Here is a 60,948-nt window from a genome sequence, read left to right on the forward strand (position 1 = left end):
TGGACATGGGTGCTCTGGGCTCAAGGGCCAGTGCTCTGTCCACCACCCAGCCACCCTTCCTATTATTACTATTTTATTTTATTTTAGGTGTTTTTTTTTTTCCTTTTTTTGGTTTTTGCAGTGCAGTGAGGTTGGGGTGGCTTGCATGTCACACAGTTGGGTGATTATTGGGTGTATGGGGCTGGATATGGGCTCGGGTGCTCCTGGCTCCAGGGCTGGTACTCCGTCCACTGCGCCACCTGGCCATACCTACAATTGTTACTATTATTTTTTTAATTTTAATTTTAATTTTTTCTCTCTCTCCTTTATCGCTCAAGTGAGGTCTATATTTGGGGGGAGGAGATATTTTGTTTACTCTTTTTTTTTCTTTTTTTTTTTTAGGTTTTTTCAAGGCAAAGGGGGATAAGTGGCTTGCCCAAGGCCACACAGCTAGGTAATTATTAAGTGTCTGAGACCGGATTTGAACCCAGGTACTCCTGACTCCAAGGCCAGTGCTTTATCCACTACACCACCTAGCTGCCCCTTTTTTTGTTTTTTTTTGTTTTTTTAGGTTTTTGTTAATTCTTAAACAAGAATATTTTTATTAATGTATAAAAAACATTATTTGTACAAAATGAAAATAAATAAATATTACAAAAAAAGAATTATTCAAAATTGAGAAGCTCCTACCAATATTGTGTTATTATCTATGTCTTGTTCAGTTACTTTTTCCTTTATGAATATAATTGCTAAGATATTTGGAGCATATAATTTTGACAGTGATATTGTTGTCTTTAGTTTCTTTCAGCAAAATGAAGTTTCCTTTCTTATCCTTTGCTATATTTTAGATGTTTGTTTTTCTTTGTCTGATAACATGACTGTTACTCCTGCTTTTTTATTCTGTCACTTTTTTATTTTATTGGATTATTTTATATATTCATATTTAGAGCTATGAAAGTTATATTTTTATTTTCCTTCATTTTTTTCTAAGAATGAGTTTGTTTTAGTTTTTTCCAAATTAGAATTTTTCCTCCTCTTCCTCTGTAAACTTAGTACTATATTTCCAGTTGTTTTATCTTAATCTATTTTAGGGCACCCCTATTTCTACAATTATTTTTTTCTCACATTCAAATTCCTCCCTTTTCCATTTGGTACAAGTTTCTCTAGTTTTAGAGTTTTGTTGAACTTAGTTCTTTTTACCTTTTTTGTTCTGATTTAGCTGCTTAAATCTCTTTTTTTCCCCTTTTCAGGTGTCAGAAAAAAAGTCCCCTTTCCTCTTCTACCTTTCATCTTTTTTTTTTTTTTTTTGGTAATTTTCAAATTTTCACTTTTTGCATCTTTTTCCTAAAAAAGGATTTCTTTCCCTCATTCTTTTTATTATTCCCTTCACTTGTATTCTTTGATTCATGGTCCTTATATTTACTTAGTCCTATAATTTCTGTATTCTCATAAAATTATAGCTTCTAAGGCACCTATTTTGAGTTTCCTCTTCTAAACATTTTCTATGTTATTGCCTTGTGGATCTTGTGGCCTCTGGCTCTTTTTTTCTGTTGTACTTTGCTTCTAGAAATACCAATTCCTGTAGGTGACAGAAAGGATATTGCTAATTTATCCCATAGGAATTTTTCATTGTTCCTAATTGTACAGGTCACTATTGACTTTTGCCATACCCATAGCCATTTCCCCCCATTTCCCTTGAATCTCCTCCCTGGGTTTGTACCCTCCCACTATTTTGGGGTTCAGTTGCCCAAAGAAGTTCTGATTATTTTCCTAATGCAGACCAAGCCAGCACTCTAAAGCACAAAAATCCTTGCCAATTAAACCTATTGTAAAGTCCTGATCTCCCTTTATAGAATTTTTTTTCTCCCATGGGAACATTTATAATGGAATCCTTTCCCATAACTGAAATAAGATTTCTCTCTTTCTTTTTCCCTTTTTCAATTCTTCCCTTAGCCTCCTTGCCTATTCTATCTTTTCCCCTCATCCTGAGAGACTACAGGAGTTGTTATTTTCCCTTCATTGTTAGCCTTTCACTTGATAGATATGTGTGGGATAAAAATCCACTTAAAAAAATATAGAGACGCCTCTGAGCAAAAAAAAGGAAGTTTATTTTGGCTTTTCTTGAGAAAAGGGCACACTCCAAGTCTCACAGAGGTAGTGAAGATCAAGGAGTTGCCCCAAGGTGACAGTTAAACAAGATTATATGGCCTAGTGCAATTTCCCCCCTCCCTAGCCCCCTCTCTTCCAACCTGATTGGTTAAGGTTTTCAGAGTTACAATCTTTACAAAAAGTCTACCTGGTAGCAAAGAGAAGAATAAAACATTTTCATAGAATATTATGTCACCATCCAGATGTTGAAAATATCAGAAGAATTCTAATGACCTTTTGTTGACTATTTAAATGAATTAATGTCTGAGTATGCAAGATTTTCTAAGAAAATGTACTATCTTGGGGCAGCTAGGTGGCGCAGTGGATAAAGCACCTGCCCTGGAGTCAGGAGTACCTGAGTTCAAATCCAACCTCAGACACTTAATAATTACCTAGCTGTGTGGCCCTGGGGCAAGCCACTTAACCCTATTTGCCTTGCAAAAACCTAAAAAAAAAAAATGTACTATCTTCTTAGTTTAGTACTTATCATCAAAGAAGGGAGGCAGTCTACTGTTCTCCCTCTGGAAATAGTCCACTGTTTCCCCCCCTCACAGAATCTGGAGGGTGCCTGGCTTGGAATGCAAGGTCTCTTTCCCTCTTTCTTTTAAGAATAGTCTAAGTGTTAAAGTCTGTCTTTGTTTTAATGATTTTTTAACCCTGAGAGGACTTCACTAGGAATATTAACCTCTTTTTTTTTAAGTTTTTTTTTTGGCAAGCAATGGGGTTAAGTGGCTTGCCCAAGGCCACACAGCTAAGTAATTATTATGTGTCTGAGGCCAAATTTGAACTCCAGGGCCAGTGTTATATCCACTACGCCACCTATCCACCCCTGGAATATTTGCTCTTAAGAGGGAATTTTCCACTCACATACATTACCTGTTTCTTCTTCCTTCACTCCCTTTTTATGTACTTTCTCATTCTGTAATGTAGTCATGACTCAGAAACATTGATTTATCTGTAGACAAATTGTTGTGAAGTTTAGTCCATGATATTCATGATATTATTTCTCCACCATCCCAACTATTTTACTTTTGCTTTCACCTTTTTCTCCTTGTGTACATTTAGAAAGGAATCTTTTTTTTTTTTAAAGCTTATTGTTGTTGGGGGGTTTTTCAATACATGTAGAGATAGTTTTCAATATTCATTTTTTTGAAATTTTCTCCAGCAAGCAATCTGATGTAGGTTATAATAGTGTTAAACTTATTTCCATATTAATCATTTTGCAAAAAAAATCAGAGTAAAAGGGAAAAATCATGAGAAAGAAAAAGCAAAAAATAAAAAAGGGAAAATAATATACTGTGATTTGCATTCAGATTCCATAGTTCTTTCTCTGAATATGAATGACATTTTCCATCACAAATCTTTTAGAATTTGATTACTGTATTGCTGAGAAAAGTTAAATCTATCATAATTGATCAGCAGACAATGTTGCTGTTACTGTGTACAATGTTCCCTTAGTTCTAGTTCTGCTCACTTCATTCAGTATCAGTTCATGTAAATCCAGGTTTTAGAAAGGAGTCTCTTAATGGTCTCTCCTTTGTTATTTTTGTTGTTGTTGTCTTCATTGGTTGATATATTTATAGATGCCTCTGTTATATCTATGATCTGAGGTGTGAAAATTAAATAATATCTTCAGGTCTGATTTTCTTCTAGGAATCTTTCAAATACTTCTTTTTATCGAAAATTATATTTTTCGGGGCGGCTAGGTGGCGTAGTGGATAAAGCACCGGCCTTGAAGTCAGGAGTACCTGGGTTCAAATCCGTTCTCAGACACTTAATAATTACCTAGCTGTGTGGCCTTGGGCAAGCCACTTAACCCCGTTTGCCTTGCAAAAACCTAAAAAAAAAAAAAAAAAAAAAAGAAAATTATATTTTTCCATTAATGATTAGCTTCAAATGTTTAAAGTAGGTCACTTTGCGTTGCATCTTGAGCTCCTTTGCTCTTCAGAACACATTATTTCATTCCTTCCTGTAGCTTCTGGTAGGTACAAAATAATCTTGTGTTACTAATATTTAAAGATCTTTCTCTTGGCCACTTGCAAAATTTGTTAGTGGAATTGTTAAATTTAATCACTTTATGTCTTAGAATTTGCAGTATAATGTATTTTTTCTAGAAGCAACCTGTGAATTCTTTTGATTAACACTTTGCTGTCTGTGATAAGATAGCTCTGGACAGTTTTATTGTATCATTTCTTGGTATTAAGGTTTTTTGACTTTTCATTTTCTTCTAGAAGACATATAATCTGTAATATCCTATGTATCTTTTCTTTAAGATCAATATGTTTTTCTTGTATGAAGATCATATTTAAATGTTACTGCTTTTGCTTTTCTTTTTCCACATTGTTTTTCACTGCTGTTTTTATTTCCAATCAGTTATTTTCTTTTTGGTTTATTTAGTGAGCATGCTAGTTTGAATTTTTCTATTCTGCCAATTATTTTTACTGTGCAGATAATTCTCAAGTCTATTTATCTAGTCTCACCTCTTTCATAATTTGTAATCTCTCAACTTTGTGAATTGCCTGCTGATCATCTTGAACCAGGTGTCCTGTAGCCATTTAAAACTCAACACGTTCAAAATTGAATTTATTAACTTTTCCTTAAAACCCTTCCCTCATCTTAACTTTTCTATGACTGTCTTTCCTCCTGGTCACCCAAGTCACTCCTAGGTCACAGACTAGGTATCATTCTTTTTCTTTTTTGCAAGGCAATAGGTTTAAGTGGCTTGCTCAAGGCCCCACAGCTAGGTAATTATTATATCTAAGGTCATATGGGCCAGTGCTCTATCCACTGCGTCACTTAGCTGCCCCCTAGGTATCATTCTTGATGTCTCTCACCCCAATATATAAGTAGTTGCCAAGTCCTCTCAATTATAGTTCCACTCTGCATTTGAAGGAGTTGTTTTCTTCAGAGAGCTTTTTCTTTATTGCCTTTTCCAGCTGTCCATTTCTGCTTTTTAAGGCATTCTTCTCTTCATTTGCCTTTTGTTTTGCTTTTTTCCATTAGGCCTAAACTGGTTTTTAACATATTATTTTTCTTTTTAGTTTTTTTTGCAAGGCAAACGAGGTTAAGTGGCTTGCCCAAGGCCACACAGCTAGGTAATTATTAAGTGTCTGAGACCTGATTTGAACTCAGGTACTCCTGACTCCAGGGCCGGTGCTTTATCCACTATGCCACCTAGCTGCTGCAACATATTATTTTCTTCAGTATTTTTTTGTATATCTTTCACCAAGCTATTGATTTGGTTTTCGTTGTTTTTCTGCATCGCTCTCATTTCTCCTCCCAGTTTTTCCTCCATCTTCCTTAATTGCTTTTCCAAGTCTTTTTTGAACTCATCCATAGTCTGAGCCCATTTTCTATTTCTCTTGGAGGTTTTGGATATGGAAGCTTCATTTTTGTCATCATCTGAATATGGGACTGAAGTAATTCTCTATGGTCAGATTCTTTTTCTGTTGTTTACTTATTTCCTCAGCCCAGGACAACACTTCCAAGGCTTTGGTTTTTTGTTTTTTGATTTTTGTTTTTTGCAGGGGAACACCTCACTGGGACCTTTATTCCTCCAAGGTCTTATGCTCCCTTGCCTGTGCTTTGATATGTAGATGGCCCCTGTACTTCCCTCTGCCCTGGAGCTGTAAGGAGGGATCCAGCTTGGCTGCTTAGTATGGAAGCCCAAACTGCAACCTGGATCTGAGTATAGGCTAGCAGCAGAGTCCTACCCCAAGGGAGAGCAGAGAAATCTCTGCAGACTTTCCTTACTGTCTCTGGGGGTGCAGGCTGCTTTCTCCAGATTCTCACTGCAGGTTCTGCGGCTGTTGCTCCCTCATTCCACACTCATTCTGATGTAGCAGAGTTCTCTCACTGTCCCTTCAAGCTGTTGTAAGTGATCTTTGGGCTGGGCTGGGCTGGGCTGGGCTGTGCTTGGACCAGGGCTTCTTCCCAACCTCTGGTCCTGGTGAAAAACACCTTTCCGGCAGAACTTCTAAGTTATCCTGGACTGGGAAAATGTATCACTCAGTCTTTTTGTAGGTTCTGCCCCTCTAAATTTTGGCTAGAGTCATATTTTGGCTTTTGTAGTTTGGGGGGGAAGGAGTTCACACTACTATCTTGGCTCTGCCCCCCCCCCCAAGTCCTCTCAATTTTACCTTCAAAGCATCTCATACATTTGTCTCCTCTGACTCTGCCACCTCCCTGAAGGAAGTACATATAGGATAGACAGAGAAGTACAGTCTTAGAGAAACAAAATCTTAGATTTGTTGAATTTTAAAACTTCAGACTCCTAGAAATTTTTTTGAGGCAATCAGAATCAAATGATTTGCTAGGGCCACATAGCTTGTATCTGAGGCTAGATCTAAACATGTCTTCCTGACTCTGGGACTGGCATTCAATCCACTATTCACTATCTATCACAATCCTAAACTTTTAAAGCTGGAAGGAACTTTTGTTTTGTTAATGCAACTCAAGGACAGATGGACTTTTAGAGCAGACAATGAGCAGAGAAAAGTAGGAGGGAAGGGAAGCCTTAAGAGTAAGAGGTGCACCTTGTTCTCTTTTGCTTAGGAGATTAATGGTAGGAGCTTAATCAATGTTTGTTGAATTCAGTTGTAGATCAAAGAATCACAATCTATACCCATATAGGAATCCCCCATACGATGTCCCTGAGACAAGTGGTCATCTTGTTTACTAGAAGGACCTCAAGAACCCACTACCTCCTGAATCAGACCATTTGGCTTTGGGAAAGCTCTAATTTTCAGAATGTTTTTTCTGACATTGAGCCTAAATTTGTCTTTTTGTCACTTCCCCCCATTGATTTTGCTTTTGTCTTCTAGGGCTAAACAGATCAAACTTAATTCCTCTTCTATGTGTCAGTTCTTCTGGTCCTCTTCTCAAAGTTAAACATCCCCAGTGTTTTTAATCAATAGTTTCCAAATAATTATGGGGTGCTGGTGATCCAAGTAAAAGAACACATTTTCATTCTGTTGGGGGAGGTGTCATATAAAAATATGAACACGTATAATTGTGCCAGCATAAATTAAAAAAAAATAAGTACAAATATTTACAAAGTAGATAAATGCAAGGAAGAGTTTGGGAGAGATGACACTAGCAGGTGTTGTAGGGAAGAGGTGGGACAGAAAAGGCTTTCTTGAACAAGATGATGTTTGAACTGCAACTCAGGGAAGAGAGGGATGCTATGAATCAGAGGTAAAGAAGGAGGCAGAGTTAAGGGGGTGGGGGTGGGACAGAGGTAAGGGGGAAGATATTCCAGGCTTATAAGATGGGTGGTATAGAGGCCAAAGATGTACATTGAGATGAAGAGAGAAGATCAGTTTGGCTGGATCATAGAATGCAGGAAGGGGAGTAATGTCCAGTGAAGTAGAATGAGAGATTAAAGACCAGCTGGGCTTTAAAGTTAAACAATGGCATTCTTATTTTATCCTTTAGACAATGGGAAGACACTGGAATTGATCAAGAAGGGGAGTTATATGTTCAGATCAGTGTCTAAGAAAAATCACTTCGACAGTAGTATGTGGGCAGGCAGACTCATCAGGAAGCTGTTAGAATAATTTAGCTGAGTGGTGATGAGGGCCTATGCTTGGGTGGTAGCTGTGTGAGGGGAGAGAAAGGGATGATGTGAGAGATTTTGCAAAGGTAGAAAAAGCAATGTTGGACAGCTTTGGAGATGGGATAGAGGAGGGTGAGGAAAATGTCAAAGTGAGGAACCTGGTAGAATAGAAGAATGGTGATGCCTTTCACAGAAATAGGGAAGTCTGGATGGAAACTGATGAGAAAGAAAATGAATTCAATTTTGTATATGCTGAATTAAAATGTCTCTGGGACAGGCCAGCTTGAAATAGCCAATAGACAGTTTTATATAAATGACTTCCAGATCTTTAAATTCAGCCCTGGTCTCTCTCCTGAGCTTCATTCAGTCCCATATTCTCAATGGCAAGGAATAAGGTACAAGATTCAAAAAAAGTAGAAAGTGGTCAAGTTATAAAGAGCTTAAAAATCCAAGAGGATTTTATTTGATCTTGGAGGTAATAGCCATTGGAGTTTGCAAAGGGGGAAGGGAGAGGGTGGATTGACATGGTCGATCCTTTATTTAAGGAAGATCAATTTGATAGCTTGGTAGAGTATGGATCAGAATGGAGAGAGATGAAGCAGGGAGACCAACCAAAAGATTATAGCAAAGCATTGCTCCATTTATGCAGCCCTCTGTTAATAATAAAGCTTCTTAGATGTAAAAAATCTGAAAAATTACTAACCTTAGAAAGCTAGTTATCAAGAATATATATTTATTTTAGGTTTTTTCAAGGCAAATGGGGTTAAGTGGCTTGCCCAAGGTCACACAGCTAGGTAATTATTAAGTGTCTGAGACCAGGTTTGAACCCAGGTACTCCTGACTCCAGGGCCAGTACTTTATCTACTATGCCACCTAGCCGCCCCTGAGAATATTTCTTTTTAAATGTTTTGTTTGTGTTTTTATTTTGTTGACACTTCTTTTAAAATTATCACTATTACTTAGCAAGGCCTCCAAACTTCATCTTTATAAATTCCTCCTTGGAGAAAGAAAGAAAGCAAGGAAGGAAGGAAGGAAGGAGGGAAGGAAGGAAGAAAGAAAGAAAGAAAGAAAGAAAGAAAGAAAGAAAGAAAGAAAGAAAGAAAGAAAGAAAGAAAGAAAGATTTAAGCAAAACAAATCAATACCTGGTCATGTCTGAAAAGGTACCTCTAGTCTTCCACTTCTATGCTAAGAGGTGGAAGGTGGAAGGCATGCTTCACCATCAATCTTCTGATACCACTGTACTGATCAGAGTTGGAAGTTTTTCATTATTGCTTACCTTTGTTTTACTGTGGTCATTCTAAATATTATTCTTGTGGTTCTAAACAACCTTTAAAAACAGAGGACAGCCACTTTAATAGTGACTTTGGGGTATTCTAGGATCTCTCGCACTCTCCCATGCATTGGGGTCGACACCTCCTCTCCCTCACACCACACACACACACACACACACACACACACACACACACACACGCCTGGATTACCCCCAGTTTGGAGTGCTTCTTTTCACAGTAAACTTTTCTAGTTAAATAACAGCTCTGATTTGGAATCTGTTGTTGATTTTGGGATGCCTCCATTCTCAAAAGCTCTTCTTTCTTGATCTTGTATATGATACTGCATACTGACTCTTGACCACTCTCTTCTCCCAGATACTCTCTTCTTTCTCCATTTTCATGACACTGACCTCTCCTGATTTTGCCTTCTGTCTACACCTTTTCAGTATCCTTTTTCTGGTTCATCATCCATATTACATTCCCTACTGTTGCTCCCCCAGATTGTCCTAAGTCTTCTCTTCCCCTTCCATTTCTTTTTTGGTACCTTTACAACTTCTATAGGTTCAACATCGTTTAAAACTTTAATTAATTTATTTATTTCCAATTACAAGCTGTAATAGTTTATTAACATTTCTTGATCTCTTTTGCTCAGATTCAAAAGAAAAATCATTCTCCTATTAGCTCTAAGGAATATAGGTTCAGAATGTTTATCTCTGTCCCTTTCACAAGGTCTGTCCTTTTTAATAGATCAAAGGGAAAGGTTTTGTCTGTGTAGACCTTTTGAAATGTGCATCTCAAAGAATGGCTTTCAAGTTGTGTATCAGATGGAGAAGCATCTTTCCAAGGTAGGAGAGATAAATTCTTTCGTTTTGGTAATTCTCTCCTTGGTAAGAAGAGACTGCAGTCCTGGAAGGAAATCAGGCCTTATGAGTTTTGCCACATGAACAGACCTTTGGATCAAAGTAATCAATGACAAACAAATGTATAACCTGTTTGGTTAACCACCAAAATGTGTGTTCATTCTGTATAAATAGTCTTCCAAATTTTCTGGTTTTGTTGGCATTTGTAAGAATGTCATCCACCCATGGGTTTCTGGTAAGGTCCTAGAAAATTAAACTTAATTTATAAAATTAACTTTGTGGTTTCATTTTAGCCAAAGGGAAATAATGGTTAAGAGTCAATGGTGCCTATGACATTGGATCTAGGCTTGAATTTGAAAAAGGAAAAATTTTTCCTCTGGACAACTCATCAAAGGGATCCCTAAGAAAAAAACCAGGACATGTTTAAGCCTTGAACAGTGACTTGTCTAAAGGTGAGATTATTTTTCAAACTCAAATTGCCCTAGTTATGAACCGTGCTATTTTTATGAAGTTCTCTGGGAATGCTACTGAGAATTTTGTTTGGGCAAGAATAGTTGCCTGGTTTGTTGTTTACCGGCCAAAGGAGATGTTAAGGTTTTATTTCTAGAATCTAGGTGAGGTCTCTTGGTTGGTAAGATAGCTCAGTGATTAGATCTCTGGCATTTTTGGTTTGATAAAAACGTAAAGGAATATTGCCTGGCATCTTGTGTCTAGTGTATGTTGTATGTTATTTGTGTAGTGTTTTTATTTTTAGTGTGTGGTTTTTGAGTACAATTATTGATAACTGACTGTTGAAAATATGGGACAAACTGAATCTAAGATCAGAGATCCAGTAGAGAGAACTCCTGTTTTTTATATGACCAAAAATTACAATTCCAGTTATCACGTATTTTGCCAGAAGTAGCAAAAATTAACTAGTGATGACCCCCAGCTTAACAGGCCTAGATGGGTTTCATTTGACCAAGACTAAAGTAATTATCTTACGATAAAATTGAGCTTAAAAACTAGTAAAACTTCTGAAAAAGAATGGCGATGCTTCTATACTTGGTATGGAGAAATGTTAGAAAGAGAAAGAAAAGCTGAGAAGGCCTCATTTAGAGATAGAAGAAAAATTTCTTCAAAATCCTTTCCCCCTGATCAGAGAGAAGAGGTACAAAGCCTCTTAGATGACTCTCCTCCAGCCGAGGTCTCCATCCCACCCCGTCCTGAGCCACCAGAGCCGGCAGCGAGAGTTGTTACCTCATTGACTTGGCCGCCTTCTGATTATCCGCCTCCTCCCTTTTCCTTGGCTGTTCATTCTCTTTACCCTCCTATCTCATTTACCTGTTCCCCAGCTCCAGATAGAAACCTGAAGCCTGATTTAGTGGGGGTCCATCCTTTCAAGGTAATAAACCCACCATGTCCTCAGGCTGTTCAACCTGCAGATGGAGCATAGGCTGTATCTGTTGTAAAACTTGCAAAAATTAAAACTATTGTTCAGAAGGAAGATGAAACAATGTTTCAATATTTTGATAGATTAGCAGAAGCCTTCCATACAAATTTAGGATTGAAGCATGATAAGGAAAGAAGAGAACAAACTCAGTTTTTCTTATTTTGTTAACAATCTGCAGCCTATCCTGTCCAGGAATATTAAGGAGCCAAGCTGGCAAGATAAACATCCTCGATACATTGTCGAATTGGCTCAGAAATAGAGCAAAAAGAAAAAGATCTACAAGAAAAAAAGAAAACTAAGGACAAAGCAAAATAAGGTGCTACTCTGCAGCTCAAGCAGCTGACACCCACCATGCAAAACCTGTCTGTAGCTAGGAGGCAGTCTGAGGATCAGGCAGCCAGGATTTCCTAATTGCAAAAAGTCTGGACATCAGAAAAAACAGTATAGGTCCCTTCTGGAAAGTAGTAAAAAAACCAGAAATTAAGAAGTCCTTCCCCACAGTAATTCCAAGTTTTTAAAACTCCTCTTTCTGCTCCTCTTGGACAGAACCAATTTCAGCTACTGTCCTGCCTCCCTTTCCTGTGGTGTCCAATCCTCCCTCTGCTACAGTATTCACCGTGGCGGACCTATGCAATGACTAACTTTCCATGCCTGTTCCTTCCAGCAGTAAATGCATTTCTGCTTTCAAATGGGAAGGTGAGAAATCTGCATGGATAAACTTATTTTTAAAATTTGCTTTGGAATATAGTGAAGTTTAGCTCAATTATTTGGAAGTGGAATGTTCCCCAAATTTTTACCTCTGGTTTGTCAGAGATTTGTATGGTATATATGTGTTTCTGTATGTGTTTGTGTTAATTTACTGACAGAGAAAAGATCTCAGCTGTTCCTCTGAATAGTCAGGTTTGCTGGTGGCCAATCTTCCTCTCCATTCTTCTTTTTAAAAAGTAGATTTTTTTTTCTTTCCCACAAAAACTCATGATTTGGTGCCAGGGGACAGATTTTCCTGAAAATCATGTTTGTTTTGGAAGGAGAAGAGGGTGCTGTTATTTTCTATTATTTTCTATTGTTTCTTTTCTGGTCTGATTTGACTATCAGGGTTTTATTTACTGATTTGGCAAATTACATTCTTATCATGTTAAAAAAAAGGAAAAAACTAACAATAATTTAGATTAAAAAGTCTCTCTGTGTTGCTCCCCCAGCAGCTCTTCTTTTGTCTCCTCTAGCCACTGGACCTTTTGGGGGATTTGGGAAGGGCCAGAGTCCCTAAAATCTTACAATACAGGATATCATTGTACAACTTTTGATCTCTAAACAGTGCTAGTTTGATTAGTTCTCATAATAAGTATCGATTCCAGAATAAAGAATGGAAGCTGAAAATATTATTCTATTATTGTTTCTCAGTTAGAAACTGTAGAAAGAAAAGTTTTGTTTTGTTTTTAAAAAATTAATAAGGGGCAGCTAGGTGGCACAGTGGATAGAGCACCAGCCCTTGGAGTCAGGAGTACTTGAGTTCAAATATGGCCTCAGACACCTAGCCGTGTGGCCTTGGGCAAGTCACTTAACCCCATTGCCTTGAAAAATCTAAAAAAAAATTAATAATAGAAGAGAGGAATATCTGTAACATATATATATTAAGGGCTTAGAAGTCCAGATTCTGGATTGATTTAATCCAAAATTTAGTTCTGAAGGAGAAGGTAACAATTATATAAATTAAGGAATATACATAAAGCTTTATGATCACCTTTTTAATGAGATAATCATACATGGATTGATTTTCTGTACGCTATTTTTTTTTTTTTGCAAGGCAATGGGGTTAAGTGGCTTGCCCAAGACCACACAGCTAGGTAATGATTAAGTGTCTAAGGTCAGATTTGAACTCAGGTACTCCTGACTCCAGGGCTGGTGCTCTGTCCACTGCGCCACCTAGTCACCCCCTCTGTACACTATTAAGTTTATATATTATTTGACTTGAGAAGTTTTTTTAGTTGGAAAATATATAATTTGAATTATGATATTGATAAATGTTCTAACATTAAGAAATATTGCTCAATAATTGGGAGTTCAGAATTGTGCTATTAACAAACAACATGAATGAAGGAAAACTAAATTTCTTATGTATTATTGTTGCTTATTGTAACCATACTTTTTGACATTTGACTCATGAATTTCATAAAATTGTTAAGTACAAAGAAAATCTTGTAATTATAAAGAAAAAGGCGGGGTGGCTAGGTGGCACAGTGGATAAAGCACTGGCCCTGGAGTCAAGAGTACCTGGGTTCAAATCTGATCTCAGACATTTAATAATTACCTAGCTGTGTGGCCTGGGCAAGCCACTTAACCCCATTTGCCTTGCAAAAAAATTTTTAAAAAATTATAAAGAAAAAGGATTTGGGGAACCATCAAGTCATAAATCTTAGTCAAGAATTTTTCTGTAAAGAAGTTTGATGGAGATTTAACAATTTTATCCACTTGATTTTAGTAATTTTAATTACCTTAATTGCCAATGAATGTATCAATTATGTGATGTCACTTTTTAAAGCCAATGCTTGGAAGGAATTTGACTTAAGATTGTTTGTGAGTTGGACATTCCCTCTTAAGAGTTAATATTCTGGGCGGCTAGGTGGCATAGTGGATAAAGCATCGGCCTTGGAGTCAGGAGTACCTGGGTTCAAATCCGGTCTCAGACACTTAATAATTACCTAGCTGTGTGGCCTTGGGCAAGCCACTTAACCCCATTTGCCTTGCAAAAACCTTAAAAAAAAAAAAAAAGAGAGAGTTAATATTCCTAGTGAAGTCCTCTCAGGGTTAAAAATCATCAAAACAAAGACAGACTGTTACTCTTAGATTGTTCTTAGAAGAAAGAGGGAGAGAGATTCTGTTTGGGGGGAAATAGTGGACTATTTCCAGAGAGACCTTTCATTTTTAGTTAGTCAATTATTTGATGATAAAACTATCTTAACTGGGAGAACAGTAGACTGTTGCCATGAGGAAAACCTTGCATTCCAACGAAGCTCATAAAACTCCTCTTGTTCGATGATAAGTAGACTGTCACTTCAATAAGAAAGTTATAATGCTGAAGGTTATTCTCGCCATCTGATGGTGAAGTAATATTTTATGGAAACCTTTCATTCTTTTCTTTGTTACTGGGGTAGAATTTCACAAGTAGAATGTTACTCAGAAGACTAACCAATGAGTCGACAGAGAGGAATGATAGGGAGGAGGAGGAGATCGTGTTAGGCCATATAATTTTGCTTGACTGTCAATTAGGGGCAGCTCCTTGATCTTCATTACCTTTGTGAGACTTGGGAGTGTGCCCTTTTCTCAAGAAAACCCAAAACAAACTTTCTTTTTTGTTCAGAGGAGTCTCTCTCTATTTTTTTTAAAGTCGATTTTTATCCCATACATTTGTAGGGGTTGTTTAATTAAGTATATTTCTCCATGTCTTAAACCAACAGACCCTTACTTTTTTGTATACACCCTTGAGTTCAAGGAAGGTGGTACTAAGAAGTTCTGGGGTAATTGGGATTTATTGCCTGGTGGGATTAATTTATAATACCTAAAAATAAATTTTTATACCAACTTAGGTTTGATAAATTGCAATTTCAGAAAGTTTTTTGTTGTTTTAAGATTAGATGAGAGAAATATGTCCATCATCTTACAAGTTCATAATTAATATATTGTCCTTTTAACCTCAGGAATGTTTATTGCAAGACTCAGAAAAAAGACTTTTGTAAAAGTTTTTAATGTATTTTGTATAAGTTCTACTAAATTTTCAAATATGCAACCTAATTTACTACAAATAATGTGATATTTGTTTATAGCTGAAATAGAAATGTTTCTATATAAAGATATATATTTAGAGTTCTTGCTATGTTTTGAAATTAGCATGTATGAGATTAAGCTCCTGAGACTACTTTGGTGAATAAAGTTATGACATCTGTAGTCATATCACATGAGATGAAAGGGATAGATAACCCAGGGTCACATGAGGAATGTTTAAAAGAACTCCCCCTCATATCCTCTGAGGAAATGTAAAGGTGAAAAAAATTTTTTTTCTCTCTTTTGGTCTGCAGGTGGCATTATGTGCCCCTTCGACTAAAAAGGGGAAGTGATGAAGTGATAGTGACATAAGAATTAGTATGATTGATAGTATAATTTTGTAACAGTAGTTTTACATTTAAAATAGGGAAGCCACACAGCTAGGTAATTATTAAGTGTCTGAGACCGGATTTGAACCCAGGTACTCCTGACTCCAAGGCTGGTGCTTTATCCACTGCACCACCTAGCTGCCCCATGTGTTGAAGCATATTAATGAAATTTTTTTTTTTAGGTTTTTGCAAGGCAATGGGGTTAAGTGGCTTGGCCAAGGCTACACAGCTAGGCAATTAATAAGTGTCTGAAGCTGTAATAATCAAACATATTATGACTAATATTCTCAACTATATATACTTACCAATTAGTGTTATTATACTTTTAAAAAGGAAAGAAAAATTTTCTCTCATTTTACTTTTATTTCTTTCTCCAATTTTCCTGCAATATATTGATTGTTTTATTGTTAATTCAGAACATCTGTGTGCTTTTATATATAAATGTGTTGAAGCATATTTTTTTTTGTTATTTTATTTTTTTTTAGGTTTTTGCAAGGCAAATGGGGTTAAGTGGCTTGCCCAAGGCCACACAGCTAGGCAATTAATAAGTGTCTGAAGCTGTAATAATCAAACATATTATGACTAATATTCTCAACTATATATACTTACCAATTAGTGTTATTATACTTTTAAAAAGGAAAGAAAAATTTTCTCTCATTTTACTTTTATTTCTTTCTCCAATTTTCCTGCAATATATTGATTGTTTTATTGTTAATTCAGAACATCTGTGTGCTTTTATATATAAATGTGTTGAAGCATATATTTTTTTGTTATTTTATTTTTTTTTAGGTTTTTGCAAGGCAAATGGGGTTAAGTGGCTTGCCCAAAGCCACACAGCTAGGTAATTATTAAGTGTCTGAGACCGGATTTGAACCCAGGTACTCCTGACTCCAAGGCTGGTGCTTTATCCACTGCACCACCTAGCTGCCCCATGTGTTGAAGCATATTAATGAAATTTTTTTTTTTAGGTTTTTGCAAGGCAATGGGGTTAAGTGGCTTGGCCAAGGCTACACAGCTAGGCAATTAATAAGTGTCTGAAGCTGGATTTGAACCCAGGTACTCCTAACTCCAGGCCCGGTGCTCTATCCACTGTGCCACCTAGCCACCCCATTAGTGAAAAATTTTAAAGAAATTTTATTTCTATGTGTTATGTTTCAGACCTTTTTGTTGTAAAATCACCTGTGCAACATGATTAACATTTTGTGATTGTTACCACTATATGATAATAATCAAAATATGACATTATTTCTGATTCTTTAGAGTTTAAGAATGAATCTCTGTCTGATTATAGAAAATTGCTATTAAAATGTCATGGGACTGAAATTGGCTCCTATCTTAAGTCTGAAATCCAGGTATCAAAGGAAAAGACTGATGAGCCTTAACCTACAGAAGCCAGAAAAAAAAAAAGAAACCCAAAAGGGATTTTGTTGAAATTTACAGGTGAAAAAAAGAAAGGTGGTTTGAGGTAAGATAATGGAAGAAATGGTTTTCAGGCTGATCTGGGATTGTATTTCTTCCTGACTCAGTTCTCAAGAATGTGGCATTTTCAGAAAAATGTCTCTCACTTGGCAGAATGAGAATTTTAGCTTGAGATTTGGCTACCCAACACCACCTCCACCTGGAACAGACATCTAAGATACATAAGGGACTGTTGTCCTTTTCCTTATGTCTCTGATTTTCAGGGTTTTTTTTGTTTTTTTTTTAGGTTTTTGCAAGGCAAATGGGGTTAAGTGGCTTGCCCAAGGCCACACAGCTAGGTAATTATTAAGTGTCTGAGACCGGATTTGAACCCAGGTACCCCTGACTCCAAGGCCGGTGCTTTATCCACTACGCCACCTAGCCGCCCCTCCAATACACCACCTAGCCGCCCCTCCACTACGCCACTTAGCCGCCCCTATGTCTCTGATTTTTATGGTAAATTGCTATGATCATGTCAGACAATCAATATTAAAAGCAGGTTTAGAAATTTTTAAGTATTTTTGGCCTACATTTATCTAAATCTCAAATAAATATATAATTTGGCATAACTGTTATGAAAGTCTATTTGTCAAAGTGGAAAGGTATTTCTCCAAATGGGGAAATAACAAAAATGATAATAATCTCTGTATGTAAGAATTTTCTGTGAATACCAGTTCAAATTGTAAATCATCAAGATTTAAGGGATTAAAGGATTTTATTTTCTAGTAAGAAGTTTCAATAGGAAATGGGAAAATTCTCAAGAAACCTGCATTGAAGAAATATATGAAGCTACAGAACTACATCAAGTGTTAGAGAAGAAATGGACTTGAAATTTTTCTCTTGTGTACTTTTATCTATATATCTATCTATCTATATATATGTAAAAAAAGAAAAGACATTTGTTGCTTTGAATTTCTGTAATCTTTGATTGTATTATTTGTATTGTTGTAATGGATTTTGTATTGCTTGCCCATGGTCCTTAGAGAACTAAGTTCCACTTATATTTGATTTCCCCTCCCAATATACTCATTACCTTCCTAAGTTTCTATATGATTGCTCAATGATAGATAAAGGTCTGTCATGATCAAAATGGGGGAAAATGTAATAGTTTATTAACATTTCTAGAACTCTATGGTTCTGATTAAAAAGAAAAATCATTCTTCTGTGAGGTCTAAGGAATATAGGTTCGGAATATTTATCTCTTTCCCTTTCACAGGGTCTGTCCTTTTTGATAGATCAAAGGGTAAGGTTTTGGCTGTGCAGTCAGACCTTCTGAAATGGGCATCTCAAAATATGGCTTTCAAGTTGTGTATCAGATGGAGAATCATCCTGCCAAGGCTTCTCTGATCATAGGACAAGAGATAAATTCTTTCCTTTTAAAACCTTGATAAGAAGAGACTGCAGTCCTGAAGGAAATCAGGTCTTATCAGTTTTGCCACATGAACAGACCTCTGGATCAAAGTAATCAATGACAAATAAAAGTATAATCTGATTGTTTAACCACCAAAAGGTTTACGATTCTGTGTTCATTCTGTATAAATTATCCCTGTCTTTGTTGGCATTTGTAAGAATGTCATCCACCCATGGGTTTCTGGTAAGATCCTAGAGAATTAAACTTCATTTATAAAACTAACTTTGTGGTTTCATTTTAGCCAAAGGGAAATAATGGTTAACAATGCAAAGGTAGTTTTCGTATTCATCCTTTTATAAGCTTTTGAGTTCCACATTTTTCTACCACTCTTCCCTTTCCCTTCCCCCTCCCCATGGCAGCAATCTGATATAGTTTGTACACATAAAATTGTGTTTAGCATATTTCCACATTAGTTCTGTTGTGAAGAAAGAATCAGAAGGGGGGGCAGGGGAACCATGAGAAAGAAAGAAAAAACATAGCAAGTTTTAAAAAGTAGGGGCAGCTAGGTGGCGCAGTGGATAAAGCACCGCCCTGGAGTCAGGAGGACCTGAGTTCAAATACTGTCTCAGACACTTAATGATTACCTAGCTGTGTGGCCTTGGGCAAGCCACTTAATCCCATTGCCTTGCAAAATAAATAAATAAAAAGTGAACATTGTATGCTTTGCTCTTTTAAATCCATAGTTTTTTCCTTTGGATGTGGATGGCATTTTCCCTTAACAGATTGATCAGAATTGACCTTGATATAGATTCAGCCAGTAAAGAAACTGAGTCTGACCTAATGGTGTCATATGGAGCATAAATCTCTCATGCTCACAGTCTATTGCAGCTGGAAGAGAGCTCACAAACCTTGTTTCTTACTCCCTTATTTAACAGAGAAAGAAACAGATTTTCAGAGTTCAGAGCAGGGGCTACCTCCTCTCCCTTCACTAAGCTATTTTTGCCCTGATCCTTTACCAACTTTCAGGATGAGAAGGGAAGGACAAAGTCCAAAGTTACTGCTATGGTACTATATCTCAGCATTATCTGGCCCCAAGAGAAGCAGTGAGGGAGGGAGAGGACATCAAAGATTGTGGATTCCTGGGAGTGTTTCTGATTACCCATCTCAGTGACTTTTCTTTCCCTCAAAATTTTGTTCCTCATCTGTCAAATGAGAATCTTTAAGAGTACCTACTTCTCAGAGTGATTAGGAGGATCAAATCATCTACTATTTGAAAAGTGCTTTGTAAACCTTAAAGAGAGAAGGGAATAAATATTTATTCAACACCTATTATATGGCTACCACTGTGTTAAATTCTTTATAAATATAATCTCCTTTGGGTAATAATCTGCAGGAGCCAATGCAAAGACCATTAAGTCTTGGTCTGTACCTTCATTTCATAGACTATACCTAGTGTAAAGGCATAGAGGAAACTCAACACATGTACAAATAACTGAAAAAGAAATGAATAAAAGATGACATACCTCTGCACACATATTGGGTACTAAATAGATCCTTATTGAATGAAATAGGAGCATGGTACTGAGATTAACTAGCTTTTATATATCTCTTTAAGATTTGCAAGGGGACAGTTGGGTGACAGACATAGTGGATAGGACCCTGGGGTAATTTACTTTTCTTTTTCTTCATCTACAGCCTAAGGAAGTTGGGCCTCATGGTTTAAGGTTCCTTCTGGCTCTAAAGCATAGAATCTTATGAAAGAAACTTGGTCAGGGAGTTAAGAGAACTGAGGTTCAAGTGCTAGTGTTCCCATTAGCTCAATAAGTGATACTGAACAAGTCACTGCCCTTTTCTAGAGAATTGCACATGCCTTGGCTGCTTCCCAGGGGTGGTGTTGAGATTAGATGAGATAGGGAAAATGAAAAAAAGACAAGAATGTAATAAAGCTCTAAAGGGTAAATCGTTGCTGGTTGTTAATAAGGAAATTAGGTATTTTTGAGGGTAATGTGTGCTACAGTTTTTTCTAGTGGATTAAATACTTAGGGAAATTTCTCACAATTTCTCAGCCCCAAATTGGTTATTGGTGATATCTGACACATCCAAGAAAGACCAAGGGCCCAGACCTCCCTGGACCAGACATTGTAATTTGGTCTGGGTGGAGGACCATTCTTATCCATCTACCCCTGTTTCCTTTGAGAGCCTCTGCCTCAGTGGTCACTGGGTCCTAGTTGACTCCCCTCCACCATCCATGGTTTGCTGACCACCGACTCTGGGGTTGACTTTGTTTGTTTTAAGGGTAGGGATGGTTGAACCTGCAGGGCGAGTCTGAATGACTCAGAACCGGAGTGGCCAGGGAGGGAAGGAGGAAGGGGCTAAAGAGGAAGAGGAGGCCTTGGCCTGAGCAGAAGCAGGGATCCCTCATCATGGCTCTGGTGGTGAAGGTGCAGAGAGTGACAGGGCTTCCTGGAATCCATGAAAGACAAGTGCAGCTCAGCTTCCGAGGTGAGATGGAGGTGGAGGGGAAGCATGGGGCTAAGGAGATGACTGGAGGGACTACATAAAATCTCTCTTTCACCCAGTCCAGTCCCTGTGGTCCCTACGTTCTCTCTAAATCCCACTGCTTCTGACCTTTGAGCATCCTTCTGTCCTCTTTTCCAGGCAACTGCCTCTGACCTACCCAAATTCCTCAGTCCAGATATTCTCAGGGGGTGAGGGGAGTGGGGAAGAGAAGGATGGTAGGGAAAGTGGGTTTTTAAGTTTTTAAGGGGACCAGCAGGAGAAGGAAAAGGGGAACAAATTTGGAAGAATCCAGAAATTCATTAATTTGAGTCAAAACACAGGTTTTACCCAGAAAACAAGGAGATTTCATTGTGGCCATGAAGCTGATATTGGTGAGGTCAGTAAAGGGACATAGAGTCAGTTTGGGGACTGGATTTGGGGGGGAGATTTCAATTTTGGAGAGACTTAGTTCTGATATTGGGGAGGTCAATTCTGGTCTTGGGGGAAATGAGTTCTGTGGTTGGAGGTTAATCTGGGGGTTGGGAATCACCCTGTTCCTAGTCCTGGGGGAGAGAGGCAAGCACTTACTGTGTTCTCCCCTTTCAGTTTTTTCGGTGGCCCCATTATGGGGTCCTGTTTGCTCAAGAGTTCTTGTCAGTACAGGTGGTCAACTGCAGCCGGCTTTTCAGCCATAGGTGAGTTAGGGGTCTAAGAGGCATGAGGTTCAGGGGAATGAGAGGATTAAAGAGACTGAGGGTCTAAGGGGACTGAGCAGCTCAAGGGCCTTAAGAAAGTAAGACTATGCTAAAGAGGTCTGGGAGGGAGCCAGGGGCCTGAGGGGCTAAGAGAACTGAAGAGAAACTGAGGCCAGGCATGACTCACCCAAGGCCTTGGCAGGGTCCTGGGAACACTGGTGATCTCCCTCCAGCACTTGCAGAGTGTTGGCCATCTGGTTTTGAAAGAAGCCCTGGTGGATAGGAACCAATGCTTGTCTCCGGTAAGTGTTCTCCTCTCTTGGGCTGTGGTTCTAGGGCTGGGTATCTGGAACAGAGAAAGAATCTATCCTGCCTCATATGGAGAGAGCTCTCCCTTCCCCCCCTCAAGACTCAAGAGTTCTCAGAAGTCACTATTAATCTTTAGAGACACAATATAGGGGCAGTTTAGGTGGTGCAGTGAATAGAGCACAGGCCCTGGAGTCAGGAGTACCTGAGTTCGAATCCAGCCTCAGACACTTAATAATTACCTAGCTGTGTGGCCTTGGGCAAGCCACTTAACCCCATTTGCCTTGCAAAAACCTAAAAAAAATAAAAATAAAATAAAAAATAAAAAATAGAGACACAGTATATAGAATAGTAGACCTGGAGCTGGGAATACCTGAATTCAAATCCAGCCTCAGATACTTATTTGCTCTGTGAAACTGGACAAGTCACTTTACTCTGTCTACCTCGGTTTCCTCAACTGTAAAATAAACTTAATAATAGCACCTGCATTCTAGGGTGGTTGGGAGAATGAAAACAGGTATTTGTTAAGTAGTAAGTTCATGGTGGGCACCTAATAAGTATCCTTCCTTCTCCTCCCCTCCTGTTCTTTCCCTTCCCTTCCCCAGATCCAGGTGGAGTTAGATCTCAGATACCAGCCCCCCGATGGTGCTGCTGGAGCTTGGACTGAGGAGGACTTTATATCTCACATCAGAGACAAGTATTCCTCCCTCATTCCATCCCTATCTGTAAATAAATACTCCTTAGATTCTCCAGAAACATTGGCAGGAAGGGTAGAGTGAGACTGCAGATTCTAGACTCTGCTTCTCTCTGGTCTGCTTGGTTGGTTCTTGTCCAAAACAACTCCCTATGATAGAGACAAGTTACAGTGTGTGGTTGATCAGAGCAACAGGAACTTGGAAAGCTCTTTTTTTTTTTTTAGGTTTTTGCAAGGCAGTGGGGTTAAGTGGCTTGCCCAAGGCCACACAGTTAGGTAATTATTAAGTGTCTGAGACCGGATTTGAACCCAGGTGCTCCTGACTCTAAGGCTGGTGCTTTATCCACTATGCCACCTAGCCACCCCAATTCCAAAGTTCTTAAAAGAAACCTTGAGGGCAGCTAGGTGGCGCAGTGGATAGAGCACCAGCCCTGGAGTCAGGAGTACCTGAGTTCAAATTCGGCCTCAGACACTTAATTACCTAGCTGTGTGGCCTTGGGCAAGCTGCTTAACCCCACTGCCTTGCAAAAAAAAAAAAAAAAAGAAAGAAAGAAAAAAGAAAAAGAAAAGAAAAAAAAAGAAACATCACTTTTTCTCTCCCCTTGTGGGTACTTGCCCTCCATAAAACAATCCTTTTGGTAAGTTAATATTCTGCATTTGAATATTGTGGCCCATCCCTCGAAGCTGCAGTAATGTTTGAATGCTGGGTAGTTCAGCTCGAGAAAGGACCTCAGCATCTGGTATCTTCTCCTGCCAGGTGATCTTCAGAATCTTCCTAAGACAATTTAGTGAGTGAGGTCGATGACTTTGTGCAACTCCGCTTCCCTTAAATCCAATTTTTGCATGAATCAAAAGACATCACCCATTCCATTTTTTGTCCAGACAGTAGTAATTTGGATCTAGATTCATCTATTTCTCACTGGCTAGTGGAAGTGGATACTTGTTCTCAGGTTTTTTCTGTATTTCTTCTTCACTAGCTCCAAGCTGACCATCCAGAATATGGGCTTCCAGGAGTTGGAGTGAGTGGACAGAAATGGGAGAGGCCCAAAACTGGGAGGTGGGGTTGAAGGGAACTGGGATGGCCATCTCTTGGGTTGTGTCCTCAGTCCCCTCTTAATCCCCCGCCTCAGTCCCTAGACTGTGGGATTTCATGGTGAGGAATAATAAGAATATGTGATATCCAGACCCCAGGAGTCAGGTGGACTGGATCGCAGAGCTGCTGCACTGGGCCAAAGGTTGGCTCAAGGTCTGGGCCCACCCCAGGAAGAGGAGGATGATGATGATGAGTGGGACCTAGAGGAAGAGCCAGAAGATGACATCTCAGGAGTTGTGTTCAGCCCCATCAAAAGGTGACTCCTGGGTGTGTGCAGTGTCGAGCGGGGCTAGACCTTGAGAGTGGTGTCTGGGCTAAGGAGGCTTCCAGTCCCCTGCAAGAGATTGGACTCACACATTGGTAGAAGAGAGTCATGCTTAAGTGACAAATGAGTGTGACAGGAATCTGGGCAGGCTTCTGGGAGGCAGTGAGGTTTGAGTTGATTTTTGTAGGATGTGGAAGGGAGGAAGTTGGAGGTAGACTCAAAAGTAGTTTCTCAGAAACCTTGAAGGGAGGGAGAAGATGCAGATGGGATCTCAGCCCTGCCAAGCTGATATGATACCTTGTTTTCTACAGCCGAGCCAGGGACATCTCTAGAAGAGACTCCCACCAAGTGCCCAAAGCCCAGGCCTTCCAGGTACTGGGAGGGTGGTATGATGGAGGGGTGAGGGGAAAGGGAGAATTTGGTCATTACTTCCATAATGGTCCAGGATACCTGCTCCTTCTTGCAGAAAGCCCTAGATCTCCTCTCAGACCCTGAGTCTCCCTAAGGGAGTAGGGTCAAAGCTCAGGCTGCCTCTCCCTGGGTCTCTCCTTCAGGTTGGTGTCACAGTTCTGGAGGCCCAGAAGCTGGTAGGAGTCAACATTAACCCTTATGTGGTTGTGAGGGTGGGAGAGCAGCGCCGGGAGACTGCCAAGCAACGGGGGACTAACTGCCCCTTCTTCAATGAGGTATCTGGGGTGGGGTGGGAGATGCGGAAAGTCAAAAGGAGGGACCAAATGAGCTGGGCCAGGCAGTGGAAAAGGAAGGGCTAGGAAGTGCTTTAGGGAGGGGGCTCTAGGCAATCCCCCTTTTATTCTTTCCCTTCTCTTTTCAGCATTTCTTATTTGAGTTTCGGGAAACCAGGGAGCGTCTGCATGAATTGCTGATGGAGATCTCGGTAATGAGGGGAGAAGGGCTGGGCAGGACTGAGGGGGTCACATCTCCCAAGATGTAGCCCCCCTCACACTCTCCCCCACATGCCCAGGTGTTCCATTCCCAGACGCTCCCCTTTCTGGCCACTCGAATAGGCACTTTCAGAATGGACCTGGGCATCATCTGTGAACAGCCGGGTATCAGACCCCTCCCTTCCCACCACAGTGCACAGACATTAATCTTCAGTCCTGGCCTCCCTCTGGCTCTATGGACCTTCACATTGATCTGACCTGATCTTGTACACTGCTCCACCCTGGGACACTGACCCCCCCCCCCAGTCCCAGCTTTCTGAGACCCTAGAGCTCATCCCTCCCAAAAAGCCCTGCCTAGCTCAGCCCCTCTACCAGGGGACGCTTAACCTGATAGGGGCTCAATCAAATCAGGAGAGCTCTCTCAAGATGCATCCCTTGGACTGATACCCCATTTCTCTACAGACAGTCACTTTTCCCAGAAATGGGCTGTGCTCCATGATCCCCAGGACACCCACGCTGGAGCCAAAGGCTTTGTCAAAGTTACCGTAACTGTGATGGCTCGGGGAGAGCTAACCCAGCCCCTACCTCCATCTCCTCCAGGCCACAGTCCAGATATTGAAAAGTAAGGGCAGGACCTGGGGAAGAGGGCAAAGGTAGACCTGTGGAGACAAGGCCTGAGAGGGGCCAGAACTGAAGGAGGACTAGATCCAGGGACTTAGGGTCTGAAGGAGCTGGGACTTGTTCCTTCTTTAGTGTACTTCCTTATGCCTCTACCTAGGAACCTGCTGCTGCCCAGGGGTTTTCCAGCTGATCGGCAGTGGGCACGTCTCAGTGTCCGTCTATACCGGGCTAAGGGTCTCCCTGCCCTCAGTCCTGGACTCCTGGGTGGTTTGGCCCGTGTTGTGAGAGACCAGAAAGTCTTAGTAGATCCTTACATTCGAGTATCCTTCTTGGGGCATCAGGTGAGCCTATTTCCATTCCAGCTCCCCCTGGCCCCAAGGCAATGTCTGAATGAGAGACTTTAGGGTCACCAGGTGTCCTCTTCCTGGGTCCAACTGCCCTGCCTTAGCCCCAACTTGGCATTTTCCTTGCCCATGAGTCTGATTCCAGTGAATAACAAATTGCAGGGGGAGACTTCAGTACAGAGTGAGACCACAGATCCTGAGTGGAATGAACAGCTGAACTTTGTGGAGCTGTTTCCACCTCTCACCTCCCGGATCCGCCTGCAGCTGATGGACGATGCCCAAATGGGTGATGTGCCCATTGCCACCCATGTCCTGGATCTCAGACAGATCTCCCACCCAGGCCGTGCTGGTGAGCCCTCTATCCCCAGTCATTTTCCTTGACCCGCAGAAGGCCCCATGGCTCCAGAAACATTAATAGGCTCAGATTTAGAGTTGGAAGTGAACTTAAAGATGGACAAATCCCACCCCCTCATTTTACAGATGAGGAAGTAAGATCCCCAAAAGTTAAGTGACTGAATCTTAGTCACACAGCTAGTAAGTATTTGAAGGGAATATGAAGTCTTCCAGTTTCAGGTCCTATTTCCCATCCAATACACTACAGCTTGTCACCAGATTCCTAACTTCCCACCTCAGGATACTAGAAGGATCTTGACTGAGACTCTCTTGTTCCTCCTACCCCTTCTAACCCTGAAAACACATCCCAGACTTGTCCTTTTTCCTAGAAGTGTGCCCAGACAGTAACATTTCGATCCACTCTGATTGTTATCCCTTGCCCCTCTCTCTACAGTGGGGTTTAAACCTACCTTTGGTCCCACCTGGGTTCCTCTCTATGGTTCTCCCCCAACTGGGGGACTTCGGGATAGTCTACAAGGCCTTAATAGCGGCCAAGGCCAAGGTGTATGGTTCCGGGGTCGCCTGCTGCTAGCAGTGGGGCTAGAGTTGTTTGGGGGTGGGGGCCATCCTGAGCCCCACCAGGTCCCACAAGGTTCCAGGATGACCCAGTTCACCAGGAAGAAGAAGAAGAAGGGCCGAAAAGATCAGGGCCCAGTCAAAGAACCTGAACAGCCAAATGCAACCCAAGATGGGCCAGAACTGCCCAATACTGTGGGAGTAGAAGTGGAAGAACTGTATCCGCTGCCTGAGGTAGGGGCCCCAAAAAGTGGTCTCTTGGGTTAGGGTCTGAGGGGTGTGTGTGGGGGGGGTCTGATCTTCCTTTCCTATCTGCCTCTGGAAATTTCACCATTAGGAAAATGATGGTGTTTTAAAGTCTGTTGTGATTGTTTAGTCATTTCCAACTCTGTGACCCCATTTGGGGATGCCTTGGCAAAAATATGAAGTAGTTTGACATTTACTTCTCTAGTTCATTTCGCAGATGACAAAACTGAGGTTAACAGAGTTGATTAATTTGCCCAGGGTTATCCAGCTAGTAAGTGTTTGAAACCAGATTTGAACTCAGGTACTCCTGACTCCAGGTCTGGCACTCTATTCACTGCACTACCTAGCTACTGTGCTTTAAAATTTGCTTTACAATTATTATCTCATTTTTTCCCCCTCTCACAACAACCTAGGGAAGTAGGCAATATTGGTATCCCCATTTTCTTTTTTATAAATGAGGAAACTAAATGAGTAAATGAGATTAAGTAAATGTCCAGGGTCACACAGGTAATTAAATATTTGAAGGTAGACATCTAGCAGTCTCTTTAAAAAACAGTATTTTAAAATGCAAATTGTTCTGAGAAAACTATCATTGTTGTTAAGTTCACTAAACATGGGATCATAGAATTGGAAGGAACCTCAGAGGTCATTTACAGATGAGGGAACTAAGGCCAGATATTAAGTGACTTACCCAAGGTTATTTAGACTGTAAGTAGCAGAGAAATGGATTTTAAACTCTGGTCTTCTGATTCTCAATCTAGCTATCTTGTCAGTGTATCATGATGCCTTTTGGTAGTCTCTGTTTAAGCGGCTCTAAGCCTGAGGGAGCAGGAATTTTGAAGGTGAAGGTGAGAGAAGCTCACATTAGCAAATAGAACTCTACAGGGAAAAGATGACCTGATCATGGAACTGGGTGTTTGGCAAGAAGTTCAGGAGATGGAAGAAAGGTCTTGGAAGGGGGGCCACTAAAGGCAAGCTCTGATCTTGCACAGCTGGGGATAGGGGTGCCTGGGGTACTTCCAGTTTCAGCGTCTTGTCTTCTTCCCATTACCCAAGCAAGCTCTGGCTGCATGTGAAGATTTTCTGCTCTTTGCTGTCCTCTTTGAGGCCACTATGATTGATCCTTCTGTGGGCCCCCAACCCATCAGCTTTGAGATCTCCATTGGTATAGTATCTGCCAGCATGCACTACCTATGCTGACTCCTCTAAATCTCTGGAGGGTGTGAATCATAGTCCCTGTGGGATCTGAGCCATGGTCATCCTGGACTTGACTAATGGTCCCTGGAAGGGGACCAGAGTCATGGTCATTATAGAATCTGAGCCTTGGTCAGTGGTGATGGGGGGAGGGGTCTGGGTCTTTCAACCAAGGTCATTGGTGGTTTGAGGGACAATCGCTGGGACTCCTGAATGATGGTCACTCTGGAACAGGAAGTGCTGGCCGTCGGGAGGAATTGCTGAGCCGCAGATCACAGGGTAGAGACGTGGAGGCTGGAGCCAGAATGGATGCTCAGACAATGGAGACCCAAGCTCTGATAGAACTTGACCCAGAACCTGAGACAAGACAGGGGCTAGATGGGCAGGGAGAACCTGGGGAACTGATGGGCACGCCAGGGCAGCAGCCAGAGCCCATGGAGGGAGATGGGTAGGTCTACTGGACAGGGGCAGGGGTCAGTGGGTAGCAAGGGGCAGGGGTCAGTGGGTAGCAAGATGAGTGGGATCTTCCCATGGCTCTGCTGGGGTTGGAGAAGTTACAATAGTACAGTAACAGGAGTCTCTGGCCTCTGGATTCCTCTAGGCCTTACCTTTGCCTGCCACTACGCTATGAGAAGCCATGTATTCATGTCTGGAGTCGTTGGGAAGACCATACTTGGCGCCTTCAAAGCAGCAATTGCATCAAGAAAGTAGCAGAGAGGCTGGTAAGGGAGAGCCAGGGTGGGGAGGTGCCGTGCTGGAACTGGGGCCCCAGAGAAGGAAACTATGAAGAGGCAGAGCTACAGAGGGACCCGGCTTTGGGCAGAAGGCTAAGTGCCCAGCTTTCCTTCTTCTACCATGTGGCATAGGATCAGGGACTGCAGGAGACAGAGAGGCTGCTGAGGAAGCCAGGACCAGGGGCATGGGTACGGCTGCGGCAGGCCCTAGAGGAACTGGTGGCTGGGAGCAGGTAAGAGGGCAAATGATTGTCCCAAGGTCACTTGACTGGACTAAGCCACTGCAGGCCCGAACCAACACCTCCTTCCTCCATGCTAGCTTTGTTCCAGAGTGTTTCCTCCTACTGGGATCAATTAAAGGATCACAGTGTCATTATCAAATAGTCAATCAGTTAATAAACAGAAGTTTATTAAGCACCTAGATCCCCAGGGGAAGCTAAGACAAAAGTCAAACAGTCCCCGTCCTTCCAGTCCTCCAAAAGCATATTATAGAAATGTCTATAGTAGTAGTTCCCAATCTTTTTGGTCTCCAGACCCATTTACACTTTTTTTCTAGTTTATTTAGTATTTTAATTTAAGCATTCCCCCCTTCCAGTTACCTGCAAAACAATTTTTTCCTGTTGCTTTTTCTTTTTAAAATTTTTTCCAATTATATGTAGTTTTCAAAATTCATTTTTTGTAAGATTTTGAGATCCACATTTCCCCTTCTTTTCCCCCTCCCCATGACAGTGAGTTATCTGATACATGCTAGCATATTTATACATGTTAAACACATTTCCATATTAGTAATGCAGTGAAAGAAGAATCTAAACAAAGGGGGAAAAACATGAGAAAAGTACAAAACAAATTATAAAAAAGTGAAAATTGGTTGGTTGTTTGGTTCTTGTCCTTCATTATCTTTTTTTCTTTGTTTTTTGCAAGGCAATGGGTTTAAGTGACTTGCCCAAGATCACACAGCTAGGTAATTATTATGTGTCTGAGGCCGGATTTGAACTCAGGTCCTCCTGACTCCAGGGTCAGTGCTTTATCCACTGTGCCACCTAGCTGCCTCCTTTCATTATCAAAGAAGACCAAAATGACGTCACTATATTTGAGATAAATTACAGTGTGTCTGACTGGCTAATCAGACCAATATGAGTTCAGACTGCTCTACCATAGGGGATTCAATATATGTTTTATACATGTGAACCCAATCATACTTTTTTTTTTGCAAGACAAACAGGGTTAAATGGCTTGCCCAAGGCCACACAGCTAGGTAATTATTAAGTGTCTGAGACCAGATTTGAACTCAGGTACACCTGACTCCAGGGCTCTATCCACTGTACCACCTAGCTGCCCCACCAATTATACTCTTAAAAATTATTGAGGAACCCTTTGTGGGTTTTATCTATAATTATTTTTTAATTAATTTATTTTTTCAACTAATTGCAAAGAAAGTTTTCAACATTTGTTTTTTTCTGTAAGGTTTTGAGTTCCACATTTTTCTCCACCTTTCTTTCCCTCCACCATCCCCTTAATATTTATCGCTCAATCTTGACTGTATTCAAAATTAAAACAAAATTATTTTGACCTTGCAGACTTCCTAAAAGATCTCTGAGGACACACTTTGAGAACCAGGGATCTAGAGATCACTGTTCCACCCCCTCAATTTACATGTGAGGAACCAGGCCAAGGGAAGAGATAAGTGAATTTGCTCAAGGTCAAGTGATAAGTGAATTTGCTCAACAGGTAGTAAGCATTAGGGATGGCATCTGAATCTAGGGGCAACTAGGTGTCACAGTGGATAGAGAACTGACCTGGAATCAAGAAGACTAGAGTTCAATTCCAACTTATGTCCAGAGCTTAGTTCCCTCTTTAAACCTCTTAAGGTAATCCTTTTAGGAAAGAATCTGTAGATTCCTTGCTTCACTGAACCCATTCCAATAATTGAATTAACCCAGTTTAGAGTTCAGGGGCAGTTAAGGTGGCAAAGTGGACCCAGCACTGGGTCTGAAGTCAAGAAGACAATTTGGCCTCAGACACTGTGTGACCCTGGACTAGTCACTTGATCCTGTTTACCTCAGTTCTCTCAAATTTGTAAAATGATTTGGAGAATGAAATGGTAAATCACTGTGGTATCTTTGCCAGGAAAACCCCAAATATGGTCACAAAGAATCAGACATGACTGTAAACAACTAAACAATAACCAACAATATTTAAGTTCAACTCTTCCTTTTTTTCTACTTTCATAGATCATTTGGATTTTTTCCAAAACAAAATTAACAGAAAAAGACATTTAAAAATTATAAAACACAAATAGAACTTGGACTTACTTTGTTTTAATGACAATCTCTCCCTAAAACTAATGCTAGCTCTCTTACTTCTTACCCCTGTTTAACTCTCTCCTTTATAATCCCTGTGACTTCAAAGATCTTAACTTCATGCTCCCCATCCCCAGGCAGTACTGTCGGGGTCTTGAGCGAAGGATAATGACCCGGCCCAATGCTCTGGATCGAAGTCGCAAGAAGCTGCTGAATCACAGCATGGTGAGGGGAAAAAGGTGGAAGGGCGCCTGGGGGATAACCTCCCTTGTGCTTCTGTCACTTAGTGGACCATCTCAGAACAGAGCATCCTTCAGCTGGAGCCTATCCACACCTCTGTCCCTCTCTCTCACTTAGACTGTAGCTGCCCGGCAGGGCCTGCGCCTCCTTGGAGGTCTGAGGCCAAGCAATGTGGACCAGAAGGTGAAGGAGGCCAAGAAGATACTGACTAAGCTATGTTTCCTCTTCCAGGAGGTAATAAGATTCTACCTTTTCCTAAACATTATGACTACAAGAATAGTAAATAACAACTCTTTCTTTTTTTTTAAAAGATTTTATTTTGAGTTTTACAATTTTCCCCCATTCTTGCTTCCCTCCCCCCACCCCCACAGAAGGCATTCTGTTAGTCTTTACAGAATTTCCATGGTATACATTGATCTCAGTTGAATGTTATGACAGAGAAATCATATCCTTTTTTTAAATAAAGATTTTATTTATTTTGAGTTTTATAATTTTCTCCTATTCTTACTTCCCTCCCCCATCCCCCACAGGAGGCAATTTGTTTACATGGTATACATTGATCCAAATTGAATGTGATGAGAGAGAAATCATATCCTTAAGGAAAAAACATAAAGTATAAGAGATAGCAAGATCAGACAATAAGATATCAGGTATTTTTTCTAAATTAAAGGTAATAGTCCTTGGTCTTTCTTCAAATTCCACAGTTGTTTCTCTGGATACAAGTGGTATTCTCTATTGCAGAGAACCACAACCACAACCAGTGTCCCTGGTTGTTGCACTGATGGAATGAGCAAGTCCATCAAGGTTGATCATCACTGACATGTTGCTGTTAGGGTGTACAGTGTTTTTCTGGTTCTGCTCCTCTCACTCAGCATCAGTTCATGCAAATCCTTCCAGGCTTCCCTCAATTCCCATCCCTCCTGGTTTCTAATAGAACAATAGTGTTCCATGACACACAGTTTGCTAAGCCATTCCCCAATTGAAGGACATTTAATTGATTTCCAATTCTTTGCCACTACAAACAGGGCTGCTATGAATACTTTTGTACAAGTGTTGTTTTTACCCTTTTTCATCATCTCTTTAGGGTATAGACCCAGTAGTGGTATTACTGGAACAAAGGGTATGCACATTTAACAATTCTTTTTCTATTGTAGTTTATGGTTTATAAAATTGCTCATGGAAATCAGGTGAAGGTGCAAAAGTTATTTGACTCATTTTTTACAGATGAGGAAACCTGGATCTAAAGAGGGGAAGAGTGACAGAAAGAGAACTGGAACTTGAACCCAGTTCTCTTGACCCCCTTCCTAGGCTTTTCCTCCCTCCTTTTCTCCCTCCATTCTTCCTTTCTTCCCTCTTTCTTCCTTTCTTTTCTCATTTCTTCCTTCCCTCTCCTTCCTTCCTTCTCTCCTCTCCTCCTTTCCTTTCTCATTTCCTTTCTTCCTTTCATCCTTTCCTCCTTCCTTCCCTCTTTCCTTTCTTCCTTCCTTCTCTCTTCTTCCTTATTTCCTGTCTTCCCATAATCCTTTCCTCCTTTATTTCCTCATTCCTTTCTTCCCTCTTTCCCTCCTTCCTTCCACCTCTCTTTTTAATCTTTCTCTTTTCCCATATAAATGTTCATTGAATTTTCTTCCTTTTTCAATTAGCAAACATTTATTTTCTCTCTCTCCCACCCCCCACCTCCAACCTGGGGTGGAGAAAGCAAAATAAAACTCTGGACAAATATGTATAGTCAAGCAATACAAATTTCCACATTGACCACATTCAAAAACATAAATTTCATTTCATTTTGTATCTTGAGCCCATCATTCCATGTCAGGAGGTAGTAACACACTTCATCATTAGGACTCAGAAATCATGGTTAGTCATCTAATTGATCAGAGTTCCTAAGTCTTTCAAAGTTGCTTGTCTTTACAATCTATTATCATTGTATAAATTATTCTAATCCTGTCTACTTCATTTTATTGGTTCATACAAGTCTTTCCAGGTTTTTTTTTTTCTGAAACCACCCCCTTCATCATGCCTTATAGTGCAATAGTAATTCATTGCATTCATATGCCATATTTATTTCATCGTTTCCCATTTTATTGACACCTCCTTAGTTTCCAGTTCTTTGAAGACCTGCTATGATTACTCTTTTATATGTGGAGCCTTTTTTTTTATAGAAATGGATCCTGTGGTTAATGACTTTCAGAGCATAGTTCCAACTTTTTTGGTCTTGCCTATTACTCCACCTCTCTGAGGTATCATTCCCTCTCATCTCTGGTCCCTAGAGTTATCTTCACTATCTCACAATCTCCTAACTTCTAGCCCCAGCCACCTCTCCCAGATGTGTTGGTCTGGATGTTCAGTGGGCGACGGCGTGTGGCTCTTGCTCGGATCCCGGCACAAGACGTGTTATTCTCTGTAGTGGAGGAAGAGCGTGGACGGGACTGTGGACGGATCCAGAGTCTGCTGCTCACTGTGAGGGACCATGGTGGAGCTGGGGGAAAGGATTGGGTGGGTGGATCACAGAGCCAATCCAGAAGGCAATAGATTTGGCTGAGCTGTGCTTCCCCCTGACTCCAGGTACCTGCAGCTCCTCCTGGTGAGGTGTGTGCCAAACTGGAGCTGTTCCTATGGCTGGGCCAGAGCAAACATGCTAAGGCCTGTACTCAGGAACTTCCCCCAGAGTTGCTACCCCAACCCATGGGAGGGCTGCCTCACACCTTATACCGAGATGGTAAGCTTACACTTAAAAATGGGGTAGAGATGGAAGATCCAGAGACTAGTGCCTGAGATGGGGGGGGTGGTCTGTAAGTTCTCTGGTTCTCTGATAAAAATGCTTTTTTTTCCTGTCTTCACTCTAGACTTCAGCTACTTTCAACTCCGAGCCCATCTCTACCAAGCAAGGGGAGTCCTGGCTGCTGATGACAGTGGCCTCTCCGATCCCTTTGCCCATGTCCTTGTCTCCACACAGTGCCAGTCCACACGGGTAAGGGCAACACCGACCCCCTCCCCAAGAAATAGACTATCCTGGGGGGTGAAGTTGAAGCTAATGAGTCTTTAGAATTCAGAACTAGGTCCATTTGGGGATGAGAAATAAGGGAGAGCTTGGGTTCTTGAGGTAGTTCCTATGTTCTGAGGTGAGTGGGGAAGGGATCATGCTAAAATACTTCATTTATCCTCATTCTTAATCAATTAACAAGAATTTAGTAAGCATTCTTGTCAGGTACTATATTAGACTCTAAGCTTACAAAGATAAAAGATGAAAGGGGCTAAATGTACAGTCACTGGCTTCATGGAAGACACCGTAATGTAGAAAGATGATGCATAAAATGAGGTTCAGAAAGAAGAGGCTAAGGAGGAAAAATGTGAACAGTCAGGAGCAGGGCCAGGAGTGAAGTGAACACCAGCGGCTTAGGTTCCTCCTGAAACGGTGGGTGGGGTTCTGATCCAGAGACTCACCAACCAGAAGAGAAGGCTGCAGGGTGGAGGCACCTCTAAGTTGAAAAAGCTGCTGCTGAGGAAGTGGAAAAGTTTGGGGAGTTGGAATCAGAGCCAGGAGAGAAGTGAGATCACTCTCCAAAAAGCTTTCCAGCTGTTTCTGAGTTCTTTCCACTACCATAGACTGAACTTTAGTTTAACTTTAGATCATAATCCATGAAAATCTCTTTGGGTTTCAGGTCATTCATCTGTAAAATGAGGAAACCTCTTCCAACCTGTAGTCTGTTGTTCTGTAATCATAAGATCATAATAGAGGGAGAGTTTTGGGCTCTGACACTTCCTAATTGTATGTCTGCAGGCCAGAGGATGCCTTTCTCAACTATAAAACAGGGGAACTAATACCTCCATTATCTTCATTTCATTATCCCACAGGGTTCTCGTGACAGGGTCAGTGCCAATTGCAAGGCACTCGCGAGACAGGAATTTAGAACTTTTGATTTAAGGAACTTCTAAACAAATTTTCTCTCATATTTTTAAAGATAATTTTAAAAAATCTTTGTTTTTATATCGCCTACATATCCAAATGTACTTCTCTAGTCTTCCTAGAAAACTAACACTATTTTATTTATAAAGCAACCATCAAACATTTTGTAAAAGCTGTGAGGGAAGCTAGGTGGCACAGTGGATAGAGCGTTGGTCTTGGAATCAGAAAGACAGGAATTCAAATCCAGCCTCTGACACTTACTAGCTGCATGACCTTGGGCAAATCATTTAACTCTGATTGCCTTGCACTAGGGGCCATCACCAGTCGTCCTGATCCATATCTGGCCACTGGACCCAGATGACTCTGGAGGAGAATGTGAGGCTGATGACTTAGCACATATCTAATTCATATTAGATGATCACTCATATCTAATTCATGTGTTTGTCAAGGCATCACCTCCCTGATGTCCTGGCCTTCTTCGAAAAAGAAAGGGGGCAGCTAGGTGCCGCAGTGGCTAGAGCACTGGCCCTGGAGTCAGGAGGGCATGAGTTCAAATCTGATCTCAGACACATAATAATTACCTAGCTATGTGGCCTTGGGCAAGCCACTTAACCCCACTGCCTTGTTAAAAAAAAAAAAAACAGAAAATGAATAATAGTGCTAAGTTCTGAGAATACAAAAAACCCAAAACAAAACAAAACAATCTCTGCCCTCAAAGAGCTCACATTCTAATATATATAGAACTGATCTTAGAAGATAGAATAAAAAATAATGTGTGTGTGTATGTATGCATATGTGTATGTTGGGGGGAAGGGAAGCAGTTCAGAAAAACTCACACATCAAAAAAAGTCTGACACTGTGTATAGTGTTCCACATCCATAAGTAAAGGTGCTTTTTTATTTCTCCATTTTGCTTCTTTGGGGTCAAGCTTGTTTATTATTATTTTGCATCAGTTTTCTCATGGTTTTTAAACTACCAATAGAGATCCACCCTCCAGGTGAGGCTCTGACTGTTCTTTCTGCCTTCTCCTGTAGCCCTCAGCTATCTCTCCCTTTTCTCTTTACCCTCTGCATCTCTCTACAGGTCCTAGAACAGACGCTGAGCCCATTGTGGGATGAGCTCCTAGTTTTTGAGCAGCTGATTATCGATGGGCGGAGAGAACAGCTTCCTATTGAGCCACCCTTGGTCACCATCAATGTCTTTGATTACAACAAGTTTGTGAGTGTGTGTGTGTGTGTGTGTGTGTGTGTGTGTGTGTCTATGCCCATGCCCATAAATTTGTCTGTCTCTCTACATTCCAGCCCAGCCCAGCCCAATTTACTACCACAGCCACCATCATCCCTGTTATTAGCTTTAATACTGATGCTTCTCCTATCTTCCTGATCTCTGATCCCTTCTATCTCCTGTCCTTTGTCAGAATCCTTAGCTCTTGGTCCTCCCTTACCCAATCACCAAGTCCCATTTCAAACCTGAGTTGCTCTCCCCATAGGGTCCCCCTGTTTTCCTGGGCCGAGCTCTGGCAGCTCCTCAGGTAAAGTTGATTGAGGAGCCCTACCAAGGACCGGAGCTACAATTCTTCCCCCTGACCAAGGGTCTCCAAGCTGCAGGGGAGCTCATTGCCACTTTTGAGCTCATTGAGCTGGATTACAGTGGAAGGCTTGAGGTAAGAGTGGGATCCTCAGATGCAGGTTTGTCACCCCTCCCTTTCTCTATTGTCCAACAGGATTCACAAAATTCAATTAACACCAATTTTAAAGTTCTAATTTTCAACGAATTAATTTGGTACTGTGCATTTTCCTGACTGAGCCAAGACATAATTATTACCAGTGTTCATAAGGAGAGACCAGGACTAAAGACAGGCAAGCAATAGATTCATAAAGTCTTCATTAGTGAGAAAGGGACCAGATCATGACTGAGCCACTCTAGGAAGCCATACTGCTAGGTGAGTAGGAACTCTGCATTGTCCTGTCCAAAGATAGCATTCTTTTCTAGAGGAATATGGTTTTTCTAGAGTTTATTTGTTATCAACATCTTATCTAACCAGAAGCTTTGGCAATGATTCTAATCTCCCTATAAGCACAATAAAAATAAGAAAAACATGGGATTTTTATTCCAAATTATATCCTTTGCTCTTTATTTCTCAGAGAAGGAGAAAAACATTATATGACAGGATTCCTGTCCTCATAGAATTATTAGAGGCATGAGACCCAGGTGACCATGCTGTATAATATTTTTACATGAGAAGACGAGAGAGGAGTAGACAGATGGAAAATCCAAGGTCAAGGGGCTTCTGAGCCAAGAATATGACTCCAGGGACACACATTCATCTATCCCTCACTTCCACCTCCAAAGCTCATATGTTTTGACAGGTCCCCTGGACACAATTCCCAAGTTATTCATTCCCTTCTTGACCCCTACCTTATATGCCTATATTCTGCCCCTTCCCCAGCCCTCAGTACCAGAAGATGTAGAGCCCCAGGATCTGGAATTTCTGCGTGACCCCACTTCTGGATATTTCCACCTACCTCCAGGAGTAAGACCCTTGCTCAAGGAGTTCCGAATTGAGGTACCTGGGACCCTATTGCCTCAGCTCTACCTGCTACCTCCCCTGGCCCTCTTTTCCATAGTCCCTCTTCATAAATCCAACTCCATTAGCAGATTCATTTTTACCAGTTTCCACCCTTCCATAGCTTCCCTAGAATTATGCCTTCTCTCCTTCATGGTATTACTCATCTCTCCCCCCTTTTCTCTCTCTCTCTCTCTCACACACATACACACACACACACTACATGCATACCCCACTTACACCCCACACATACACCCACATACACATTCACACACCACACACATATACCTCACACACACACACATACACACACACACACACACAGGTGCTGTTCTGGGGTCTTCGGGGGCTGGGCCGGGTCCATCTATTTGCAGTGGAGCAACCACAAGTCATGTTGGAAATTGGGGGCCAACGTGTGGAGTCTGAGATCCTGACAAGTTACCGAGAGAGCCCCAACTTCACAGAACTGATCAAGCATCTGACTGTGGTGAGAGGCCTGGGGAAAGAGGGAAGCATCTTTCTCCCTGGTTCTTGGAATTCCCCATACAAACACCTATAGAAAAGTCCTTGTGGTATAGGAGGTCTGCTTGGGTTCCTCTTTGCTTTGTCTTGGGTCACCAGTTCATAAAACCTCAGAATCTGCTGGGAGTCTCCTTAATGTCAGCCCATCTATTTCCCTTCCTAACTTAAGATCCCTCAGGTCCTCTAAATTCATAACCTGCTCCTTCTGTAGGTTATTAGAAAAGTCTTCATCTTTTTCTTTCATCCTTTCTTTCAATCTCTAAACTCCCTACACAAATACACATCCTGAGAAGAGTGATGCTTCTCAGTCCTCGTGACTTTTTATCCACCTTCCTTACTCCCCAGGAGCTCCCTGAGCAGCTGTATCTGCAGCCCCCACTCAGTATCCTTGTGGTCGAGCACCGGGCCTTTGGTCGCACCATTCTTGTGGGTTCTCACATTGTTCCCCATGTCCTCCAGTTTGCTCTCCAGGAGCCCACAGAACCCTCTGAAGAGGAGGGAGATAGGGGACTTCAAGGTGAGTGATCTTTACCTTCACAGAGCCTATGTCAAGACTGGCCAGGTCAGACTTGGATGCTATTCTGGGCCCCCTTCTTTCTTTATTCTAGAAGGTTGGTGCTTTGCAGACCCCGGGGGTACTTGGATCCTTCCCAGGGGTGGCTAGGTGGTGTAGTGGATAGAGCACCAGCCCTGGAGTCAGGAGTGCCTGAGTTCAAATCCAGCTTCAGACACTTAATAATTACCTAGCTGTGTGACCTTGGGCAAGCCACTTAACCCCATTGCCTTGAAAAAAAAAAACAACTAAAAAAAAAAAACATTTTCCCAGTGTCTTCCCAAGCTTAGCCTCCTTCTTCTTCAACTTGGCCTTCATAGGACACAGGCTGTATCTTTCTTTCTTTTTCTTCTTTCTTTGTTTATTTCTTTTTTGGTTATAGGATCCTGGTGTCACAAATTTGAAGCTGAAAGCTTCTACTAAAGATCTCTTTCCTTTAACTGTTATGAAAAACATCAACCGAATATAAAGAATCACAGAAACTCAAAGCTAGAAGGCTCAAAGAGCCATGTAGTCCAACCTGTATCTGCAGCTACAACATCTGAACAAGTGACTAATTCAACTTTCACTTAAAGACCTCCCAAATGTTGGGGAATTCTCTCACCCTTTGGGGAGAAGTAATTCTGTTACTGAGGGTCCAGTTGTGTTATTGTTGTTGCTACTCAGTCATTTCAGTTGTGTCTGAGTCCTTGTGATTCCATTTTGGGGTTTTCTTGGCAGAAATACTGGAGTGGTTAGCCACTTCCTTCTCCAACTCACTTTACAGATGAGGAAACTGAGGCAAACTAGGTTAAGTGACTTGCCCAAGGTCGCACAGATATCTGAGTCTGAGGTCAGATTTCAACTCAGGAAGAGGAATCTTCCTGATTCCAGGTCTGCACTCTATCCACTTCAACATCTAGCTACCCCATCTACAACATGACTGTGGATTAAAGATAGGAGACCAGGGGCAGCTAGGTGGTGCAGTGGATAGACCACCAGCCCTGCAGTTGGGAGGACCTGAGTTCAAATATGGCCACAGATACTAATTACCTAGCTGTGTGGCCTTGGGCAAGTTGCTTAAGGGAGTTTTGCCTTGCAAAAATAAAAACAAAACACATAAAAAAAAGATAGGAAACCAAGTTGAATTTAAAGGGATTCATTGGCACCTTAAGGAATTTGTTCTTACTGATAGCTGATCTGTGTTTGTGGAATACAGATTTGTTTTTTCTAATTCACTAACCCACTTAGAGTGCACAGCCAATCAATAGCATTCTGTAGCACCTTAGGATAGAAAAATTGACAGGGTAGAAAAATGGACAGGGTAGAGAAAGAGGAGGATAAGTCAAGGGAGAAAAGTTTAGTATTTGGAATGCAACTGCCTGGATTTATTATCAGAGCAAAAAGAAATTCAAGATCAGCAGACAATGGGAAGAGTCTAAATATTTTTACAATCATGAAAGCAGTGTCTCCTGTCTGGAGACAGCAAGCATTGGCTGCAACGGTGGCTAAGACCATATGCTTCAACAACATCCTTACATAAGGGTTGGAGACTTTCTAATATTTGACCACCAGCTGGTTGGGAGATTTCCAGGTTGTTAATCCATCCAGATGTGCAAAATAATTTAGGTCCTATCTTTCTTCCACATGTGACAGCAAACACATTAACTTTTTTTTTTTTTAGGTTTTTGCAAGGCAAACAAGGTTAAGTGGCTTGCCCAAGGCCACTCAGCTATGTAATTATTAAGTGTATGAGATCAGATTTGAACCCAGGTACTCTTGACTCCAGGGCCGGTGCTTTATCCACTACGCCACCTAGCTGCCCTCATTAACTCTTAATGTAACCCATTTTATTTCTGGATAACTCAGGTCATTTTATTTTTTTTTTCTTTACAACAAAATGAGGTCTACTTCTTTGCAACTTCCAGCTACAGTTTTTAGTTCTGCCTCTGGCACAAGGAGGACAAATCTAATCCTTTATTTTGAGACATCCTGGGAATGTTAAACAAAAAAAGTCAAAGTAGCATTAAAAAAGTGATTGTGACTGATACTGTAGACAAATGTATACTTTAATTTACCAAGGCAATTCACAACTCCAGAACCAGAGGATCTCAGTGTCTTTCAAGGGAGGGTTCTCATGAACTTCTTTATAGACTATGGTGAAGGTGATAAAAGAATTATTCTGATGTTCAGCTTGTCTTACTCCCAATAGGGCAAAGTATTTCAAGCCCATGGGTCCATTCTGCTAGACTAGATGGAGGGGCTGCTAGTTCACCTGAGCAAGGTGCTTGGCTGCACTGACAAGCCACTTTTCTGAGCTGGACAAGTCACTTGACCACTGGGCTCATCTCAGGGAGTAGTTTTGTTGATTCAGTATCGTCTCTGGGCTTACTCTTGGATGACCAGTTGTGGTCTTCACTTCAGTCATGATTTCAGTAAGGTGCCCTTTTCAATTAGAATGTTACTATGGTCTTCAGTTAGGGAAGAGACCTTTAGTGAAGGAACGGTTTCTGCCTCCCTTGGAGCCTCAGTTCTGAAATATATCACCTCCAAATAAGAAGTCTATCCTTTGTCACTTAACAATCCCAAAGCTAGTTCTCTCTGCCAAGGTCTTCCACTGGAGATGGCTCTGGATATGAGGCATTCTGGGTTAAGTGATCTATTCAGGCCAATGGACCCAGATGGCTCCAGAGGAGAAAGTAAGACTGGTGACTTTGCATACACCGCCCCCCCCCTTACTTAAATCCAGTTCACTTGAATGTCATGGTATTACCTCCCTGATGTCATGGTCCTTTTTGAGAACAAAGGACAAACAACAATTCCACCTAGTTTATGAAAATCTGTCCCAGGCCCATCAGTTACACTTGCCAGGCTCGTTTTGGGGTGTCTTGCAGATGAGGCACAAAGGCAGAGATGAAACTCCAGAGGCAAGTTTGTTGTCTTTTATCTCCTCTTCACATGTAATGGAGCAATACAAGCCTCTTGTTGTTCAGTCCCAACTCTTCATGACCCCATTTGGGGTTTTCTTGGCAAGGATCTGGTTTGCCATTTCCTTCTCTGGCTCGTTTTATCTTATTTTATTTTCTTTCATTTTCACTTAATAAATTATTTATATTTCCAATTACATACAATGGTAGTTTTTGCCAATCATTTTTTTTGTCAAGGCCTTGAGTTTTACACTTTCCCTCTCTCCCTCCTTCCCCCATGCCCTCAACAGAAAGCAATCTGATATATAGGCTTTACCTTTGAATATAAACATAGAAATTGAACGTATTAGGAGAGAAGAATCAGATCCAAATGGAAGAAAGATTGCAAAAATTACATAATACCTAATCTCCAGCTCATTTTAAAGATGATGAAGCTGAGGCAAAAAAGAGTGAAATGACTTAGCCAGGACCACACAATTTGTAGACATCTGGGGCCAAATTTGAATTCCCAGAGAGAATGGACTCCTCCAGGCTCAGCACTATGTGCACTCTGGCGCCACCTAGTGGTCTTTTAAGCCTCAGTCCCTCCTTAAGTGAGGAATACTCTTTTTTTTTTTTCTTTCTTAAATTAAAAAGAAAGCCTTCTTCAGCATTTCAATATTTCTGTCTTTTTGTCTCTTGCAAACTCCCTGGGCTTTCCCCCTTATACCTTCAATATCTTTTTTGCTATCTTTTAATTTCTTCGTCAAATCCTTCTCAGGATTATGCCAACTTTTCTCATTTATCCTCCATAACTTGCTCTTTCTTCTATCAATGTTCTTTTTGAAATCTGAATTAGTGAGGGGCGGCTAGGTGGTACAGTGGATAGAACACCAGCCCTGGAATCAGGAGGACCTGAGTTCAAATTTGACCCCAGACACTTAGTAATTACCTACCTGTGTAACTCTAGGCCTTGCAAAAAAAAAAAAATTAATCTAAGTTAGTCACTGACTTTCCCCTGTGGCTTTATCTGCCTCTTTCTAGAACTCTTTTCTTCCTCCTTGTGAGCATTCATGTCTGTGTCTTCAGAATTTTATTCTTGAGTACTTCCTGTCCCTCCTGAGCTGTCTTTCTCCATGGGCCTTGTTCTTTCTCTGAATCCTTTTGATATCTACTCTCCCCAAATCTAGGGGGTGTCTATGGATTACCCTGCTTTTTTTGTCTTCCCGGTCATGAATTCTGAGCCTCATGTTTTCTATTAACAACAGATTCTTCCTTTTATTAATTATTTATTTGTCACCACAAAAAGAGCTGTTACAATTATCAGGTGGAGAATTACAATTCTCTTTTGCCGCTTCTGCCTTATGAAGACTAAAATTTTCATTAAAGCAAGTAAAATGTAGCAGCTGTTCAACTTTTGGCAGGAAGAGAGAGAAACAGACACACACACACACAAAGTGAGACAGAGAGACACAGAGAGACAAGGAAGAGACCCGAAGAGAACTAGGAGAGACACATACAGAGGCAGAGAAATACAGATCTAGAGAAGAGAGAGGAAGAAAGACAGATTTAGAAAGAGAAAAAGAGAGGAACACACACACACACACACACACACACACACACACACACACACACACACACACAAACACGGTGCTGTTTTCTTCTGCTTCTTAAAATCTGCTCAGGTCAAGTAGATTTACCTTTTCATAGTGATCAGGAAAGAAAGACAAACGTCTCCAAAGATACACCAAGTCCAATTTTAGGGTTTTCCAATTTACTTAAACAAAAGAAATGTTAATATGTAGAGGAACTTGGAAATGTTCTGTCTTGCTGAAACTCTAAAGGTCTTTTTGATTTAACCCAGAATCTAGGATCAACTAAGGGGTATTTCTTTTGATTAAAAAATGGACTTTTTCTCTTTATCCTCTACCTCCAAGACAGTGGCACTTCTACCTTTTTATGACATGGTTATCTTTGGTCATCCTGAGACCCTATTGACCCTTTTTTTCAGCATAATGATTTTAATTGCATAAAATAGAATATAGGGCTACAAAGGTAACCAATTATTATTATTATTATTATTATTATTATTATTTTTAATTTTTACAAGGCAAATGGGGTTAAGCGGCTTGCCCAAGGCCACACAGCTAGGTAATTATTAAGTGTCTGAGGTCAGATTTGAACCCAGGTACTCCTGACTCTAGGGCTGGTGCTCTATCTACTGGGCCACCCAGCTGCCCTGGTAACCAATTATTTTGAAATATAATTATAATTTTTTTTAAAGTTCACAGGTCCCTGGTTGAGTCCCTGCACTGTCTTACCTGGTGATATTATCAGCTTTATGCAGATCATTCTCAGATCTATATATTCAACATTAATATGTTTCCTGAAATATAATCCCATACCTCCCATTGCCTTTTAGTCTGGAACTGGATGTCCCATAGATATCTTAAATTCACCATGTCTGAAATAGAACTCATCTTCCTCTTCTCAACTCTCCCATTACTGTTAAAGGCAACATCATTTCCCCAGTCACTCAGGCTCAATATATTAACATGTGTCATCTTTGAGATGTCATTCATATGTTTTAGAAGCAAGATCCTCAAGTCCCCTGTTATTGTTGTTAGCTTTTGTGTCAAACTCTTACTAACTATTCTTGCCTGCTGTTCTGGGGGGGATCTCAGGCACCACAGGTGACTCAGTGTCATTCTACCTTTCTCACCTTCTGAAACTAGCTTTATCAAACTATCTTAGACAAACAGAAGAAATTTATGAGGCCCTAGTACAAACTGCTGTCCCCAGTAAGAGGGTCTCATACAAAGATCCAATTACCAATCAAGTTGTACCTCTTCTGACCTTTTGTGTCTTATTTCCATCACTAATCCTTCAGATCTGGTCATAGTACCTGTACCATTTGTTTATAAATTCATTGGGGGGCAGCTAGGTGGTGCAGTGGATAAAGCACCAGCCCTGAAGTCAGGAGTACCTGGGTTCAAATCCGGCCTCAGACACTTAATAATTACCTAGCTGTGTGGCCTTGGGCAAGCCGCTTAACCCCATTTGCCTTGCAAAAAAAAAACTAACTAAAAAAAAATAAATTCATTGGGATACCCAAGGGTTCCTATTTAAAGTTATAGAATGTCAATAGCTTGAAAAACATCCAACCCAACTCCCCCATTTCACAGATGAGAAAACTGAGCTCCACCAAGGGAAGTGATACTCTTATGCTCACATTAAATGGCTTAAATGGGATATTTTTTAGACAAGCCGAATTTTAGTTAAGTTTTCTTTAAAACACAAACATTTTTTATTCCTTTTTTTTAGTTCTAAATTTTCTCTCTTGCTCTCTTCTCTCCCCCACCCTATGGCAAGAAAATCAAAACAATAGCAAATATGTAGCCATGCACATGTATTAGCAATGTACCAAAAAGAAAGAATGGAAAAAGATAGGGGAAAAAATATTCTTCAATCTGCACTCTGAGTCCATCAGTTCTCTATCTGGAGGTGGAGAGCATGTTCCTTCTGAATCCTTTGGAACTGTGATTAGTCATTATCTTGATTAGATAGTCCTTTTTATTTTATTTCATATTTTTATTTTCAGTTCTAAATTCCCTCTTTTTATTCCTTCTCACACCTATTACAAAGGCAAGAAATACGAAACTCATTATACATATGAAGTCATGCAAAATGAAACATATTTTCACATTAGTTATGTAGTGAAAAAAGAAAATAAAGAAAAAACTGCTTCAGTTTGCATTCTTATGCCATCATCTTCCATCTGGAGATAGCATTTTTCATAATGAGTCCTTTGGAACTGTTGTTAGTCATTATTTTGATCAAAATTACAGTCTTTCAAAGCTGATTATCTTTACAATTTTATGATTACTGTGTAGATTGTCCTTCTGGTTCTGTTTATTTTTGTCTATAAGAGTTCATAGTCTTCCTTTCTTTTGGAGACGTAATCAGGGTTGTTACTTGCCCAGGATCACCCAGTATGTGTCTGATGTTGGATCTGAACTCAGGTCCTCCCCTGGTCTGGTGCTCTATCCATTGTGACACCTAGCTGCCCCTTCTCAGGTTTTTCTAAAACCATCCCTTTCATCATTTTTTTATAATAATTTTACATCACATTCACATACCATAATTTATTCATCCATTCCCCATTTGATGAGCATCCATTCAATTTGCAATTCTTTGTCACCACAAAAAGAGCTTTGTGAGTCTTTTCCTTTTCCTTTGATCTCCTTGGGGCATAGCCCTAGTCATGGTATTGTTCTAAACAGGGATTTAAACATAGATTTCCTACTTCCAAGTCCAGTACTTTTTTTTTTTGACAATCAGCACTTACTAAATTTTACAGTTTATTCATCTCTGTCCAAGACATGGAAGATTATGGTCCCTCTTCACCCCTTAGGCACCATAAGAATCACTTTACCTTGAAAAAAAAAAACAACAAAACTACCTTATCATGGAAACTTGACCAAAGACCTTGTTATCTTCCTTCTCTCTATTCCCCCTCTCCCTGCCCCCCAGGACGGAAATATCTGGATCCCCCTTTGGTACTGGAGCCTCTTGGAGCTGGGACATCTCTGCTGACTGTAAGAAGGAACCCTGTGGGGGGAGGAATGGAAGGAGAAGGATCAGTCCCAAAGTGGGAAGAGTAGACAGAAGGAACTCATTCCCCTTTCTCTCCCAGAGGCCCCTTAGGAAGCTGCCTCGGGGCAGCATCTTGGAGAAAGGGCAACAGCTACAAGAAGATGTACCTGAGCTCGATGAGTTGGATTGGTGGTCTAAGTACTATGCTTCCCTGCAGGAGCTTGGGGACCAAGTAGGGCATGAACTAAGACAGGGAGGGGTCTATGATGGAAGAAGGGCAAGTGGGAGCCAGAGGATAACTAGGGTATGTAAGAGGGGTCACTTGTCCCCCCATATGTTTTCAGATGACCATGGAAGAGGATGACAATGAAGATAATGAATATTCAGGTGAGGGACCCTTGGGCATCTCTCATTAAATGTCTCATAATCTTGACATCTCTGACCAGACTATTTCTATTTTATCAGATGTTTTGAACCCCTTTTCTGCAGACATGGAGGTTCAAGATGGGGCCAAGATTAAAGCTGAGGTGTCTGTATCGCAGAAAAAATCAATTGCCACTCTAAAGGTGCTAGGAGCTCTGATGGGGTTGGGTTGGGGCAGGGCTGGAGCACCTAGACTGGACTGTAAGGTACTAGTCTATATGAGTCTCTTGGCTGGGTGAGGCTCTGGGCTGAGATTGGAATCCCACAGATCTACAGTTCACCTCTGGAGGATGAATTTGACCAATTTGAGGACTGGCTGCATGTGTTCCCCCTGTACCGAGGCCGTGGGGGTCGTGATGGGGATGGAGATGAAGATGGACCTGGATATCCCATGGGCAAGTTCAAGGTGCCAGAGTTGTGTACAGGAGGGGAAGGGAAGAAGACTAAGGGAAGAGAAAGAGAAAGGGAAGGAGAGAACACTTTGTCCAAGTGTTAGTGATAGGCTTCTTTATTGTTCTCAGGGCTCCTTCCTCATTTATCCTGAGTCAAAGTCTCTCTCTGAGCCCCGAATTTCTCAAGGGATACCCCAGAACCGCCCCATCAAGCTGCTTGTTCGTGTGTATGTTGTAAAGGTAAGCTTTCTCTGGTAAATCCCTTCTGTTCTCTTACCTCTCCTCCATAAACCTCTGACCCTCATCCTGTGTCTCTGGTTGTGATCCTCCATTTCTGACTTTTGATTTGATCAGAACTTGTTATTCCTGATCCCCTAACCTTCCTGAACAACTCTTTAGGCCACCAGTCTGGCCCCTGCAGACCCCAATGGCAAAGCAGACCCATATGTGGTCGTGAGTGCGGGCCGGGAACGCAAAGACACTAAGGAGCGCTATATTCCCAAGCAGCTGAACCCTATCTTTGGAGAGTGAGTGAGACAACAGACTGCCAAGGATCTGATGGGGCTGGGCCCAGTTGGGAATGCATACATGGAGCCCATCTCTGGCCGTGCTGGGAAGGGAACATCCCAACCGGCAGAGGCTCTGGAGCTCAGTCAGACATCCCATCTCTTCCCCTTGCCCAGAGTCCTGGAGCTAAATATCTCCCTCCCTGCTGAGACTGAGCTCACAGTAGCTGTATTTGACCATGACCTTGTGGGCTCTGATGACCTCATTGGAGAGACCCGGATTGACCTGGAGAATCGGTTTTACAGCCACCACCGAGCTAATTGTGGGCTGGCTTCCCGCTATGACAGGTAAGTTCAGGGCTTTGATAGGAGCGAGCGCTAGATGATCTTGTAGGGAGCCATTATACAGAGGGAGGAACATGGTTGCATTGATTTTCCAGACTTGTGTTAAATATTCTAGGCTGAGTTGCCTCGGTTCTCCCCGGCAGTGCTCCAAGCACCCACTTTCCATATCCTTTTATGAGGGATGCTGTTCTTTGTTCACCTTTGTTTTACTTAATGCTGGCCTACATTATGTCCCTATCAGACATGCTTGTAGCTGTATTAAAGTCCTTGTCAAGTCCCATGTCTACATTCCATTTTCTCAGGTTAAAGTCACATTTGCCTTCCATGTCTGTGTCCTGTGTCCACAGGGAAGGCTACAATGCATGGCGGGATGCCTTCAAACCTTCTCAGGTGCTGGCCAGCCTGTGTCAGCGCAGTGGTCTCCCTGCTCCCGAGTACCGCCCTGGAGAAGTCAAAGTGGGCAGCAAACTCTTCCAGGTAGCCCTGGAGGCCACCTCTGCAGGTAAAATATGCACACACCTGACCTGGAGGGAGGGAAGTGGCAGAAGCCCATCTGGGTGGTCTGTTTTATTCGTGTACCATCCTGGCCAGGTGAGAGGGGTCAAGAAGCCAACACCAAAGACTTTGAGGAAGAGCAGGCCCTATCTGTGCTGCTTCGATGGAGGGAGATGCCCCAACATGGCTGTTCCCTGGTGCCTGAACACGTGGAGACCCGGCCCCTTTACCACCCCAGCAGTCCAGGTCTGCTTCAGGTGAGGTGCTTACCCATCTTCTACTTAGCACATGAGGTGTCTCTTCTCTCCTTCTGCAACAGGGACCAGTTTGGGGAGGGGGGAATTAAATGGGGAACTCAACCCTGATTTTTGACACCCCCCTAGGGTTTCTTGCATATGTGGGTAGACATTTTTCCCAATGATGTGCCAGCCCCACCCCCTGTGGACATCAAGCCACGACAACCAATCAGGTAATGGAAATAGTACCTATCCCCCCATTCTTCCCTATGGCCCCCAGTGTCTGACCTCCCCGTATCTCTGCCAAAGCTCTGGAGTTAGATTTGAGCTTGTCATCTCTCTGTGCCCCAGTATTTCCATCTGGAAAATAAGGGGGTTGAACTTGGAGGTCTCTGAAGTCCCTTCTAACTCTGGGATCCCATGATTCCATTTGACATAGCTTATAGAAGAGGCAGAAATAGACAGGCACACATATAGAGAGGAAAAGTTTTTAACACACTCGTCACCTACTATGGCCTTAAAAGAAATACAAAATTCAGAGAAGATGAAACCCCTGATCTTATGAAGCTTTTAATCAGATAGAGATAGATGGGAAAACAGACAGACTAAAGGAGACATAATGTAGCTATTGTCCTATAACCATGGTAAGGCCACCCAGGCAGGTGGAGTCCTAGATGACTCTATTAAACATCTAACTCTCATTTTTTGGGCATAGAGTAATAAGATGAAGGGAGCTAGGAACAAGACCAGATCAAATTTGACCAATGTGGTTTCCCCTATAGGCAGGAGCCCAGGCACGCAGTAATCATGAAACCCACCTCACCTAGACAAGGTTCACCTGGAGATAGAGTATAGAGGATTTGGGGAGCTGGGTCTGTTGGACATGAGGCAGAGGGAATTGAGGGCAGAGTACCGATCATGAAGCTTCTGTGGGATAGAAGGAATACTTTGTTCAACCCTCTTCCCTCACACACAGCTATGAACTCCGAGTTATCATCTGGAATACTGAGGATGTGGTCCTGGATGATGTGAATCCCCTCACTGGGGAAATGTCCAGCGACATCTATGTGAAGAGGTGGGAGACCCCAAGGCAATGTAGGCTGGAGTGGGGGGTCAAAGTCCAAGGCCAGAGTGGGCTGGGAGAATCATGCTGAGCTCAGACAGATGTGATGCCCTGACTTTAAGAGCTGATCAGGGCCTCTGAAAATGGCATCTTCTTATGCCCTTGACCATCCCCCTTTCCCATCCCCCAGCTGGGTGAAGGGTTTGGAATCTGACAAGCAGGAGACAGACGTCCACTTCAACTCGCTGACAGGCGAGGGCAACTTTAATTGGCGATTTGTGTTCCGCTTCGACTACCTGCCCACTGAGCAGGAGGTGAGCGTCAAAAGAAAACCTAGCCCCTTCGCCCTGGAGGAGGCCGAATTCCGACAGCCAGCTGTCCTGGTCCTGCAGGTCTGGGATTATGACCGAATCTCTGCCAACGACTTCCTGGGTATCAACCATAACTATTTTTATTTTTGCAAGGCAATAGGAGTTAAGTGATTTGCCCAAGGTCACACAGCTAGGTAATTATTAAATGAGTGAGGTGGGCTTTGAACTCAAGTCCTCCTGACTCCAGGGCTGGGACTCTGTTCACTGTGCCACCTAGTCATCCTTAACTTTTGACCCTTGTCTACCCCACAACCTTTGATCCTATGACCCCCAAATCTTCTTGCCTTGGTTCTGACCTCATGTCCATTTACTTCTATTACCCCATCTTGTCAATGTTTGTCAGTTTGATACAACTGAACAACAGAAATCGGTTAGCTTGACCTTGATCCTACTAGTTTTTGAGTTGATTGTGAACTCTGAGTCCTGAGTGACCCAAGCTCTGTTGCCTCTCCCCCTTCCCTCCCACCACCCCAGGGTCCCTGGAGCTACAGCTCCCAAACATGGTTCGGGGTGCCAGAGAGTCAAACCTATGCACCATTCGCCAGGCCCATGACAGGGCCAGCCCCCACAGCAGTCTCTTCCGCTCACGGCGCATGCGTGGATGGTGGCCATTTGTCAAGCTTCGTGAGCCTGAGGACCTGGAACGTGAGAAGCATGAAGCTGAGCGCAGTGGGAGGAAGAGGAAGAGGAGGAGGAAGGCCAAGCCAGAGGATGTGGAATTCATTGACTCCAGTGGAAATGTCTACATCTTGACGGTGTGTAGTTGAAGAAGGGTATGGAGGACAGGGGACAGGACAAGAGTTTTCATTCTCTTTCTTACCCTATGCCACCTAGGGGAAGGTGGAGGCCGAGTTTGAACTATTGACTGTGGAGGAAGCTGAGAAACATCCTGTGGGAAAGGGGAGGAAGGAGCCCGAGGCCCTGGAGAAGCCCAAGTGAGTATGGTTAGGCTGGAAAGAGTTTGGTTGTGTGTGATCTCATGGAAATGCTGGGAGGAAGACATACTGGGGGCAATCAGGAGGTAGCCCAAGATCTCAACTATTACTGTCATCTCTCCCCAGCCGCCCTAAAACCTCCTTCAACTGGTTTGTGAATCCACTGAAAACCTTTGTGTTCTTCATATGGCGCCGATACTGGCATATCCTTGTGCTGCTGCTGCTCCTGGCCCTTCTCACCATCTTCCTCCTCCTAGTCTTCTACACCATTCCTGGTCAGATTAGTGAGGTCATTTTCCGCCCCCTCCACTGATTCCCCAGCCACACCCTTCAAAGTTTATTTTTTAAACTCAAGTAAAAAATTATGCAGGCTGAGTCTTGAGTCACAAGAACAAAATTCAAGTTACAGAATAAAATCTATCAGTTAAATCTTATCAATTGTAGAGTGTTTAATCTTTGTGCTGCAGACCTGCCTAGAAAATGAGTGTTTCTACAAATAGTTTTAATTACAATTAGTCACCAAATGAGGCATTTGTGGAATCAGCTTTAAAAGAATATCTCAAGAGAACCACCAACAGTCCTGGTGTGCCAAGAGAGTACTGAGGCAGGCATCTTGTGAAGCCATGTTAGCCCAGTCTTTCAGCAACCAGACTAGGGATTCCAGGCCCTCTGAATGGGTTATTTCTACCTTGTCTTACTTTTCCTTAGTTATCAAAGGCCAATGCAACTGGGACAGACTTGAGGGAAGAGTGAACTTTGTAAACACTAGGAGAGTGGCAGGTGCAGCCAATTCTCAGTTGTCTCAAATGCTGCTTCCTTCCCATTAGGGAGATCTGGTTCATCTCTTCACTCCCTTTTAAGATGTTGCAGTGGAGAAGTTTGAAGAAATGGAGTAGCAGAGGGACACTAGACTGAATTCCAGGGAGCTGAGAGAGAAGTCCCAAGACTATTATCACAGAGAGATGAAGCCCCACCATTGTTCCTGGTCTGAGAGCGGAGGTGTATGTGGAATTTAGCTTATGGAGTTTTAGTTCTCCTGCACTGAGGGAGAGGGGTCACAGTTATAAGTGGAGATTAGATAACTAACATGATGAGAATATATTCTCTGGGAACTGATCCTTTTAATCTTAGGCCCAACCAGGGATTTGGGGAAAGGGGGAGGAATGCTCAAGGTTGCATATATATATCCAAAAAGTCCCTGAAATGTGTGTTAGGGGGTGGAGGGGGGGAGTGAGGAAAGACATCTCACCTGCCAGTATCCACCCTCATTCCAGGTAATTAAAAAAGAGAGCATGGAGATAATTTATTTCTACAGACAATTCATTTTTAGCTACACAAAAAGAAAAGTAGAAAAAATAATTTACAAGACAATAGAAAAATTTAAAAAAATTATTTCTATTTTTTTTGAAATACAATTTGGTGCCTGATATTTGGGAAATTCATTTTCAAACAAACAAGCTGAAGTTAAGTCCTTGACTTTAAGAAGACTGTAGTAGACTCAGGAAGGTCTACAAAGTTGTCCCATCTTGTTTATGCTCATCGATTCCCTTTGTTCTTCATTTACTCCATGCTGGGAAGACAGCATCATGTCAGGTGTATATACAGCAGCAACCTCTGCAGCGTTCTTTTGTCTCTTTCTTACTTTTCTCTGGGAAAGTTTGATTTCTCAGCTTTGCTGGGAAGTGGGCTATATGCAGGTGAATGGAGATCCTAGAGAAGTCAGTGAAGGGCTAAGTTGAAGTGACAAGTCTGCACCTGGCATCAGAGATGGCCAGAAGTTCCAATCCTTCTCTTGCCCAAATTTCCAAATTTTCTCTTTCCCCTCCCTTCTCCTCAGCTTCTTTGAGGCAAAGCACAAGAGGGGAAAGGCATTTGAACTCCAAGTCAGAAGTCTGGAGCTTTTTACTGCCTTGGCTTCCTACAACTGCTTCCTTTTTCCCTTGAAGTTCCTCTCCCAAGAACATCCCAATAAAAGAATTAAGGTAGACATTTTCTGGAAAAAGGAGTATCTATCCCCTTTAATTCCCCTAATCCATACTGTGAACAAGGGTGAAAGGATCCCACTTCTCGCTAATGCCCCATACTAGTAGCTGGTCTCAGCTACTCTTCCAAGCTCAGTTCCTCCCTCAGCTGCTGGAAGGAACTGCGTGTAGCCAGGGAGAGGTGAAATTTAAGAAACCAGTACCTCTGGTAAGGGGTTCACATTGCTCTGACCCTGGAACATAATTCCAGTACAGGGAAGAGCAGGGTTACGTGGAAATATAAGAAAAAAGACTCAGAGGTCTTTTTTGAGACACAGGAGCAGAATGAGAGTTGAGGTAAAGGATTATGGGGATGAGAAGAGAGCAGGAGACACACTTAGACCTCAATACCATCACAACACACATTTTACCAACTCTTGGGGGAATGGGGTGGGGTCAAAAGGGCAGAGCAGGTCTTATAGTTTTGAGGACAGCATTCACAAAGGGGTTCTTCACAACAAGGAAGTCAAAAACTGGGAGACAGATGGCCCCAAGTAAGACAGAGTTGGGGCATGCAGCTCCTGTGACTATGTTGTCTTCCCTAATTCAATTTTCTTCTGGATGGCTCGAGCAGAGTGATATATCACGGAGTCAATGAGTCCAGCAACTGCAGAAGAGGCCAAGTTCATTACCAGGTGGTAATCAAGTCCTTCCCACAATTGTGAAGTCCCAACTCTCCCCGCTCCATGTTCCCACCCCCCCAAGTTTAGGGACAAACACCTAAGGTCTAGAGAAGCGCTGTTCCACTCTAGAGAAGACCAGGCTCACCTGTGAACATGCCTCCAATGATGGCGCAAACACCAGTGAGGAAGTGGGTGAAGGACCTAGACAGGGGAGTAACCAGTGTGGGTTGCTAGGAGGACAAGGAGAGAGACCAACTATGACCTGTGCCCCTTCCCCCTCCCTCCCCTCCTCACCTGTGCTTCTCTGTCAGTTTGACCATCATGGGTGAGAGTTCATACAGCACAAAGACTCCAGGAAGCCCCTGATCCCCAATCAGCCCATTGGCAACTTTCTCATGTCTTGTCACAGAGAACTGATTTGTCCTCAGCACCTGGGGTCAGCAGGGGAGGAAAGGAGCAGTGACAAGGAGAAGAGGTGGCAAGGGTATATTTGTTCAACTCAGTAGTCAGTTTGTCAGTCAACTAGCATTTAAGAGTCTTCTATGTGTCAGCTACTATGCCAAGGGCTGAGGATACAAAGAAAGGGGAAAAAAACCAGTCCCTGCTCTCAAGGAGCTCTCAGTCTAATGGTCCAAAAGATGCCTTCTAACAGGCAGATGGAGCCCAGGATAGAGGAAGGAAAGGAATAAGGTGGTAGAGTTGGGGGATTGGGGACTCTGACTTACCTCCCCATTCACTTTCATATAGACTGTGGGCACTACCTTCACAAAGTACTGGAACATCATGGAGGCTGTGAGAAGAACAGAGGCTCAAGGGTAGGGCAACAATTGAGACAAGCCTGTTGGCTATATACATATGAATATCTTTGGCCAACCCCCTTTGCCCCAAGAGGAAACCTAGAATGGGCTCCCAAGCCAATCCGTCCTTGGTACCTTGGGGAGCAGTGATATTGGTATCATCCAGTGGGTTCACAATTCCTGGATAATCTTCCCCAAAAGACAGACGTCGTATGTAGTGAGTCATGTTGATCTGGAGATCAAACATAATGTTCTCATCATATAAAGGGGTAATCCCAAGTCAGAGGAGACCAACAGCATGAGAGAGGGAGCTCCAGTAATCTACCCATCATACATAGTAGCCAGCCTCCTGACTACCCCACCCTGACATGATCCATCAGAGTTCTGGGAAGAGCTGGGAAAAGCTGATTGGTTCCATTTATTCCAGTGAACTTGGGGATCTAGGATTCACTAGAATCAGCAACAAGGAGGTAGAGGGAGTTGGGAGGTTCTTTTTCCCCTTCCCAGGGGAATCAGTCCTTAAAAGTCCTAAAAATCTAGATCCCTGGTCAGGCTCTGGGGAGGTGGTTACCATCTAAGTTTGGTACCTACATTGTCTAGGCCAAAGCTCTGCAGGTCATGAACTAGAAAAAAAGAGAAACATGGACATGGTTAAGCTAGAACTTGGTATTCTTTCTCACTCTCTTCCCCAGGAGTATCACCTTCCCATCCTTTCTATAGTCCCTTCATTCCCTAATCCATGATTTCCCAAACCCCTTTCCAGCCTCACTATGTGGCTCCTGGAGCTCCTATGAAGGGTAACTGAGCTGTAGTGACCTATTTCCTAGGGTCACTTCAAAGGCAAAGTTTCTTAGAAAAGTCTTTCACATTCTACCTTCCTTTGTATAAGTTCAGAAGTTCATAGGTTTGGACCTTTCATTATTGGATCAAATGACTGATTATGGGATCAAAGGCTTAAAAGGGACCTGAAGATACCCTCCAATCTATTTCCTCAGAACCCTCCAGACTAACATATCTGTTGCCAGGCCTAGGTTCTTTTTTAATTGTTCTAGCCCCATTCTCTCAAGTTTTAGAGATCCCTTGCCTTAATCATACATACTTTTTTTCAACTGCTAAAGACCTAGCTCCATCTTAATCTCTGGAAAGAAAAGGTGCAGACACCCTCCAATCCCCAATTCCTGCAGCAAGACTGCTTAAAGCAACACCCTCACCCTGATTGGGAGTGAGGGGAGTTAAGAGTTTGGCCACTTACTCTCCACAGCATGGACTGCAGCATGGAAGGGAAAAGGGAAAGAAGAGAAGAATGAGATCCAGTTTTATAATGTCTGAGAAACAGGTGAGGTTTGTATGTGTGAGAACATCAGCCACCAAAGATCCTGGGTGCTCAGCTTTGGGTCCTGAGTCCCATCCCAGGTCCTAGCGTTGGGCAGAGGTAGTGTTGGACAGCTTAGAAAGACTCTGGAAACCTCCTACCTGGTTCAAAGACTTGTGATGGGGCAAGACATGGAATAGGCATCAGCTTAATCAGCCCCTTTCCCCTTTCAGATGCCAGCATCTTCCCATCCCAGGTATATAGGCCATAACCCCATTTCCAGAGCTAGGGAGGGAGTAGGGGAACTAACTTAGTACCTGATTAAGGTAAAGTCTGACTTTAGGACAACCCCATCCCCACCTTCCCATACCATGTGGTTTTGCTAAAAGACATGTTAAATTCGAGCTCTGTTTCACCCTCCTGGGTGTTGATTAAACAAGGAGGTTCCCTATGCTGGCCTCTAACTTGGACTCTGGTGATTCTTTGGGACATTAGGCATGGGGACTTTGAATAAAGCTCCCTCCTTATAATCTTGCTGGGACCCTGGGGAAGAGACACTTGCAGAAATTAGAGAAGCTAACTAGAGGTTAACATTAACTGAATAACTGTCCCCAGCCTGCCCCCAGTCATAAGCCTAAAGCTAAGTCACTTCCAAAGCATTTTCCCCCAAGTAGGAATTAGGGATAGTATCTGAGACAGAAAAAAACAGAGGCAAAGCAGTTGAAGTGTTATGTTTATAAAGTATGTGCATGTGTGTGGGGATGGGGGAGAGATAGGGAGTAGGAGTTTTATAAACAAATGCCTAACTATATTTTCTAAGTCTTCACTTACCATGCACATGTGACTGTTGGAAACTCTTCCCAGGGGCAAAGTGAAAGTTCCCAGCCACCTACAAGAAATATTCCCTGGTTCCATTCCTTCAGAAATTCTGCTCTTCCCCACTTCTGGCTATGGTAAAACCCTCTTCCCTATCACCTGGACCATCTTTGACTCCTCTTCCCTTTCCCACCTCTGATTAATCACTAATTCTAAGTAACAGTACTTCCAAGATTTCACTTACATCCACTCCTTCTCCCGACTCCTATAATAGTCTAGTTTGGTCAGGGTATAGTGGGGAGTGGGAGAATGGCAGCAAGTCTTGAATGCTAAGAAAAGGAATATGAACTTTACTCAGTGGGAGATGTTGAACCATAGGATGTTATTAAGTAGAAGAATAATGTGAACAGATGATTCTCCTTCACATATTTTATACTCTGGTAAATTCAACTAATCTCTAAATAATGATTGTCAAACTGAATTGCATTTAATAAATCAAGTTCAAACTCTATAAACTAGCATTCAAGGCCTTACAGTAAAATATCAAGTTACTTTTTTAGCTATCTCCCAATATTTTCTTCTTTTATATAATGAACTCCCCATAGTTATACAAACACATCAGCTAATTTCCTGTCTCCATGAATTACTCACACTTTCCTCTTTTCTCAGAATACATCTCTCACTTCCCATATCTTCATCATTCCTCAAGGCCCACCTCAAATAACCTCCTCCTCCATGAAACCTTCACTCCTATCTACTCTTTATTATTATATTTATTGTGGGATCCTTAAGTGTAGAAACTAAGACTTCTTGATCACATGGTAAGTGATCAGGCAATATCTGTGAAGCAGAAGGATTGTCTCCTTTGGAAGGCACCATGCCTTGCAGAAATTTTTTACACCTAAGGAAATTTACTCAGACCTCATCTCAGAGCTTTCTCCTCTTTCTTTCTGGCTCTATGACATGGCCTGAGCCTAACCTTGTTGACTTCTAGGAAGCCATACACCTGGCAGCCTTCATTCTTCTGTTCTTGCATCTTTTGGCTGAAGCCTTCACGTCGACACTGCTCAATGGTGTCTGGGTTCTTGAAGGCCCAACCCCTTCGTCGGTATGCTTCCCGTACATCTTCACATGTATTACAGCACCTAGAGAGGAGGGATGGGGAAGACAGAGCACAGCTCAGTGTTGGGAAGGGAGTAGGCCCAGATCTGAACCCACAGAAATGCAACAAAGCCCTGGCCCAAGTTCACCTCGGTGGCTGATACTCACTTGCTATCCTCAGACTCAGCACCATAGCAGCTCTCACAGCGCTCAGGATCCAAGGAGCTGGGGTCAAACACCTTTTCCTCTTTTTTCCCCAGCTCTAAGGATAAGCAGAGTCCAGGGCATTAGCTAGGATTAGAGGCAGGCCCAGGTGACAGAAAGGACAGACTCAGCTGCCACAAAGTGGGTTTCTGACAGAAGCATGGTCAGGGCAGGGAATCAATGGTAGAAGTCTTCTAATGGGCTCAAGAGGCAGCAGGGCTAGCAGTAAACTAAGAGTTCCCACCACAGGAATCCCAGAGAGGCAATAGGCAGCCAGACCCTAAATAACATCCTCAAAAAAGACGGACAAGTTGGAAGAGCTAAGGAGTTAGGGTCAGGGTCAGGCCAGGAAGCAAGTGTAGTGTGGAAAGAACCCTGCACAAGTAGGTAGAATAGTGGTTCTAGTTCCACTTGTGTTATTAATTAGCTTTGTGACCTTGGGTCCTAGGTCATTTAATTTCTCTGGGCCTTGGGAGTCTTATCCATAAAATACATTAGAGGCAAGTCTCATGAACCTTCAGCTCTAGAATCTGATTCTGTGCTTCTACACCCACTCCAAAGAGAGGACCCTAGCCTGAACTGGGATTCCCTGGAATTCACTGGGACTGTCTCTCTTGTTACCATGACGCTCTGCTTCTGTGGTTACAGGGTGACCATCCTTGTCCAAACGCTGTTTGTACAGGTTGTGCTCCACATCCAACTGCTGCTCCCCAGCTACATCCATAGCATCAATACTCAGATCTAGAACCAGGATATTTAGATCTTAGACTAGTCTCTATGTTACCAATGGCTGGTCCTACTTGCAAAGAAAGAGGGGAATGGATGGGGCACTGATGCTGTATCCTCATCTTCCTTTCTCTTTCTCCCAAAACATTTTTCTCAGCATGCAAAGAAAATACCGAAGCATCTCTATCAGTATGAGAGTTGGAGGAGAACGAAGCTCCTGACTGATCGTTATCAGTGGGTTGTGGGGTGGGGAAAGTTCATAAGAAGTTGGAATCATCGAGCACTTACAGGCACAGGGCATGTGTGGGAAGAAAATATCAATGTTGATCTTCAGTTTGTCACCCCGGGACTTGTCAACGTAGAGTTCAGGATGGACCTGCGGGTGAGGATAGCTGCCTCAGTCTGGAGGGCAGCCACCATCAGTCCTTTCCTAACCTCCCAAGCACACTTTTCTTTAAATCTCTCCCTAATCTACCTCTCTCTGCCATTGTGCAAAGAACTCAATTCCAACCAAATTCTTTGTAAATGTCCTCGGTCTCCTTTCATCTCTCAAACACTTAGCTACGAGGCGTCCCCCACCCGACGCCACAGTGTGCCCTTGGCACCCTCACCCCTCACCCACAGCCCCCTGCCACAACCCGCGGCACTCCTACCCTTTCAGTGCAACAGGTCTCCCACTGTCCCTCCTCTAAATTCCACACAGGGCTCCCTCCGATGCCAACGGCCTCACCAGCCGATGGGCTCCCACCCCTCCCCTACAGCACCCCCACCTCTGGGGCTCCGTTCCCCGAGGGCCGCTCCTCTCCGTGCCCCCGCCCCTGGTCGCCGCTGAACCCCCCAGGGCCCCTCTCGCACTGCCCCCAGCCCCGCGCCCCGGGGGGGCACGTCGCCACCGCAGCGGGCGCTCCCTGATGACGTCCTCGCCCCGCCCCCGGGCGCCGCGGGGCCGGGGACTCACCTCGGCCGTAAGGTAATACTGCAGTTCGGACAGGAAGAGCAGCAGCATGAGCAGCCCGCTGATGATGGTCACTGCGGGGCCGGGGACCACAGGTTAGCAAGGCCCTCTCCCTTCACCAACCAGGCCGGCAGCGGGCCTGCCGCGGAGGGGGGAACGAGGGGCCGAGGGGAGGGGCGCGGGGAGACACCCCCAACCCCCGGCCCGGCCCGGCCCCGGCCCCCGCGCCCCTTCCCTACCCGTGGCCCCGCCGCATGTCTTGACCCGGAAGTCCTCTAGGGTCTTTGGGTACGCGTCGAACTGCTTCAGCTTCCCCAGCGCCTCCATGGGGACCTGCCGGAAAGGGAAAGTCAGGGGACCTGCCCACGGCCGCTCACTTCCGGGGTTGGACCCCGCCCCCCTTCGCTCTGCAACGCATGCGTGGCCCCGCCCCTCAGCTCCCGGCTGTTCCGCTCCGCTCGCGTTCCCCCCCCGGCGGTTTCTTCTGCGCAGGCGCAGATTTTCCGCCGAGGGACCTCGAGGCGGATGGCCCAAGCCCACCCAGAGCTAGGCTTCCCGCTGCGCTTCCGGATCTTCCCCACTGTCTTCCGTAGAGCTAATCCGCATGACCAATGGTGTTGGGTTTTTTTTTTTTAAAAGAAATACATTGAAAAAGACAATGATTAGGGGCGGCTAGGTGTCGCACTGGATAGAGCATCAGCCTTGGAGTCAGGAGTACCCGGGTTCAAATCCGGTCTCAGACACTTAATCATTACCTAGCTGTGTGGCCTGGGGCGAGCCACTTAACCCTGTTGCCTTGCAAAAAAACCTAAAAAAAAAGACAATGATTAACTCTTGTGAGTTTCCTACTTCATGAAAGGATACATTGAAGGTATCTTCTGGCTCTTCATTTTCCTTAATGTACTTTTTTGTGTGTTGTGCTTTCTATTTAACTTTGTTTTAGTTTCTTTGTATATTGTTTTCTTTTTCTTTCTTTTATTTTACTTTTTGCAAGGCTATGGGGTTAAGTAGCTCGCCCCAGGCCACACAGCTAGGTAATGATTAAGTGTCTGAGACCGGATTTGAACTCGGGTACTGCTGACTCCAGGGCTGGTGTTCTATCCACTGTGCCACCTAGCTGCCCCTGTATATTGTTTTCTTGACTCTGCTTACTTCATTCTGCCTGCTTCATATAGAGCTTAGCATCCTTCTTGTTTGTTTTTTTTTAGGTTTTTGTAAGGCAAATGGGGTTAAGTGGCTCGCCCAAGGCCACACAGCTAGGTAATGATTAAGTGTCTGAGACTGGATTTGAACCCGGGTACTCCTGACTCCAAGGCAGGTGCTCTATCCACTGCGCCGCCTAGCTGCCCCT

General features: G+C 42.5%; 2 protein-coding genes and 1 long non-coding RNA gene across 6 annotated transcripts; 2 read left to right on the forward strand and 1 right to left on the reverse strand.

The window, feature by feature from the left end:
- The first annotated feature begins 20,600 nt into the window (after window positions 1–20,600).
- Window positions 20,601–51,453, forward strand: LOC141505844 (fer-1-like protein 4). The gene is made up of 44 exons (XM_074212074.1): window positions 20,601–20,707; window positions 21,046–21,101; window positions 21,311–21,399; window positions 21,602–21,701; window positions 22,311–22,402; window positions 23,377–23,418; window positions 23,584–23,748; window positions 24,069–24,129; window positions 24,312–24,443; window positions 24,590–24,652; window positions 24,740–24,824; window positions 25,122–25,281; window positions 25,438–25,621; window positions 25,787–25,973; window positions 26,412–26,767; window positions 27,836–27,944; window positions 28,208–28,421; window positions 28,575–28,695; window positions 28,840–28,940; window positions 31,145–31,232; window positions 31,365–31,481; window positions 33,555–33,707; window positions 33,813–33,966; window positions 34,094–34,218; window positions 36,238–36,372; window positions 36,644–36,817; window positions 37,604–37,720; window positions 38,046–38,207; window positions 38,588–38,759; window positions 46,214–46,278; window positions 46,377–46,557; window positions 46,742–46,842; window positions 46,968–47,105; window positions 47,221–47,331; window positions 47,491–47,618; window positions 47,775–47,945; window positions 48,290–48,444; window positions 48,534–48,694; window positions 48,821–48,906; window positions 49,650–49,748; window positions 49,927–50,168; window positions 50,582–50,862; window positions 50,942–51,042; window positions 51,169–51,453. The coding sequence occupies exons 1-44, from the start codon at window positions 20,629–20,631 to the stop codon at window positions 51,353–51,355; spliced, it is 6,000 nt and encodes a 1,999-aa protein (XP_074068175.1). The 5' UTR covers window positions 20,601–20,628; the 3' UTR covers window positions 51,356–51,453.
- Window positions 51,454–52,417: 964 nt separating this feature from the next.
- Window positions 52,418–59,972, reverse strand: ERGIC3 (ERGIC and golgi 3). Its single transcript, XM_074212073.1, has 13 exons — window positions 59,837–59,972; window positions 59,601–59,671; window positions 58,931–59,018; window positions 58,538–58,657; window positions 57,881–57,974; window positions 57,591–57,756; window positions 56,627–56,684; window positions 55,075–55,106; window positions 54,619–54,715; window positions 54,412–54,476; window positions 53,981–54,117; window positions 53,832–53,887; window positions 52,418–53,670 (listed from the first exon to the last, which is right to left on the reverse strand). The coding sequence occupies exons 1-13, from the start codon at window positions 59,922–59,924 to the stop codon at window positions 53,591–53,593; spliced, it is 1,152 nt and encodes a 383-aa protein (XP_074068174.1). The 5' UTR covers window positions 59,925–59,972; the 3' UTR covers window positions 52,418–53,590.
- Window positions 53,988–59,166, forward strand: LOC141505845 (uncharacterized). Of its 4 annotated transcripts, none has more exons than XR_012473710.1 (3): window positions 53,988–54,170; window positions 55,602–55,819; window positions 58,800–59,166. It is a non-coding gene; the product is annotated as an uncharacterized LOC141505845 (long non-coding RNA). The 4 variants fall into 4 exon arrangements; XR_012473709.1 differs by having other exon boundaries at window positions 55,745–55,819; XR_012473711.1 differs by lacking the exon at window positions 53,988–54,170 and adding an exon at window positions 54,373–54,501.
- Window positions 59,973–60,948: the final 976 nt, after the last annotated feature.

Source organism: Macrotis lagotis, chromosome 1, assembly GCF_037893015.1.
Source record: "Macrotis lagotis isolate mMagLag1 chromosome 1, bilby.v1.9.chrom.fasta, whole genome shotgun sequence".
NCBI lineage: Eukaryota > Metazoa > Chordata > Mammalia > Peramelemorphia > Peramelidae > Macrotis > Macrotis lagotis.

Coding starts and splice junctions, on each gene's coding strand:
- LOC141505844 (XM_074212074.1), top strand. CDS start 20,629: ATGGCTCTGGTGGTGAAGGTGCAGAGAGTGACAGGGCTTCCTGGAATC. Junction 28,941..31,144: donor GAACTGGTGGCTGGGAGCAG/GTAAGAGGGCAA, acceptor CCCCATCCCCAG/GCAGTACTGTCGGGGTCTTG. Junction 47,332..47,490: donor TTCGTGTGTATGTTGTAAAG/GTAAGCTTTCTC, acceptor ACAACTCTTTAG/GCCACCAGTCTGGCCCCTGC.
- ERGIC3 (XM_074212073.1), bottom strand. CDS start 59,924: ATGGAGGCGCTGGGGAAGCTGAAGCAGTTCGACGCGTACCCAAAGACC. Junction 56,685..57,590: donor GCTTCCTAGAAGTCAACAAG/GTTAGGCTCAGG, acceptor TATTTCTTGTAG/GTGGCTGGGAACTTTCACTT. Junction 54,118..54,411: donor ATATGAAAGTGAATGGGGAG/GTAAGTCAGAGT, acceptor TGCTGACCCCAG/GTGCTGAGGACAAATCAGTT.